This window comes from Mus musculus, chromosome 10 (assembly GCF_000001635.26).
Source record: "Mus musculus strain C57BL/6J chromosome 10, GRCm38.p6 C57BL/6J".
Taxonomy (NCBI): Eukaryota; Metazoa; Chordata; class Mammalia; order Rodentia; family Muridae; genus Mus; species Mus musculus.
Window position 1 is genome coordinate 119,317,514 of NC_000076.6, and position 72,089 is coordinate 119,389,602.

Below are 72,089 nucleotides of genomic sequence, written 5' to 3' on the forward strand. Positions count from 1 at the left end.
GCATCCATCCTGCCTTATGAGCAAGCAGAAGGACCTGGCTTTAATCCCTAACACGTGTGTAAAAGCCAGCCACAGTTGTACTCTTGCCTTTCCACTACGTGGGAGGCAGAGACAGGGGATCTTTGGGGTTTGCCGACCAACCAGCCTAGCAGGAAGAGCAAGCTCCAGATTCAGTGAGACTTTTTCAACAAACAAACAAACAAACAAACAAACAAATCCAGTGGAGAGTGACTGAGAAAGATACCATGCATCAACCTCTGGCACCCACATACATACAGATGTCCACAAGTATCTACACACACGCACACACGTTCACACAAGCGGAAACACAAATACACTATACATGAAGTGAACTTCAGTTAACACAAGTAAGTGTACATGCCTAGGTGCTTTGTGGACAGTGATTTCCTGATCATATATGATATATACAGTTAGTAAAACAGGACGATCAAAGTGTGGGAGGGAATGTTAGCATTACTTTTGGCAAGCTTAAATGAAAAAGATATCCATGACCACAGCTAAAATTATCACCTCCACATGACCTTGCATTGTAGCAATGAAATCCACTCCGTATCAGTAATGCTTGTTTGGCAACACTAGCTCACAGTAGGTCAGGCTGGTGGTCTGATGGACCCCTGTTGATACTCTCTTAGGGCTAAGGTTTTGTAGCTTACAGAGTATCACGTATTTTAAAAAAATACCTCACCTTATACCAGAAACATTTATCATTTTACCTGCTGGTGTTTTTCTCTCTCTCTCTCTCTCTCTGTGTTTTTCCAGTAAATATTTTAAGGAGACAGATTTCATTCTGGGTTCTACCGTGGTCACCTAAGGAGTCAGGGGTACAGTGAAGAGGGAAAGACGTCAAGAATATTTAATCATCGTTGATTTAAACAAGGGACACATTCAAGAGAATTAACAAAATCAGCATGCTGGTTGCCCTGGGCTGATTTTTCTTGCTGGTAGGACTAAATGAAAATCAGAACCCAAAGCTTTCAGGTCCAATTCACGCTGACAACGTAAAAAGCCTGCCAGGATGAAGGGCTGAGTCACTCCCGATGCCAGCTACAGCTGCGTTTTTCATATTTGTGATACATTTCTTGATTCCAGTGGTAAAAAAATCGCTCCCCGGCTGGAGCTGTGTTCTTAGCTCCCATCCTCCATCTCTCTTCCGCTCCCCCACTTCATTCCTAGGAATTGATTGCAAGGCAGTTAACGCACATTCATGTCACAGGAGGTTCAGAAATGTCCCAATTTAGCCTGATGTCAATGTCCTGAGGTAAAATATTCTGAAGAGGACTCAATCAATGAGCAGCAATTCTGCCTCGTGAAAGCCGTCAAGCACAAGGGAGCCGAGAGAAAAACGCTTAAAACGATTATGACAAAATAGATTTGGGAAAATCTATAACATGAAAGTATAGGTTTAGTGGCTGGGGGAGAGTTGATTTAACCACTGTGCATGGGGTGGGAGCTGCTGGAGTTTACAAACCAAAAGTTCAGTGTGTCCCAAGGGGATGCTGCCGCAAATGTCAGACGAAGTGCTAGCGCCATGGTGGCCAGGACTAGGGGTGGTGAAGGATTTTCTGTTCTACTTCACAGCATTTATATACTATAGTTCAGATAGCAGATATTCACAAAATAAATGTTTCTGGCTAGTGTTCTTGGTCAGTTGGATGACAGATTTAATTTTTTATTTTATTTTTAAATTATTTTTGTTTTGTTTTGTTTTTCGAGACAGGGTTTCTCTGCGTAGCCCTGGCTGTCCTGGAACTCACTCTGTAGACCAGGCTGGCCTCGAACTCAGAAATCCGCCTGCCTCTGCCTCCCAAGTGCTGGGATCAAAGGCGTGCGCCACCACGCCGGGCAGATTTAATTTTTATAAAGTGTGCTATCCCTCAACATCTCTCCCGGGAATTTGTAGTATTAAGTATTCAAGGAGATAATGACCAATTAACTTAAGAAGAGCTCTGGTAACAGAAGAGCAAGCTTGTGGCAATTGAAACACAGATCGCACATGAGCAATTGCTAGATGATCAAATGCCTTCAGGTAAAATGGAGACTCTGGGGAAGTCAACGGAATATCTTACAGAGACTTCCTGACATATCCAGAGCTCATGGATGCACTATGTGGTATGTGTTAGTTAACTGTCGCGGAGTCAAATGGGAACACACAAGGATCACAAGTACCAAGGGTACTGAGCAGAAAGCCTTCCACTTTTTTCGTGTGTGGGAAACCCTGAGTCTGAGTCTATCTTCTTAGGCAGTTGGTTACATCAAATGTTTGCCCACACTGCCCGGCTTCTGTTCAAAGATGCCGAGTTTTAAGGAATATTTCTAGACCTGGAGAGTTGTTTGTTTGTTTGTTTGTTTGTTTTTTTCTTGAGAGAAAATTTTACTTTAGTTATTTTTAATTTCTTCTTAGTTCCTAAAAAATTGTTCCGCTTGTAGCATTTTCAGAGAAATATGTTTTTCATGTTTCTTTCCACCTGCTCTTCTCCATCCCTCCCACGGTGTGATCTCTCACGCAGATAGCCTCCTGCCCACTTCCGCTCACCTGTGACCCATTGTCTCCTGCTGCTGCTCAACAATTCTTCTTCCTTCCTCAGGAACTGTAGGGGAATTTCCCCTAGTTATTTGATTGGCTGATGAAGAGGACAGGAAGCCAATCACCAGGCGAAGATATGGAGGCGGGGTCTTCTGGGCAGAACAGGAAGGGAAGGGGAGAAGAGAAGGGTCAGACAAGATGGAGGAGGTAAGAAGATGGATGATAAAGATGAACCAGAATCGCGTGACCTAAAGGAACTGCAAGTAGCTAGTACACATGGTAGGGGGGAGGATATATAGCACAGAATGGCCATATTGGGCATCACTGGGAGGGGAGTCCCTTGGTCCTGTGGTGGCTCGATGAACCAGGGTAGGGGAACACTAGGATACTGAGGCAGAAGTGGGTGGGTGAATGGGGGAGCACCCTCCCAGAGGCAGGGGGAGGGGCAGGGGATGGGGGTTTGTAGAGGGGAAACTGGGAAGGGAGATAACAATTGAAATGTAAATAAATAAAATAACCAATAAAAATGAAAGAAAAAAAAAACCTCAGTGTGTAAGGGCAGGGCCTGTGAGATTCCCTCACTCCATGTTAGTATGTCTGTAGACATTGTTTGGTCTTGTTTATGCAGGAATTTCCAGGAGACATGGTCACACAACAGACTTCCAGGTCCTCTTCCTCTTACGCTGCTTCTGTCTGCTCTCCCTTGATGTTCCCTGAGCCTTCAGTGTAGAAGTTGTGTTGTATATGTATCTGTTTGGGCCAGGCACCCATGATCTCTTAGTTGTACCCAGTTGTGGGGTTCTCTAATAGTTTCCATAGCTGTGAACAGAGGCCTCTCCAAGGAGAGGCGAGAGCTACACTTACCTGTTCAGTGTTAAGGATCCGCTTAGGAATTGCGCTGCTCCAGTAAAGGGACATTAGTGGGTTCTCTAAGGTCAGGACCTCACTAACTTGGGGCAGTTGTCTGGGTTTCCAGTACCAGGAATGAGGTCCTTTCTGTTGAGAGGGCCTTACGTCTAATCGGATGGCTGTTGGTTTCTATCCTACCTACATGATAGGAGTTTCACAATTTTACCTTTAGCAGTATCTTGCAGTTTATCCAATAGGGTGGTCAGCCCTGAAATCATATATATACAAACAACAAAAAGGGACTCAAGGGGTTGTATTTATATATTTGCATCTATTTGTCTATCCATCTATCTCTCTATCATCTGTCTGTCTCTCTCTTTCATCATTTATCTACCTATGTGATATAATCAGATAAAAAGTTATCTATCATCTGTCTGCCTGTCTGTCTCTATCACTTACCTACCTATATGATAGTTACAATCAGATAAAAGGTCGCCATCAATTAGAGAGAGAGAAAGAACATGGAAAAGGCTGAAGGGAGGAGACATGGGAGGGATTGGAAGCAAGGGAAGTAGAGAAATTATGGAATTATATTTTAATTTAAAAATAAACATTTTTATTTACTTTTGGTTTTTGGAGACAGGGTTTCTCTGTGTAGCCCTGGCTGCCCTGAAACTTACTTTGTAGACCAGGCTGGCCTCGAACTCAGAAATCCACCTGCCTCTGCCTCCCAAGTGCTAGGACTAAAGGCGTGCGCCACCACACCTGGCAAAAATAAATATTTTTAAAAGACAAAAAAACTTACTTACAACATTTTTAAAGTAGGGATTGAGCCTTCAAGTCACAACTTACATGAGGTGAGGAGGTGTTTTAGCCATGGCGTTCTGGAGGAATAAAACCAACAGAATGAATGAATATACATTAGCAAAAAAGATTTACTAAATGGGTTCACGTGATATTGGCTGTCTGTCTGACGAGGCTGTGGACATGGTAGCTGCCAGGTCCAGGAGGCTGGCTGCCTCAGCATCTCCAACCTGTTCCTGAAGGCCTGGACAATCTATGCAGTCTACATCGAAAGGCCAGAAAAGCTGGGTTCTAATGGTGTTGGAGCAGCAGCAGCCACAAAACAATAGGTAGATGCACTGACCATCAAGAAGCAAAGGCAAGCAAGCTAACAGCACTGCTTTTTAATGGAGCCTCTCTGCATCTGGGCTGACACAGTGAAAGGTACTGAGGTGCTGTCTGCACTGGGCAGGGTCTTCCCACTTAGTTAACCTTTCCTGGAAATGTCCTTACAGAGCAGAGCAGAAGCAAGCTTCTTAGTTGACTCAAGTTGACAATCAAGACCAGCCATCCCATTGGGGCACTGGGTAAGATGAATACCTGGGAAGGGACAATAGACACATATGAGCATGTAAATTGTGTCGTAAACATGTGTGTATGTGAGACAAAGAGATCTGGGCCCCATCCTGTGTAGTTATTGTGGAAAACTTAAAAATGTTAGAGGATTTTATTGGAAAGCAGGAAAATCCAACTTGGTAGAATATGTGCTCACAGAAAAGGTGAGCATTACAGACGCTACCTCTGTAGTGCTTTGAGGGTTTTTTTGTTTGTTTGTTTTTTGTGAATTCTCAGATATTTTGTGTTTAAGGTAAGTTTTGAAACATGGCTATTTTGCAGTTTGCAACACACCGTGCCTGAGACAGTTCAAATTCATTGCCATGTAATTCCAGTGGTCACTGTCGGGTTCATTTTGTATTCTGTGCTGGGATCAAGGGGATTTTAGTACTTGTTTTCATGCAAGAACAGGGAAAGAGGCGCTACAGCGATGGTTTTCAACCTGTGGGTCGCTACCCCTGCAGGCCGAATGACCCATTCCCAGGGGCTGCATATCAGATATTTACATTAGGATTCGTAACAACAGCAAAATTGAAAGTATGAAGGAGCAACGAAAATCATTTTATGGTTGGAGGTCACCCACAACATGAGGAACTGTATTAAAGGGTCGCAGCATTGGGAATGTGGAGAACGACATCTCCGCTACTCACAGAGGTCTACATCTCTGTCCCTCTGAACCGTTGTGCACTAGCCTGTACTGTTGCCACTCTGCACAAGAAGAAGCAGAGGCCGATGGAACCCAGCTGCTTCTAACCAGGTAATTAGGGCAAACTTACCTTTGCCACCAGTCAGACTTAAAAACAAAACAACGGTCACTAAAAGCGTTGTTGAGGCTCTTGCTAGAGAACCTATCAGCAACCTATCAGCAACCTACAAGAGGTTTTTGCTATTTCTTCATCCCAGCATTGTCCTGCATGCTAGGATTAAAAGTTTTTGCATGTCACACTTTTCTGAAAGAAAGTGAACGTCAGAGTTCCTTAGCTGTGGATGCTCTGTGTAATTAAGATGATTGCCATTGGTGCTACCATCATTATCTCTGGTAATATCACACTGTCAGGTTTACTCAGACACCCATAAAACATTGACTAGGGGGCTGGAGAAATGGCTCAGAGGTTAAGAGCACTGACCACTCTTCCAGAGGTCCTGAGTTCAATTCCCAGCAACCACATGGTGGCTCACAGCCATCTGTAATGGAATCTGATGCCCTCTTCTGGTGTGTCTGAAGACAGCAACAGTGTACTCATATAAATAATAAATAAATAAAACTTAAAAAATAAAACATTGACTAAAGTCCTCACCAGACAACTTTTAAAAATAATTTAATTTAATTTTCTACTCATTCACTTAACAGCCCGTTCACTGCCCCCTTCTTGGTCACTCCCTCCCACAATCCTCCCCCCCCTTCTGCTTCCCCTCTGAGGGGGTGGGGCCATCCTGGGTATCCCCTTCCTCCTTTCAAGTCTCTTTGAGGCTAGGCGCTTTCTCACCCACTGAGGTCGGACAAGGCAGCCCAGCTAGATGAACATAGCCCATGTACCGGCAGCAGCTTTTGGGATAACCTTGTACCAGTTGTTTGGAACCCACATGAAGACCAAGCTGCACATCCGCTACATATGAGTGGGGACGGCTAATCTTACAAGCAAAAGTAAATCTATATGCCACAATTTCCATGGCTCAGCAAGACACACATTTATTCCTCCAAGGTCACCCCATGTTATGTATATTTACTGGCATTCAAAAGTCAATGAGCAGGAAGTGAGGTCTTCCATGTCGCCAGAGGGCTGAAATTTAAGGGATACAAAGAAAAGAGAACATTTTGATGAATAAAATGAACCCCAAGGTATACATTGCTATTTTGATTCAATTAGGATAGAAAAGGATAGAGAGGTGAAGTGAGTTTATGTCTGAAGAGTTAGCAGATAAAAGGCCCCACAAAAGGGGGAGGAGAAGAAGCAGAGGTGACCGTAGTGTGCGGCTCCATGCCTTTGCTCCCAAGCATCCCTCAGAAGGCTCCCTGTACTCACAATCCACTTTACCACCCTTCTAAAAGGAGAAAGTAGCATTGCGTTCAACTCTGAAACCATAACCATGCCTTCCTTTCAAAGCTTGTCTCCAGCTCCTGGCTCTACATTTATCATGCGGCTCCTCACTTGTTGACACGTGGTTCAGCATGTTTATCTTTATTAATGGCTTTAAATTATAGATGCCTCTAGGCCAAGATCTAACTACCTTGCTTACTGCTGGGGAATGCAACGGGCACACAGCTTCTAAACAAATAATAAATATCATTTGATGGCGCTTTCTGAAAATTAGGAGTGTTTTGCCCCTTGGTTGCATCTCAAAGGTTGAGAGGTAATGCTGCCATTTAAATCTCCTTGGACTAAGGGTGCAAACAACAAACAAAACAAAAAAAAACGAACAAAGAAACAAACAAAAAGCTAAGGAAAGTGGAAGAAGAAAGAGGCTGTGATAGATCTCAGATGGTGTAGACAAGTGTAGTTGTGACCCATATTTATTCTTAGTAGGAGACACTGGATTTTAAAAATTATTTTAATCTCTTGAGCTGACAAGGTAAGGATAGACTTTGTTTATCTAAAGCATTTTTTTCCCTTTCTTTGATGCTGATACTTTGTGTATTGCTTTCTGAATAGTCGACAGGTCTGTTTATTCATTTGAAATTCTCTTTCCTGATGATCGATTCGATTTTTTTTTTCATTTGGAATGTCCCTGAATGAAAGTCATATGGATATTGCAAGAAATGAGTTTGTTTTGTTTTGTTTTGTTTTGTTTGTTTGTTCTAACAGAATGTATTACAACAGTGCCTCTATATTCCCAAGCATCTTCCCACACCTTCATGGAGGAACACACTGAGATTTCTGACAAGCCACCGGAGTTCAATCTGTCTGACATGGTCGGAGGAACTCAGCTACCAACATGGTCATATCAGAAAGGAGAGATTTAACCAGAGGGATGTAGCAAGGTGCTCTGTGTCCAGAGGTCCTTTCATTGTCATGAGTTTGTTAAAGCATGATGTAAGTAATAGTCCTACACAGGGCTCTCAGGGAGAGCTCACATAGGCTGTATTAACTGTGACAAAAGCCACATGGTGGCCTTGACATAAAGCATCCTGGAAAACCACCCCCATTTCTTTTCTCCTTCATTTGTTCTGTTTTTCCTCAGATTGCTTTCTTTTTAATTAATATTAGATTAATTAGATTGGTATCAGAACTAACCCTTGTTGATGAAAGAAGCATGGTTTGAGGTCATTTAAGTAGAATGTCAGAGTGTAAAAATATGGGCTGGAGAGATGGCTCAGTGGTTAAGAGCACTCACTGACTGCTCTTCTGAAGGTCCTGAGTTCAAATCCCAGCAACCACATGGTGGCTCACAACCATCTGTACAGCTACAGAGTGCTCATATATAGAGTGTAAAAATTCATCAATTTCAATATATTCCACTGTTGATTGGTGAGTTTTAGAGGAGAGAGGTGTAAAAGCATTTCGAGTTGACCATCTTACTGTAAGTATGGCCTGTTTTATTGACTGGGGGGGGGCATTTAGGGATTTGTGTTAAGCATAATACTTGACTCTTTCTCAGTATTCAACTTTATTTTAAATTAGAAGTTAACTTATTGACTATTCCATGAACCAAGATTATAGTTTAATTAATAAACCGAGGGAAAGAACAGGAGTTTCTGTAATTGACTAAAACACCAATTAGCATCACTGAATTTATCAGAGAATGTGGAGATCGAATTATGTGGTGAATCTGAAATACAGGCATGAGCATAAGTGACTTGCAATGAGCAGTGTAACTGGCCAAGGCTCCCAAGTGTTTTTGATCACACAGCAAGAAAAAAAAAATAAGAGAATGAGAGAAGATAAAATCCAGAAGGTCATTTGGTCTGTCTGCAGAATGAAATTACCTCTGAAAGGAATATTGTATTAAAATGCCGGAAAATAAATTCACAACTTGAAGAGCCGCTGTTCACTCCTGGAAGATTCCGTGAATTTATTAGAACTCATCGCATCTGACAACTCAGAGCTTAATTACACAAAATTATTACAAAGAGACAACTCAAGGTTTTACTTTTTGTCAGTGAAGGAGAAAAAATAAACTCATCGCTGTATGGCTCCAGAACGGTCCACACACAGAATGAACTAGAAACAGTTCCCCCACTCTGTATTCTTAGACAGTTCCAATACCATTTCTGTCTTTGCAGGCAGAAAATACACGACAGGGAAATACAAGTGTGAAGGTGGTTTTCAGTAACAGGTCTCAACCTGGTCACAACCCACCGCAGGTGGTGGTGGTGGTGTGTTGGGGGGGAGTTGAATGACCCTCTCAGAGGGGTCACCTAAGACCACTGGAAAACACAGATATTTACATTAAGATCTGTAACAGTAACAACATTACAGTTAGAAGTGGTAGTAAAAATAATTGTATGGTTGAGGTCGTCACAGCATGAGGAACTGTATCAAAGGGACACAGCGTTAGAAAGGTGGAGAACCACTGGTCTACACTCCTCTACCCTCACCCCCACGCTCAGAGCTGACATAATATTTTTCATAGTATTAAATATATTATCAGACCAAATCCATAACTTCTATTGTGGATATAAAAAAATCTCAAAGATGAAATTATTTCCATATTACCTGCTCGTCAATAAAAGAAAGAACATAAAACATCAAAACTACTCCATTTAAATGTCACAGATCAAAACGAAGGAAAGCCCGTGGGTGAGATGGCTCCATTTCCCTAAGTCATCAATGAGCCAACACTGGAGAGAGAGGCAGGGATGTTGGAGCTGACCGTGGTCCTGATTCATCGTGCCCCTCACTTTGACCCTCTGTTGCCCTCTGGGAATCTGTATCGCCCTTCTAAATAGCAACCATCTTCATTTTAGTATCCTTTAGAAATGCTGAGAACTCCTGCCTGCTGTTTCAGAACAGCTAAAGAGTTTTTCATAGACAACACAAGATATAGGAAATCTTTGTAGGTACAGTTTTCTCCGTTTCTTGATCTGTCACCACCCAGGATTTGGAGCCTAGCACCCATCATTTCATTTAAGAACATGCGTTGAGGAACCTGGAGAAATTTAAGATAGTTATTTTTCCCCTTGAGACTATTAGTTTACTTCCATCTTAAATTTATTTGGCAGATTCAGCTCCTTGGTTATAAAAGAATTCATGATTTATTACTGTTGAACCACCTACTATCAGCATGACAAGTGGTTACAGCATGTGTGTGGAGACATTTATGTAAAAAAGGCTTTTATAGCCATAGCATGGGCAATACTTATCACACATATACCGTTAATCTATAATCAATCCTGACAAATTTGCAAAGAGACAAAACCCACTGAAATTAGCGTAATTTACCCCGACTACCCAAAGTTACTGCTACAATGCTTTATTTTAAAACAAAGCAGAGGAAACCAAAGAACAATGCCCTATCACTTAAATGCATCCAATTACACTAGGGAAATTAATATCTATCATTTATAAATTTCATTTATTTATTCGAGACAGGATCTAATATAGACCGTGGGGACATTGAACTCATTATATATCCAAGGATAACTTAAAAAACAATTTAATTAAAAATTTAATTAAAAAATTAGGTTTCATGATAACATGTATTCTTCAAAGAATTTGTTTTTCTTTTATATCTTTTCTTTCCTTGTATCTCTCTCCCTCCTTTCTCATTTCTTCCCCAATCTGTGCTCTCCCAAGCTGAGTAGCTGAGGGTAACTTTGAACTTCTGACCATCCTGCCTCCACCTCCCTAGTACTGGCATCACAGATACGAAGCACAACACTTGGCTTTATAAGCCTTTCTTCTGAAGTAATAAATTCTCAAAACCCCTGTTATTCATGTGGTAAATATGATGATCCATAATCAGACATGTTTTTATTCTGAAGATTTACAGTATAATTAAAATATCATAAGTCATGTGACTGATTTTCCAAAAGCATTTAAAAAAAATTCAGTAAATTGATTCTTAAATAACGCACCTTCTGACCTGCTTAGTATTCAAAACCCAAGACTGAAATCCTGCCGCCCACTCTGCAGCCGATTGATTTGAGAACTACAGCTGCAGAAATTAAACTGCATTGTTAGCTCAGAGCTTTCAGCTGAGGAAGCAATTTCAGGTTGGTTTCTCCTCTAGCCCGGCTTAGTATTAAGTAAATATGTGCCTCTAAGTGTCTCGGGCAGCTTATTACCCAAAGTGGTGTGTACAACTTTGCAGGTGCAGCTCCAAGGAACTAAAAGCCATTTTGGTTGATTCACTTTCCTCACCGGTGGCTAAAGGTCATCATGAAATGGAACGCACAGGTACCCCAGAGCCACAGAAGCACATCTAAGTTAGGCTGCTTTTTGATATCTAGGATACTTTCATATTTGGTGCTGTAGATGATGCCCATATAGAATAAGATGGCCACAGATCCTGTCCTGGATGAGTACCTGGTCCAAAAGGAAAAGAGGCAGGCATCACAGAGCAACATATGTTGCATATGAGATGCCCATGGTGTGTGATGAAAAGCTCTCTCTCTCTCTCTGTCTGTCTGTCTCTCTCTCTCTCTCTCTCTCTCTCTCTCTCTCTCTCTGTCTGTGTCTCTCTGTGTGTGTGTGTGTGTGTGTGTGTGTGTGTGGTGTAGCAAGGTTAGCATTAGGAAGGGGGGAGGCATCCTAGAGGAAATGAAGCAACAGTAGATGAGAATGAGGTCTTTGCTTTATTTTTTTTTTTAATAGCAGGTTCAATTTCCTGGTTCAAGAAATAGCTCCCAGTCTCTAAAAATAATAAAATAATATTCCTCCTGCTGGCATAAACACTAACCGAAGTGGTGGAAATAATAACCCATCATTTTATAGACATTCTGAAAGATGAGGGGGAAAGATGACGAATAGAAGAATAATATGAAGAGCTGTGAATTTTCAGTAAGAAAAAAATCAGTGAAGCTATCACCTGTTTTTATTTCAGATCTATAGACAGATATTTTGGAATGTCTTGGGAATAAAAACAATGCCTTTTCATGAATGCCTTGTCTTCTTTAGACTATTGTGCCTTCCAAAGTTATTCTTTGAAATAGGAAGAAGAAAACAAATAGAAAACTGTCCCAGAAATCAATAAAAACTGGTGTAGTTTGATAGCATTCCAATTGAAGCTGATGTCTGAATTCAATCAGACTTCGTTTCTTCATAGAGGAAACCATAGCATTTATTCTCAGTGAAGATAAATGCCTACCCCCAAACCTTTAAGATGCGAAGCTACCCCACCATGAGGCACTTTTTGCCATAAAGAGATGATGCTTAGGGCTTTGAGTGGATCTATTTGTAAAAACCGTTTCTATCAATTGGCCATGAAGAATGAGAAAAGCTGGTATGTGTTGTGTACAGTTTCTGTGTGACACAAAGTGGCTCTATACAGCTTTGCCATGTTCTTAAAAGAAAGGAGAAGCCGATGTGGACGATTCTGGTCACGTAGGCTTGAGGAGCTGTGGTGTTGGGGACACTAACAATGAGGAATGGGAGAAAGCATGAGAGTTCTTGTGCTCTCACAAGCCAGAAACAACGCTGAAGTGCAAGCAAGCTCAGGTGCACCTCTGTCTCCTAAAGAGCCCCCACAGGCCACACTGTCACATATACCCGTCTGTAAAACAATGCGCCCACTCTCCCCACCATAACAAGTCGTAGTTATTCTGCAATTGTCACACTCCAGGCTTCAGTCACGATGGCATTCTTGCTTTATTTCATGACATCCCCGTACCAGCTGGACACTAGGCCCTACCTCCTTCTTCCATGGAATAGAATATTATGGAATGTGACATTATTTTACATTATTGCTAAGAAAGTAAACTCATGAACTGTGATTGGCTTTGCATTTTAGTCACGCTTAGACTTCAGAGTTAAGGGGCTAAACAATGTAGTTGCCCAATAGCCCTTATTCTTCCAAGGAACAAGCTAAATAAAGATCCAGGCTAGGAGTTCAAGTCATCATACAGAGGTCATATGTTATGTGACACAGTGTAAGGCACCTAACTTATTTGAAGTCTCTTTATCTACAAATAAGAACGTGCATATTTCAAAGGGCTGTCATGAAAGTTAACTACTAGAAGTTATATTAAATTCCTCAGCATGAAACAGATACTCCACAAAGGCTAACTATCCATAATCCTCCCCAGATAAGCCTACAGTGATGGTCCAAGATCTGCCAATGGATACCAGGAGCATATGTGTGGGATGTTGAAGGAGATGGCCACAATGGCGTAGTGCATTGCTAAGAGGTGAGCATCCTGTATGGTATCATTGTAGTTGTGTACCACTCCCCTCTACTCTCTCCATCCCTCTGTGATGATGTCATGGCTTTGAGTGGCACTAAGGGCACATACCTTCATGGAGGAGAATTGTTCACACAACTGAAGTCAAGCATCCCATTAGACCTGCACTCTAGTACAGGAGATGTGACTGTGACTTTAAGGTGAGCCATGCTCACTCTCTCTGGGCTTATCTGGGCTTGAAGCTGCTAATAACCACCCTGCTGGCTATGAGGGTATAAGAGATAACACAGCATGGTATGAGCAGAGCAGAGACATGGAGTGAGGCAGTACCCTGAAGATATCCCTCAGGTCTATGTTGAAGCCAATATGATCCTATGAGCTTGTTTTCTTTTTTTTTTCATGTGTGAGCTAATAAATTCTCTCTCTGTGTGTACATGCATGTGCATTTGTGTCCATGTGTGTGTGTGTGTTTGTGCATGCATGTGTATGTCCATTCATGTGTATGCCCATTCATGTGTGTGTGCATGTGTATATGTGTTCATGCATATTTGTTTCCATGCATATGTTTTTCCATGCATGTGTGTGCATGTGTGTGTGTGTCCATGTGTGTGTGGTATGTGTATATGTGTGTGTGCGCGCATGCACGCATGTGTGCGCACATGCATGTGTGTGTCCATGTGTGTGGTGTGTATGTGTGTCCATGAATTGTATGCATGTGTATGTCTATGTGTGTCTGCACATGAGTATGTCGATGCATGTGGGTATGCGTGTGTCCATGTGTGTATGTGTGTGAGCATGAGTGTGTCTATATGTGTGTATGCATGTGTGTATGTGTATGTGCATGTGTGTGTGCACTATTCAGTTCTTTTCTTGTTTTGAGTCCATTTGGGTTAGGGTATATGTCATTTGAAACCCCCAAATATCAAAGAGAGTCTGAATAAAACACCAAGTCCCCCACTTGAAGGATTTGATTATTGAGACAAGAATAATTTCCTTACCTAATTCTCTTCCTGGGGCTTCACAGAATCAAGACTATGACACACATTTCCTGCTGCTTCATCTGCAAGATTCGATGCTAGGCAATCAGACACAGCTGAAAATGGACAACACTCCCTTGATTCCCCGTGTGTATATGACTTGTACTCATAATGTGTTTAGTCATCCCTGGCTCATCATTTAACAGTCAAAAGCCACATCATACAAGGTTCATGCATATGTTTTCCACTACACCTTTTCTTATGCTTAGTAAAAGCCAACTTATAAGTGGATTAATGTCAGATCTGTTTTCTCTCTTCTTTGTAAACAGCAAAGTGGCTGAGTGGTAGAGTGGAAGGGATAAGGATTCCAGATCAGTAGGGCTGCCATGAGATTCATAAGATGGCAGCCATGGATAGTGTAGAAACTCTCTCAAAACTGCACAAGCCCCACCCACAGAAATATCCACTTGGGCAAGACTCACCTCAGACCGTGCACGTAGAACTCCATTCAGTCCCAGTTCCCAGTACTCTTACCGAAATGTCTTAGGGAAGTATCTTCCTGTGAAGAGAATTATAGAATTATAGTTGAACTTCCAAACAAGGAAGCCTATGATTTCTAACTGTGACTTCTAACTGTTGATCTCACTACCATCTCCAAGGAAGGATGAAAGATTTCTTGTTCACCGACTATTGTCTGCCTCTAACAATACAAGGACTCTGATATTACAGAATAGGGTGAGATTTTATGTTTGCTGGTCAGCTAGGAAACTGATGTCAGAGACGCAAAGATTTCAGGCTCACGTACTATGCAGGATGGTGGGCGGCAGTACCTAGCTTAGGACATAGTCGGGTATGTTACTCTGCTCTTCAAAGGGTCAGCTACCTCAAGTATGAGGTGGTGCTAAGATTACTCACTGACACTACAAGCCAAGGCCAGCATGGACTCTTACCTGTTTCTGTCATAAACAGAACCCTTGTATTATCAAGGCCAGAAAATGCTCTGCTGAAAACAAATTTCTCCTCCTTCCTTTGAGATGGCAGTGAGGTCAGGGTTTAGGAGTCACAGATAGGAGATGTGCCTTCTGCAGTTCAGCTCCTTGCTTTGACCTCTCACCTACACCATACGTGTGATGGCTAGAGCTATACTGGTCATTCTGTAACCATGAAATGATCAGGAGGCCAGTGAACAGAGAGTTGTAAGGAGGCTGGACACCAGGTGCCATACCTTTGACTTGTTTTCAAAGTAAGAAGACAACTTCCACTGATTAATATCCCATCTTCTCTTTCCTTTATCAGCAACCAGAGTAATTGCAATATAAAAAAAAATCGACATTTCCATTAAATATGCATATGTATATATTGTGACCCTTTATAGGATTCATAAGATTTAATTACAGAGTAGGTAAACATCGATCCAGAGGAAAGCACTCACTTTAGCGCAATTGTCTACTCCCCTGTATAGCTGACAAATATCTTTAAATCATCATTCTCCGTATATAAATGTCTAGGTTGTCTCAGCCTGGCATCCTGCCCTGCTTCTCTACCATGTTAGCTCTGATCATCCTACACGTAGACTGCCTGTGTTGTGCATAACTCCTAGTGACTTAGCACATAGGAAGTCCTTCGCTTGTCTACCCATATCCACTCAGCTTTCAGAGTTCCTCAGATTTCTTCTGACTCTGGAAACCTTTCCCATCCTAGAGCTACACGATTCTTACTAACCTAAGCTGTCAATTGTCAGCTCCACTATCTGGCCCTGGATAACTCCCTTCGTGTTTTGCATTGTGTTGTTTGATTGTAGAAACTTGATCACCTGTGCTTAGTCATTACTTTCCTGAGATGCCGTAGAACATAGTTAAGAAGGTCTAAATGAGGTTTTCGTTTCCAAGGCCAATAGGAACATGCCCAGACTCAACATAGCTCAGAGTTACAGCTCCCGTTCCCAATTTCATAGTTTATGAGACAGAACAGGAACAGGGCATAGAGAAAAAAAATCCTATTTTTTTTATTTTTTTTGTGGAATTAAAAATTGTTTTGTTTCTGGCTGTCTCCTGAGAGGCCCTGCTAGAGCCTTACAAATACAGCGGTGTTAGCAATCAACCATTGGACTGAGCATGGGGTCCCTAATAGAGGAGTTAGAGAAAGGACTGAAGGAGTTGAAGAGGTTTGCAACCCCATAGGAAGAACAACAATATCAACCAACCAGATCCCCCAGAACTCCCGGGGACTAAGCCAGCAACAAAAGAGTACACGTGGCTCCAGCTGCATATGTAGCAGAGGATGGCCTTGTCATGCATCAATGAAAGGAGAAGTCCTTGATCCTGTGAAGGCTTGATAGATGCTCCCAGTGTAGGGGAATCGAGGGCAGGGAGGTAGGGAGTGGGTGGGTGGGTGGAGGAGCACCCTCATAGAAGCAGGGGGAAGGAGGATGTGATAGGGTATTTCTGGGAGGGAGGGAAACCAGGAGAGGGGATAGCATTTGAAATGTAAATAAAGAAAAAAAAAAAAACCAACCAACCAACTGAACAAACAAACAAAAATCTGTTTTGTTTAGTAAAAATCAGGACCCTGGAATAAAAATGTCCCAACAGATATTTAATCAAGAATTCTCATCTCACTCAAAGCCCTTACCCAATGAACTTCATGTACTGGGACAAAAGAACAATTCAACGGGAAAGAACACATAGCTAGCCAGGGACATAGTGGAAAAACACAAGGCTGGACCAGAAACATCTCCAAGTTCTCTGTATCCTTCACTCACCAAAGAATCTGTTCAATTTCATCTTAAGAAGCACTTCGGAAAAAAAAAAAAAAGAAATGCTTTCATTGTGTCCCAAAGGTTTGGGTACGATGTGGCTTCATTTAAAAAAAAAAAAAAAAAAAAAAAAAAAAAAAAAAAAAGAAGCACTTCGGTTGGATGCTTCTCTCTACCTGTGAAGAGCAGAGGCCAGGCTTGCTATAACAGTAACTTATATGTGCATATTATAGGCGTAAATATTCAGATATGTGCACCTATGTGCACATTTCAAATGTTTTCTTAGACTGTCTGATACACACCCGTCATTTCCACCTATCATTTATCCGGAAAGGGGCATTTCATGTTAAGTCAAAGATTAACTGCAATGTTTGATCTAATCTTGGGTATTCTATTTTGTTCATTCCTCGAAGCAGAACTTTTCATAAAAGAATGAGTCGAGGTTATGTATGTAGCTCAGAGATAAAACTCCTGCCTAAGCATGCACAATGGGCCATGTCCAATCTCTAGACATAAACCGGCAAGACATGTGGGTTGAAAGTCACAATATAATGTAGTGACAGGGTTTGAAATTAGAATACACAAAAATAAAATCAAATAGAAGGCAGATTTCTGAGTTCGAGGCCAGCCTGGTCTACATAGTGAGTTCCAGGACAGCCAGGGCTACACAGAGAAATCCTGTCTCGAAAAACAAAAAAAAAAAACAAAAACCAAAACAACAACAATAAAATCAAATAGAGAATGTATACATTTGAGTATTAAAGGAAGTTGCTAGTAAATTAAAATGTAGTTGTTAAAGTTCAATCACTATTTTACATTATATAATAATCAGTTGGTAAAAAGTATAATGCCCAAAGTAACTTTATTATTATTATACAATGGATGTGTGTTTGCTATAGAAAAATATCTAAAAACGATAGGCAAAGAAAGAAAATAAAAAACAGTTGAAAATCATGCAGGTCACCATTTTAGAGAGAAGAGCAATTATTGACACCTGGAGTTATAGCCACTAAACTGTACACATTGTTACAAGGGGCCTGGGGTCCTTCCTGTTCACCTAGGGTTCAGCTGACAAAACGGATGAAAATTGCTTTACAATTTTACTCCAACACCTGGGCAGGCTTTGTCTTGAAGGCTTGCTGGGAATTGCTCTGACAGCATCCAGTGCCCTGACAGCATTCCGTGCCCTGCCCCCCCACTGCTGGCCAGGAGACAGGAGGGAAAGGCTAAAGCTTGCCTACCTGTTAGGAACATGCTGTTTGTCTCCTTTCTCTAGCACACAGGCGAGCACAGGAAGTGCTTTCTCTACCGTGAAGCCCAGCGAGAGGATTGCAGCCAATAGGGATGTCTGTGAAGTTGGATGCCTGCATCCTGTACTCCAGCTCACTCTAGCTCAGGTGCAGACCCCATACGTATATGCTATGTAGGAATATGCATCCTATAGGTTAGAGAGCTCGACAGAAGACACACGTGGGTAGAAAGTTTCTACGTGATTTACAGAAGGTGAACAACAGCAACCACTCTATCCTAGAACACCAGTGATTCCCAGCAGCAATATATTGAAAAATTCCATCTAAATACAGTAGAGCAAGAACAGGAGAGATCCACATGCAATAAGTCTTTTTAGAAAAGCAAATAAAAAGTGAGACTAGCTTCATATTCCATCAGTTACATTGACAAACAACTCATGAATACTATCAGGCCAAATCACAGGAAAGTGAGATGGAGACACTGAGAAAGATAGCACTGTGCACAAAATAAAACGATCTCTGGGAACAAAGACAGAGGAGCAACATTTTTGTTAAAAAGAAAACAATAACCAGAGAGAGTGTGAACTGAAGATTCTCAATGAAAATGCCTTAAAGGCATCGGAGTGATGGAGAGGACTCTCAGAGGGAAGGTCTGACATACAGAGAGAGGCTAAAGGTAAGAATTGTCCAATGTGGGCCTCATCCACTAATGTATCTTGTAAACAACAGCATCATGTTTAAGGGGGATAACAAAGCTATGACGTTGAGAATCCTGGGGGATGGGGGCCAAATGAAATGATGTTTGGTGTCAACAGTGAAGGCAATGGATTAGCACTATGCTTTTAAACTATGCTGGTCCACTGTGGTATTAATAACTAAATTAATAGAAATAGCAAGTCGGCTTATGAAATTACAGGAGAGAAAGGAAGTAAAATGAATCAAGACAGAGAGAGGAAAAGCAGGCAGGATACGTTGAGAAATATAAAGGTCATTCAAATAGGTAGGGCATGTCTTTAATCATAGCACTTGGGAAACTGAGGCAGGGGATTGCCATGAGTAAAGTCCAGCCTGAGCTAGAGAGTGTGATCCTGTCTCAACAACAACAGAAAGAGTAATATATAATAAAAATAACAAGCTATAATAATTATAGATAATTAAATATACCAATAGATAATCTAAAAATGGACAAAGATGGACTGGAATATTTTAAAGCTGCTTACATTTTACTAGGAATACAGTCAAATTATAAGACTGTTAAATGGTTAAGAGTAAAATGGTAAAAGATATCCTGCCTCAAAGCTGGTAACATGAGATAATAAATATGAGACAGAGTGGAATTCACACAAAGAAGCATTTTTTTAGGATTAAGATGATATAGCAGAAACAGAGTGATGTCAAATTTGCATAAAATGATAATGGTATGTTATTATTCACGAGTCAAACCTGATACATCTAAACAGAAAATATAGATAACACCCACAGTAGACACTTTGTATCATTCTTTTATTCTTTTATTTGGGAAAGAAACAAGCATTGAATGAGCACAGAGATAAATTTGAATAATACAATGATCCTACTTGACCCTAGGGACAACCATATTTAGAACAGAGCACCAACAGCTGCTCAATAAATGCTAGGAAAGTTTACAAAATTGATTACTGAATACCCAAGTTTCAAAGAATTCGAATATCATGCAGTGTATACTTTCTAAGCATATTGCAAGCCAGACTGACATGGAAAATAAGAAGCAGGGCTGGAGAGATGGCTCAGTGTTTAAGAGCACTGGCTGCTCTTCCAGAGGTCCTGAGTTAAATTCCCAGCAACCACTTGGTGGTTCACAACCATCTGTAATGGGATCCGATGCCCTCTTCTGGTGTATCTGAACACAACTACAGTGTACTCATATAAATAAATAAATCTTTAAAAAAGAAAGAAAACCAAGAAGCAAAAGCTAGCTGTATGTTTTCTATAGTGTCTAATGAGAAAATCATAATAGAAATTAAGAAATTTCCTGACCTAGGTGATACTAAAAGTATTTTATATCAATTGTGAAAAATTGCAAAAGCAATACTGAGACAGAAATTTATATCACATTAAAATACTAAAATATATGCAATGATCTAAGCATCTTTTAAAAAGATGAAAATGCCCTCGAAAGGAAAATGCAGTAACAGGTTTAAGAGCCAAGTGGGGCTGGAGAGGAGGCCCAGTGGTTAGGAGCTTGTACTCCTGCAGGGGACCTGAGTCGGGCTCCCATCACCCACCTGGGGTAGTTTCCAGGAACGTGTAACTCCGGTTCCTGGGGATGCAATGCCCTCTCTGGTCTTTGTGGGCACCTGCACTCCTGTGCACATAACCACAGACAGATACACATATGCATACATAGTGTTTCTAAAATACTAGAAATGTATGCAGTTATGAATGAAGATGCACCAGAGGGGATCAGCAAAGTCAGCATGATTTTCCAAAATGAACGATTTGGTTATAAAGCCACCAAAATCAGCAAAGAACGGGTTATTAATTGGTACTGGGAATGACAAGCTGAGTAGCAGAGAGAAGTCTGAGATAGCTAAATAATACATTGGATTTAATATAAAACTCTATACAAAAATTCATAAATGACCAGGTAAAAATAGAATTCCCCCAAATCAGAGAGATGAGAAATGCTCACGACTCGTCACTATCAAGTAAATTCAGCCTATAATCAAAAATTTCCACAAAAGTAAAATCTGTCAGGCCCAAATTATTTCATTAGTAAGTTCTATCAAACTTATTAGTTATAGGAAAAAGTAGTTCAGTCTCCTAGAAACCATAACAGAGAATATCCCCCAATTCATTTACGAAGCCAATAAAATCCTAATACTGCTTTATAAAAGGCTAAGAAAAATTACAAACCTATTTAACTCATGAATATGTATGCAGAGTCCCTAAATAAAACATTAACAAATGAAATCAAGCAATATGTAAAAATATCATTCATTATGCCACCATCTCAAAGAGCAGAAAATGTGTTTAATAACTTTAACATCCTTTCATAATAAAACGCCTGATCGTCGGAAAAACAAAGGTAGTCTGTTAATCAAGTGAGAGCTTCCTGAGTCTGCACTGCACGCACCACACTCCAGATCAGATCATTACAAGGCCAGCTTTGATTTGGGGCCCAAGGCAGAGATGCTCGATACCACTCTATGTTCCTATAAAGGTTTTCACGATAACAATTGCAAAAGAATTACAAGGTGATCATTTCTGGACACATGGACAACAATAAGCAATCTATTCATAAATTATTAGGATCAATGATACTGTTCAATAAGGCTCTTCTATGTAGAACATGAAAACTGAATTATGGTTAGCATAAAAGCTGTAAAAAGGACTAGCATTTAGAATATGGACTACGTGTCGGGCAGTGGTCGCGCACACCTTAATCCCAGCATGCAGGAGGCAGAGGCAGGTGGATCTCTGAGAATTTGAGGCCAGCCTGGTCTACAGAGTGAATTGCAGGACAGCCAGGGCTACACAGAGAAACCCTCTCTCTCGAACTAAACCAGACCAAATAAACAAACAAATGGTGGGCGGCGGGGAATAAACTTTCCAGTTTCAAACATCTAGAATAAACCCAACTAAGAGAGGTATAATACACCTATGGAAAAATTATAACATTGTGAAATGGGACTTTAAAGCAGCCCTGATTAACATAACTACACGTGATCATAACCTGTAGCTTCATCTTTAAACTGATGGGTGGAGATCATGTGATTCTAATAAAACTGTGACAATAATTTGTATACGAGTGTAAAGGGGAAGGTTTACGAGCTGATGGAAGATGTATGTGACTACGCAGAGAGAAAAAGTCTTCATGGCCTCTTGAAGGAGAACACAAAGGAAAGCGTGCTATTGGAGAGCAATACATACAAAAGGCTGTGGGAAGGCGGGGTGGTGCTCAGACTAACAGATCAAAATAGCCTCTCAAGGTAGCTGCAAGTGAACATAGATGCTCGATGTACAACCAGTGGTGTTCTGAATTGCTGGGCAGAGGTGGGATAGTCAGTAAATGATGTTCTTAGCCATATGCAGGGCAAAGCACCGGGTCTCCACAGCACACGCAAAACTGAAGGCCCAGAGTGGAAAGTATAACATTTTATTTTATTTTATTTTAAGATTTATTTATTTGTTTTATGTATATGAGTACACTGTAGCTGTACAGATAGTTGTGAGCCTTCATGTTGTTGGGAATTGAATTTAGGACCTCTGCTCACTTTGGTCAATCCCGCTCCCTCCAGTCAACTCCACTCACTCAGTCCCTGCTCTCTCTGGCCCAAAGGTGTATGAATTTATTATTATATATGAGTACACTGTAGCTGTCTTCAGACACACCAGAAGAGGGCGTCAGATCTCATTACAGGTGGTTGTAAGTCACCATGTGGTTGCTGAGATTTGAACGCAGGACCTCCGGAAGAAGGTTTCTCATTCTTAAGGGCAGTCGTGTCCCTTGAGGAGGCCATCCTAACATCATGACCTGACTGCCTGGGAAGCCCCTTCTTTATACCCTCTCCATGAGTAGCAGAATCGCAGCCCGCCACAAAAGGCTACTCTTAGTTCCTGCTGAGAACTCACAGAGCCCGTTTTGATTACGAGGGACTGTCATTGGTCTCAGTAATGTGGTGTCTACAATTCAGTTTGAACTCAGCTGGGCAGGAAAATCACGAGGTTCCCAGTTTTCAAAATAAAACAGATTTCTGTGTATACAGGTCCCTCCCATTCCCTGGCAAATCAAAGGGAAGAAAGTTCTCAGAACAAAGAGTGATGAAGCTCAGAAGAGAGCGAGGACTTCCTGAGACCAGAATATGTTCCAAGGAGAACTCCTTGACACTAACCTTTCCTTATTAGCTGGGTGTCCTTGGTCCCGGCAAAGTTTTCCCTTTTTCTTGCATAGTCATCCTTTTCCTTCCGTAGCATCCTTCAAACAGCGCCAACTAGTGGCACTGACATGACGGTGCATGTGTGACAGAAAGCTAAATTAATTAGAAGCCATTAGGGTAGTGTGTTTCTTCCCAGTGCTCCCCCCAAATCGTAGGCCATCCTATCCCAGTCACCGTCAAGGTCAGTATCTCTAAAGTGGATGCTGAATCGATTGGCTGAACATCATCAATTTAGATAATTATAATTTCTCATAGCAACCCCTCGATATGCACCGGCCATGATTTCGTTCCTGCTTTGTTCTAAAAGCCCCAAAGCCTTAAAACTTCTTGTCCCGCCTGCTTCACAAATATAAACGCATGTAGGAAATCAAAAGCCCAGCAGAGTGGGTCCAAGTCTGTTCCTTGCTACCATCTATCTGAGGCTGATCTGGTTTCCTGCACATGTGAGATCATTACTGTCCTGCTATATAGTCGGATTTGCTTTTATTAGCCATCAAGCCTTTTCAAATGGATTCACCACTGGGGAGTGGACATGCAGTAATGTCAATTAGCTGTAGTCACATCTCTTCAGTGACTTTTCCTATTGCATATCTAACTTATTATTTTGAATGGCTCCCATTCTATAGCTTTTATTAAATGTTCCCTTTCAATCTCCCCCTGTTCTTTCATCTTGGGTACCAGGAATAAAAGTCCAGTTTTTGGAATGGATGAGCTAGCATATGGTGGTCTTTCTCTTTATGATGGCCCCAAGTCTTTGATCTCCGTCATCCTTTCATTTGGGGCCTTTTTATATAAAACTGTCATTGACCTTGGAAGTGCCAGCTGTCCTCTTGACATATGAGGCTGGTAATGATGACACAGGGCGTTGATAATAACAAATGGTGCTTCATATTTCAGCTGAGCTCGGTTTTTGTGTTCTGCTTTTAGACTCAATGTGTTCAGTATGGATAGGAAATATTAAAATGTAATTCAACTGGCTGATCTCTCTCATACTCCATATATATATATTTATACACACACAGTTTTTGCTACCAAGCAAGATATCTGAAATTGAAACCTATATTAAGTCTGCTCACAACTCAAGCTAGTGCTGGCATTAGGGTTGGGCTACCCTTTCAGGAGATTTGATATTCTTATTTGGAGAGATTAGATTTCTATCTAGGGTGGAGGAATTTCCCCAAGATTCTCAGCCCTGCCGTAGGCTGCAAAGTAAACACAATAACTTAAATTCTTTCATAGTTTTGGATGAAAATCAAGACAACTCAAGAGATTTGTGAATAGCAACGAACCCAGAGCATAAACAACATAAAAGAAACAAGGCTTTAGTCAAATTATCTATGTACTCTAAAAGAAAACGATTTTCTCATGGCTGTGAATGGTTGGCCTCTGGTCAGTTTTCACCTTTAGAAGGACACCCATCCGTTCTCCTGGGGTCAAAGAGCAGATGGGGGTCAAAGGGCAGCTTGACCTCCGAGTCTCATTTTGCAGGAAGAACAGGGCTTTCATTTGAGACCAAGCACAGCATGGTAGATACAGTTAATAACAGGGCATTGTGCATTTCAGAATTAGTAATAGGGTAATTCTGAGTTGTGCCTGCCACAGAGTTAAATGAGTAGTTGAGGCAGTAGCTACTGAACGCTGATCTAATTAGTCCACTTCATATTAAATAATTACACAAAACTATCCCTGTGTGCTTTATAAATACATACAGCTCCAAGTTGTCAATAGATAACAAAAGAAAACAGGTTTAAGCAGGAAGGTTCATAGTATCTGGCAAGAATTTGCTTAGAGTGGGAATTTAAAGAGGAACAGCCAGTGTTTTAGGTTGCCTCTCTACCTTTCAGACACAGTCCTTTAAAAGGGGCCCCTGGCGTCCCACTAATATGTGCAAACTTTTTTTGCCTTAAGTTACAATTTTAAAATTAGTTTAAACTCATTGGCTTACAATTTTGTGAGTGGCTCTAGCTAAGTCCATATCAGATCTGTTTTATAACCACCGTGACAATGTTTTATAACCACCGTGACAATGATGTCACTGTTTGGAGCCCTCTGTGTGGGATTCATGGAGCCAAATCTGCCTTTCAACAGGGTGCAGCTAGAATTCAACTGAAACTAAAGTAAAACCCACACAGCTTTGGTCAGACTGAAGGGAAGGCGTCTTAACCTTCAGCTCATAGGAAAAAACTTTCCTCGTTAACAGCTACATGGTATCTCAACTGTGGGACTGACTGCTGATAGCTAGATTGTTATACAAGTTTATACTCCAGGAGTGTTTGGGTTCCACATTTTTCTTTAACAGACCACTTCCTGTGTCTCATCTTGTATCTCTAATTTAGAAACAAGACCCAGATCCCGGCGCAACGGTATGGCCAGAGACCATATGGTCCCGGGCTGGATATTGCTGGTTGTAATCACGTGGGCCCTCACACTTCCCAAACCTACCCATCTGCTAACTTCTGAGTGTAGAGCTATGTCATCAGACCCCAGTCCCAGTTAGAATCTGAGGGACATATGCCTGAGTTTACAGAACATGATTTAACCGAGCTGGTTACACGTGATTGGCAGAACAGGAGTGAAGTACAGAGACTGGTTCCGCTGGAACTGTTGACAACCATTTGGGGTTTAGGATGGATCATGTTGTTGATGATGATAAAGGTGATGGCGGTGGTAATGATGATGGAGATGTGTTCCTGAAAGGCTTTGAAGACAGTTCTCAAAGAAACAGCCTTTCTAAGATGCTCATGAGTCTGAAGAAAGAGTCGATGAGCCAATGAAACATAAGGTGATAAACTACTATGTCTTCATTTTATCAAATATTTGAGAATACAGAAACTTGTTCTGGTGACAATAGTCTTTAGCTTAATCTGAGGGTGCAGGGTTGACAGGACGGTATGTTTTAGAAGTCAGGTCATATCAGTGGTGTGGTTTCTTTAATATGGTTTGTGTAATCTTTTCCTGGAAAGTAATGTACCTGTACACGTATTTCTATAGGAAGAGAACAGTATCTTTGTGGTTTTTAAGAGCGATGGTGAAATATGGTTATTCCCATAAATTAATAAGCAAGAAAATTCTTTGTTTATTAGATAATTTCTTTGTTTTTTAGTTTGTTTTTGTTTGTTCTTGGGTTTTTGTTGTTGTTGTTGTGTTTGTTTGTTTGTTTGTTTGTTTTGAGACAGGGTTTCTCTGTGTAGCTCTGGCTGTCCTGGAACTCACTTTGTAGACCAGGCTGGCCTCGAACTCAGAAATCTGTCTGTCTCTGCCTCCCAAGTGCTGGGATTAAAGGCCTGTGCCACCACCACCCGGCAAATAATTTCTTTATTTACATTTCAAATGTTATCCCCTTTCCTGGTCTCCTTCTGAAAACCCCCTCCCCTCCCCCTCCCCCTCCCCCCTCCTCCTGCTCCCCAACCCACCCACTCCTGCTTCCTGGCCCTGGCATTCCCCCACATTGGGGCATCAAGCCTTCACAGGACAAAGGGCTTCATAAATAATGGTTTCATTGCTGTGAATAAGAACAAAATTGAGAATCAAAGAAGTCCCTGGATAGAATAAGTCATGGGACTCAAACCAGCCCCGCGATGTGGATGCAGGGGAGGGAACCCTGCAAAGCCCCTGAAGGGCAGAAGGGGAGCACTGTCCGCAAAGTCATCAAGGTCTGCTTCCTCAAGGGTAGCTATGCTGCACATGGCTGCCTCCCCTAAGGTCACTCACTACCTGTGTCAGATGCACATCTAGCAGCTGATAAGAGCAGGTGTATAAAGACCTGGCAATTGATCGCTTCCTTCTTGAACACCCAGTCAAGCAAGCAAAGGCCATGGGCAAGCTGTATTCCAGCTCATCTCCTGTTCTTGTTCAGATCCACTCTTCCTTCTTCTCCACACATATGGACCCAAGGGGGAATCCTAATAAGTGACTCAGCTTCAGAATCTGAGCTACAACAGTGGGGTGCATCGAGGTAAGCCCCTGGAAACTTCAACTCCTAGTGATGGAAGATATGTTTTACCCACCCTTCTGTGAGGTGTGTGTGTGTCTCCAAGGGCATGTACTGGTACTATGTACCATCATGACTGAGCCATCTCTGGCTGTGTCTGCTGTGGTGGAGTGTTTCTAGATGAGATTAATATTTAAAGTTGCTAGACTGGGAGACTGAGAGCAAAGCGGGCTGTGCTCCCTATCGAGTGTGCAGGGGAAGGGGGCTCATGTAACCAGGCAGAGCCTGTGTAGAACCAAAATGTTGATTCTCTGCAAAGGAAGCCGGGGACTATCTGCCAGCCTGACTGTGAATTAGGACTGTGGCTTTCTTCCTGACTTTGAACTCAAAACATTTCTTCCCAGGTCTCAAACCCATTGGTCTTTGAACAGGTACCATACTGTGTGTTCCTCTGGTTCATAAGACTTTAAATTGGATTTAAACACATTGACTCACCTGGGGCTCCAGTCTGCAAATTCACCCCAGGGAAACTGAGAGCAGAGGCAAATAAATGTCCACTGACATGGGAAATTATTCTTCATATTTTTTATTTATTTAATAATTTATTTATTTTATGTAAGTACACTGTCACTGCCTTCAGACACACCAGAAGAGGGCATAGGATCCCTGTTACAGATGGTTGTGAGCCGCCATGTAGTTGCTGGGAATTGAACCCAGGACCTCTGGAAGAGCAGTCAGTGCTCTTAACTGCTGAACAATCTCTTCATAATTGTTTTTAAAGCATATCAAATTCACAGAGAGCTTCCTACATTATTGGCTCTACTCCTTTGGAAACCCCACCCTACAGGACAGGTAACCTTAGAGAACCCTAAAAGATAGGGATTATAAAGGAGAAGTCACCACCCAGAGATTCTATTTTTTTTTACATTTTTGAATTAATTAATTTGTATTTTTATACTCCAGATTTTATACTCCCCCATGTCCCGGTCTCCGCAGTCCTCGCCGTCCGCAGAGACACGAATGACACGGACACCAAGTTGGGTTCACACAACAACTTCTTTACTTGTTCTCCTTCTTGCAGCTTTTCTTACAACAACTCCCCTTACAACAGCTTCTCTTACTACAACTAGCTTCTACCTAGGGCAAGGGCTAAAAAAACCTCCTATACTCACGCCAACTGACCTCATCTAGCTCCACTCCACCTCATCGAATCAGAATTCACACACGCTCCATGCACGAGCTCAAGTCGGTCACCGATAGGCTGACAGGTCTGGATCACGAGGAACGGTCCAGCCTGGCAGGCAGCCCATGCATGCAGCCTCACTGTGCATGCTTGGGCAAGGCAGTAAACAAGTCGGTTTCACGGGGCCTGAGGCTGCACCTGCTTCCCACATCTCCCCCTTTTTGTTTTATCAGTAGCTCTGGGATCAACATCTGTCTTAGGGTGCCCCCATCCGTGCCACATCCTTACCAGTCATAGGAGTGATGAACTCACTTTCACCATCCTGTCTTAGGTTGGTATGTGCACATGAGGGTCTTACCCGTCACTGATTACTGATCCAGCATGTTGAGCCAACATTGGGGGGATGTTTCTGCTTCCAAGGCTGCCATAGCCTGCACTAAGGCTCGTTTATCAGCCCTTTGCTGCCTTCGCATACGTGCCATCCACCAAAGCATTCCTCCACACACAACAGTCAGCAGGAACACTCCAAAGGCCATTCCTCCCCAATATTTTAAGAATCCCACAGTTACCTGGATGATCTCTAGCCATTGCTTTGCATTTGCAATCTCCACACGGGTGTTGTTCACAGCAACAATTGATGCTTGCAATTCCTTCATCTTTGTGTCGAGATCATGACTCCAATTTCCTAGCAGCATCGCACCAATTGCATGCGACAGATTTGCAGCTCTGGAAAAATTCTGATACTGAACAGAGGTTACACACATTCCTGACATATGAGTAATGCAGGAAGCAAATACTAACTGCTCCAAACAACCTTCCAGTACAGGGGTTCATGATACCGTTGCCCCTGTTGGTCCCGAAATACTGGGAAGGCCCCCGCAACAGCGGAGCACATTTTTCCAGACTTTTGCATGAAGACTACACTTTCCCCTTTTTTCTTCCTCATCTTTTTGGGGGAAGGAAAAGGCAATGGAGGGGCTGATGGTTCAGGCGGCCTACCACACCTCAAACTCCAGCAGGGCATCTGACTACAGATGTCACTGTCGCTACCAGTCCCGTCGCTGTCACTAGTAGACCCTTCAGAGCTAGATTCCTTCTTCTCTTTCTTATCTTTGGTTTGTTGTCTAAGCTGTTTAGGTTTTTGGCGGCTAGCCTGAGAAGCAATCTCCTTAGCCTCCTCAAGCGCTGTTGTTCCTTCCTCTATTTCAGCATTATAATTTCCACTGGTGTCCCTCAAGCCCTGACCAAGTTCCAGATGACTTACATTTTTACTTTCATTGTAGTCGCAGCTGAACCCATGTTACTGAAATTCCCTTCGTCTCTATTCCTGAGAACCTTAATGCTTCATCCCTTTTTTCCCGGGAACCTTTCTCATTTTCTCCTTCATGAAGAGAGACAATCACTTCAAACCTCTCCAAAAAGAAACTGAGCTTAGATACACCAACCTTCCACCAAGGTGTTGCTCTCTATAGCAGAATAAGTTTACTTTTCCAACCACCTTCTGGTGATTTAATTATAATTCCTTGCTGGGTTTGGTGATTTGTCTACTTCCATCCTTTAGCCATTTCCACTGGCCATATGTCTGCCAGGCACTGTAATGGTCTCAGTCTATAGTAGTCCTTTCTCAAGTCTCTGAGGTTACCTGTTCGTACTATCTATGCAAGTCCCATTTTTAAAATGTAAAGCTGCCTGGTCTATAATTTAGATCACTTTGGACATTTGCCTCTGCTCTGCTCTGCCTCTCCTGTCTTGCCTTGATACACCCATCCTTTCTATTTGACTTGTCTACTAAAATCTGAATGTCCTCCATTTGGAAACTGCATTTTCCTTTGCCCTTTACAAGATGGCATCACTCTGATCTCTCATTTTCCACAGTAGCCCTAATTGTTTAGATAAAAACACAGAATTTAGAGGTAGCCACAGACTCTTACAGTCTAACTAAAGAGGTTCTAAACTGGCCACTTACCTAAATTTCCTTACCGCTGCTTACTAAAGTTTCCTTAGCTGTACTTTCTTTACTTACTGTTGCTGACCGATGGACCAATGCGATGAGTGCCCCGTACGGGCTACCACTTGTTCTAGTCTCCGCAGTCCTCGCCACCCAAAAAGACACAAACGACACAGACACCAAGTTGGGTTCACGCAACAGCTTCTTTACTTGCTCTCCTTCTTGCAGCTTTTCTTACAACAACTCCCCTTACAACAGCTTCTCTTACTACAACTAGCTTCTACTTAGGGCAAGGGCTAAAAAAAAAAAAAAAACCCTCCTATACTTGAGCCGCAGTCTGACCTCATCTAGTTTCACCCCACCTCATCCAATCAGAATTCACACACTGAACGGTGCAGCCTGGCAGGCAGCCCATGCATGCAGCCTCACCGCGCATGCTCGGGCAAGGCAGTAAACATGTGGGTTTCATGGGGCCTGAGGCCGCACCTGCTTCCCGCATCCCCATCCACCCTTTGACTGTTCCACATCCCATACTTTATCCTTTTCTCCTGTCTCCATGTAGATGTCTCCACGCCCACCCCACCTGACCTCTAAATTCCCTGGGGCCTCCAGTCTCTTGAGGGTTAGGTGCATCATCTCTGGATAAACACAGACCCGACAATGCTCTGCTTTATGTGTGTTGAGGGCCTCATATCGGCTGGTGTATGCTTCTTGTTTGGTGGTCCAGTGTTAGAGAGATCTCTGGTGTCCAGATTAATTGAGACTGCTGGTTCTCCTACAGGGTTGCCCTTCTCCTCCACACCTTTCAGCCTTCCCTAATTCAACAACAGGGGTCAGCTGCTTATGTCCATTGGTTGGGTGCAAATATCTGCATCTGACTCTTTCAGCTGCTTGTTGGGTCTTCCAGCATGCAGTCATGCCAGGTCCTGTGTCAGGCCTTGGGACCTCCCCTTGAGCTGGATCCCACTTTGGGCCTGTTGCTGGACCTTCTTTTTGCTCAGGCTCCTTTCCATTTCCAACCCTGTAATTCTTTCAGACAGGAACAATTATGGGTCAGAGATGTGACTGTTGGACACCCCCCCCTCACTTGATATCCTGCCTTCCTGCTGGGGGAGGGCTCTATAAGTTTCCTCTTTCTACTGTTGGGCATTTCATCTAAGGTCCCTCCCTTTGAGTCCTGAGAGTCTCTAACCTCCCAGGTCTCTGGTGCATTCTGGAGGGTCTCTATAACCTCCTACCTCCCACAGTTGCTTGTTTCTATTCTTTCTTCTGGCCCTCAGGGCTTCAGTCCTTTTCCCTCACCCAATACTAGATCAGGTTTCCCTCTCCCTGCCACTATCCCCGCCCCCTGCCCTGTCCACTTTTTCTCCCAGATCCCTTTCTCCCTTCCCATTTGTGATTGCTTTCTTCTCCCTCCCAAGTGGGACTGAGGCATCCTCACTTGGGCACTTCAGCTTGTTGACATTTTTAAGTTCTGTGCGATGTATCTTGGGTCGTCTGTACTTTTGAGGAGGGGGCAGTAATATCCACTTATTAGTGAGCCGATACCATGCATGTCCTTTTGTGTCTGAGTTACCTCACTCGGGATATTTTCTAGTTCCATCCATTTGCTTGCAAAACTCAGGATGTCCTCGTTCTTAATAGTAGTATTCCATTATGTAAATGAACCACATTTTCTTAATCCATTCTTCTGTTGTGGGACATCTGGGTTGTTTCCAGCTTCTGGCTACCACAATATGTCACTATGAACATAGTGGAACACATGCACTGTGGCATGGTAGGGCATCTTTTGGGTATATTCCCAAGAGTGGTATAGGTGGTTCTTCAGGTAGATCTATTTCCACTTTTCTGAGGAACCTCCAGATTGATTTCCAGGGTGGTTGTACCAGTTTGCAATCCCACTAGCAATGGAGGAGTGTTCCTCTTTCTCCACATCCTCTCCAACATGTGTTGTCACCTGAGGTTTTGATCTTAGCCATTCTGACTGGTGTAAGATTCTTGATCATCCCTGTAATCAGCAACAGACAGCCCACAATCCAGGACCAAGCCTGTAAACCACTCAGAGTATCTCAGAATCAGTCTCTGTTCTCTGTGAGTGCAGGAGCCTGGCTAGCTAAGTTTCTTGTTAAGGCTGAAATAAGCCCCTTCGCCAACACTTCCAGCCGCTATTCTCTGTGGTTACTTGCAGGCCACCCCCTTTCCATCATGTTAAGTCACCAGTAGGTCTTTCCAGTTAGGGAAGGCCCGTCCCCAGCAGCATTGGGAACAACTTGACAGTGGGAATAGCCCCCCCCTGTATTCTGTATATCAGTTTCTCACTTATAAATAACTCACCTCTTCCCACAGGATTAGTGCCTCGATTGCTCCAAAGGCCAATTTATAACACTTTCTCCAGAGATATTGAAGCTATGACACTAAAGCTACATGGCTCTTTCCTGTCATAGGAAATATAATTCTTATTCTGTTTTATGAAACCCCAAATGAGGAAAATAGAAATAAATATGCACGTTTGCTCCCCCTGTATTGGCTCGCCCACAAATGTAGGTCCAGAATGCAGAAGTAACGATAGGCTGGCAGTCACAGAAATGAATAGAGATGAAGAGAAAATAAAAAGAGGAGGAGGAGGAGGAGGAGGAAGAGGAGGAGGAGGAGGAAACTTTTCTCTCAGGAAGTCCCATTACATCCCTTGTTTGCCTCGAAGATACACCAGACCACAGTACAGTGTTCCTAGAAGAGGGAGATTGTAGCAGAAAGAAAGGACAGGAAATGATGGGGAGTGTACAGGGAAATCCTTCTCATTTCACCAAATTCATGGAACAGATGGAGAAAGGATTTGTAAAGAGAATTTCTCAATGTAAAATTTTTATTTAGATTCTTTGTTCCCATGACTCCTAAATCCACACGTGGCTGTTCTCGCCATTGGCTGTGAATAAATAATCAGCTCATGTCTTGAAGTCCTTGTTATGTTTGTGGTGTTGACAGCAAATAACAAATCATTTTTCTGGTAAGATCTGTTTTTTTGTTTGTGAGGCCTTTTTCTAACTGTATAAGGAAATACAGCCTTCCTGGCATTTGCTTACACATTAGGGTTTCTACCCATGTGATTTCAGTGCTTAACTTAGAACAGGAACCAGAGGAACCGTCTGGTGTTTGTTTGTTTGCTTGTTTGTGGTTATCTGTCCTAAGTTTCACAGACTCCTTTGGGATTCTGTCATGGTTGATTGTGAAATGTCTCCACAGGTTCCAGTGTGAACACTTGGTCTCCAGCAGGGGAGAATGTACGGCCATTAGGAGGTGAAGGTTAGCTGGAGGAAGTGGGTTGGGGAAAGGCATGGCTTATTATGGGTTATAGCCTGAAGTGAAAACTTAAGTGTTCTTTGGAAAGTGAGTTGTGTTGGATGGTGTGTTACTAAGGGAAACACATGAAAGAGTGTTTCATTGAAGCAGACACAGGTGAAAGGATATCCTGCTAAAGCAAGCACATGAAAAGACATGTGATGAAGAATTCTAATCACACACACGTATTGGTCTGCCTTACATTTCATAGTTGAGCTGAATTTGGTGGGACTCCGTAGGGAGAAATGCACCCAAAAAAAAAAAAAAAACAAACAAACAAAAAAAAAAAACAAAAAAAAAAAACAAAAAAAAAACCAAAAAACCAAAACAAACAAACAAAAAACAAAACAAAACCTTCTAGTGGTGTGCTGCAGTTTCTTGCTGCTTCCTGTGACTCAGGCTGATTGACAGAGCGGTGTCAGCTGAGACAGACTCTCATGTTGAGGCCAGACCCGGAAAGACACATCATGTTTGGAGGGTGTAGAAATAGGACTCTACTATGGACAGTGACAGAGACTGAGCTTGGTTTGCTTATAGAGCTAGATGTGCAGTGCTTGTTGGTCTTGAGTCTTTGCTGATCTTCACTTTCCTGAGAAAGGCACAGCCAAAAAAATTTCCTGGCATTCCCTGGTCCCTTCTGCTGACTTGTGCCAAGTCTGAAACCTGGCTGTCCTTGCTAGGTAGTGCCACCACCGCTGATTTGTGTTTGCTATTCTAACTCTGCTAAACTGGACTGTTGGTATATCTGTAAAGTGTTTGCAAGTGGCTCGAGCTGCCACTGTTGACCTGTGAACTGAATTACAGATTTCCTGACAATGCAGATGGTAGTTGCTCCCATATCCTTTCTTTTCCACTACTTCGGGTGGGTGGTGGATTACAAGGGAGGTTAAAGCATTTAAGAACCATCATTAAAAATAGCTTTTGAAAAAATTAAAGTTACAATAGCCAGCTTAGAGTCTATTTTTTTTTATTTTTAGTTTTTTTTAAATAGAACCAGGTAGGATTTCATATGACATTTGCATGCACATTGTTCTTGTTCATCCTCTCCTCTCATCCCCTCACCATCTTCTTGGTTTTTCCCCCTTGAAATCTTTCTTCTGCTTTCATGTCACATGTGTTCTATCCTCACAAAATCACCACCCTCCAAATAGTTCTCTTTCTAACGTCATGATATAGACTCCTCCCACATGGTTGACATCCAGCTGTCATGACTCCTCCCTATAAAACTCAATTATGATACACCCATCTCCTCATAGGATGCTTTTGTTAGCTGTTTGACCCAGTGATGAGACAAGGAACTAACAGAGAGCCTTCAGATAGAACTGTTGGGTTGGATATAATCTGGTAAAGAGCTATACTGTTACACCCATCTTTTAGGGCACCAACTGGACAGTAAAGAGAGCTTAATTATTGCTCAGAAAAGTCTAGTCAGTGGGTTAGATATCCCTGTATATTTTTGGGAGCCTCCAACCTGCTAGTTACCCCAGTTAAATTCAAGGACCAATTATCTGCACTTGTGGATACAGACATCGTTATCACAAAGGACAGACAACACAGTTCGCTATGAGGAGGCTTGTAATCTAGAGACACCTCACAGACAGGGCAGTGAGCAGCCAAAGGTAGGTTATCCTTAATTATCCATGTCCTTTGGGAGCTCTGGGAAAGGGTATGGCATCTAGTACTGAAGCAAGAAGCAGAGATCACAGTAATGAGGCTGGATAGTACTGAGGCTGATGGATGGAGGGCTCCATGATATTTCCCACTGACTTTGCACTCATTATGTTGTGAAGTAGAAACTTATTTGTCTTTTAACTTTCATTTGACCTTGTTGCCAAAGTCTGAACCTGCTAGTCCTCCTGTAAAACATGCAAGTTGTTGACGATGGTGCTTACAGTCTAAGAACTCTAGCTCCTCAACATGGCCTCCGATACCCCACGTCAGGGGAACTGTTTGCTTAGCAAGAACTGGGTAGGCTGTCTCCCAGACTCTGGTACAAATGTTTTTGTCATCACAGTTACATACTTCAAATATTGTAGGAATGGACAGAATACAGATGCAAAAGGAGCCACTTCCTGAAAAAGATGAAATGGTTGAGAAATGACTAATGAAACAAAGCTACTAAAAACTGCTGAAGTCAGTAAAAGTGACAGCACAAGAAGGAAGGAAGGAGAAAGAAAGAAAGAAAGAAAGAAAGAAAGAAAGAAAGAAAGAAAGAAAGAAAGAAAGAAGGGAGGGAGGGAGGGAGGGAGGGAGGGAGGGAGGGAGGGAGGGAGGTAGAGAGAGAGAGAGAGAGAGAGAGAGAGAGAGAGAGAGAAGAAAGGAGGAAGGGGGAGGGAATAAGGGAGGGAGGGAGGAGAAAAAAAATTGAGTACAGAAACCAAACAGCAATCTGCATACCATGAGATCCTGCTCCTCTTGAAACAACTTGACACTGAATGTTATTTATACACAGGTGGAGAGCCCATCCTTTAGTAACTCTACAAGAAATTGTAGGTAAATTAAAGTACATTTGTTTGTGCTAAGTAGGAAAATTTAATTATTGTGTACCATGCTTTGACTCCTGCTTCTAGTTTATTTTATTTCCTTTACTGAGCATCCAGTCCCAGTTATAAAAATAAAGTCTAGAGTGTGGTTCCTAATTAACAAGCCCCTGTGTGTTCTGAAACAAGCGAATGATGCCAGAGCTGGAGATTGGAGATGGAGAACTCTGATGGTTTGGATGAAAATGGCCCTCACTGGCTACTGTATTTGAATCCTTGGTTCTCAGTGGGTGGACTGTTTAGGAAGCCTTAGGAGGCGTGTCTTTGTTGGAGGAGGTTTGTTAGTGTGGGTAGGTTTTGAGGTTTCAAAGTTTCATACCAGGCCCAGTTTCATGCTCTGCCTCCATCTTGTGAATGAGGTGTAGCTCTCAGCTACTGTTTCAATGCTTGCCTGCTGCCATGCTCCCTGACATGATGAGCACAGATTCACCCTCTGAAACTGTAAGTAAGCTCTCAATTGAATGCTTTCAGTTTTAAAGTTGCCTTGGTCATGGTGTCTCTTCACAGCAGCAGAACACTGACTAAAAAAAGGTCCATAGAGCTTGGGGGTGGATAGCTTTTTAACATCCTGGGCTAGAAAAGGGTTTCTTTGTATTTTCTCCTTTTCCTGTGTTTCTCTCTCTCTCTCTCTCTCTCTTTCTCTCTCTCTCTCTCTCTCTCTCTCTCTCTCTCTCTCTCTCTCTCTCTCGTGTGTGTGTGTGTGTGTGTGTTGGTGTGAATGTTTGCAATGTGCATGTGGAAACAGAAGATTAATGTCAGAAATCTTTCTCAGTAACTCCTCTACCTTATTCTTTTGAGTCAGGATCCCTCCCCTCCTGTCCCCTCCCCTCCCCTCTCCTCCTCTCCCCTCCCCTCTCCTTCTCTTGTTTAGTTTTCCCTGTGAAGCCCTGCTTGTCCTGGAACTCACTCCATATAAAGCTGGCCTCAGACTCAGGGATCTGCCTGCTCTGCCTACTGAGTGCTGGGATTAAAGGTGTGCGCCACTACACACTGGCAAAGCATGGTTTATCTAAATACAGAGCTGGCAGATACCACTAGCTGCATTAGTAGTCGTACCCTGCTTGCTCCAGGGATGTCCTGTGACTGCCATCCAAGGCTGAAATAACAGGTGAGCCGTCATATCCACCAGGCCTCTATATGGGGTCTAGAGATCTGAACTTCTGTCTTACTTATGTGGCAAACACTTAACCACTGAGGCATTTCCCTAACCCTAGAAAAAAAAAATTCTCAATAAATCGTCTGTCAGGTGAAAGCCTTATGCGGTCACAGATTTTATAGGATAGTCTTAAGTCATTGAGAGAACTGGGAAGACACGTTAACGGCGATTTCCTTAAACACAGCGTGCTGTAGTGTTATACATTTCTGTCCATGACAGCGTTATTCTGTTCCTTCTCACTGTAGTCAAACTTCCACTCAAGGCCTTTCCTCCTTCAAAGACTGGAACTGTTTGCACTCCTGAGAGAGGTGCCTGCTCTGGGAGCTGTTTTGAGCTGGAATAATGTACGTTCTTCCTCTAAAGGGACGGACCGTCTCACAGTGGTATCTTTTCTACTTGCTCTATTACGTTATTCCATTATACTATAAAGCAAACACTCACATTTTTCATGTGAATCAGAAAGGAATATGTGTTTACAGTTCTTATCAAACCACAAAGCCAAAGCAATTTACGAATTAAACACCAACAGAAAGGCAAAACCATTAAAATTCAAACGAACAGCATTAATTTAATGCAATACGTGATATTGTTCTACAAGGACTCTATTGCCTACATGGGGTTTATACATAATGATGCAGTCTCAGGTCAGGGTCCATATATCATCCATTCGTGTAGTGTAGCTTTGCGAGAATTACTACAGTAACAACAACAAGAATAGTGAGTTCACTTCAGCAGGATTCGTTTCCTACTTCAAGAAACAGCTTTCCGATAAAATCAACATAGTGAATAATGATCCTAGAAGAATTCCATGAAGCTCCAACTGTGTAAATTGTTTTAAGTTTAACATCACAGCATTTTAAAAGCATGTCTGGGGTTATTTAGTCCAACTATGAAAGCAATGGATATGTCATGCTCACTGTTAATTGGTTACTCATGTGTAAAGTCCAAGTGATACTGCAACTTGGAGAACAAACTTAGTAGGTAACACAGTAGGCTTCTTTCTACATTTTTAATTCAGTATAGGGGTGCCATCAGAGTTTTTGTCATGGCCAGTTAGTTCCCCCACCACATTTCGCTCAAGACACTGAAAATGCCACGATGCCGTTTGATGCAAACAAGGTCACAGGTTAAAACACAGTCTCACGTGTTGGGATTGCAAGACATTAATTGATTTATTAGGTCATAGTTTTGATAAGCTAGAATGTTACATTATTTTTAACGCTTCAGAAAAAAAAAATCATAAACTTAAAAAAGTTTTTGGCCTGAACAGAGACACTGTAGAATATACCCAGATCTGTCTAGAGATCTGCTGATTAATTTTAAAAATATATCCAGGGCTTCGTGAAGGGAAGGAAATGAACTTTATAATTATTTGGGATACTAAAAATTTTCTAGGACAAAGCATAACTTTCTAATCATTTTTAGTTAAACACACAAAGGAAACCCCAAAACAAGAAAGTCAGAGGGCTGGAGAGATGGCTCAGTGGTTAGGAGCACTGGCTGCTCTTCCAGAGGTCCTGGATTGATTTCCAGCACCTGTGTGGTCAGTCATGTCTGTAACTTCAGTTCCAGGGCATCCAGCACCCTCTTCTGGCCTCCAAGGGCACACAGCTGGTGTTGGGCAAAGCCCTTGAGGCACGAATGCTCTTTCTGCAAGCACCTCAGCAGCTGGGGGCTTGCCTCACTCTCTGCCTGGACAGCCTTACACAGCCGAAGGCCCATGGCAGAGATGGAGGAAAATGCCATAGAGGAAGTATTGCTGAGTTGGAAGGAACTTTAAAAGCCTACTGGGCAAAGGTCTTGCAACTTCTAAACAACAAATTAGGAGGCGAGTGTTTACATATCCAGTAAGAATTTCCACTGCCTTAAAGGCACAAACATATTAATACCCTTTATTGAGTTTTACAGTCAAACTTAGGTCTCTCAGACCCTAGGGGCCAAATTGTGCAGTCTCTTGATAGGTTCCTTAGCTGAGTTAAGTTACAAACTTAAGTAGCCTGCTTAGAAAATAAATCCCCACAATGGGCATTGCGTTGAGGATGGCCTGTAACATTCTTAATCGCCTTGCAGAAGGGGATGTCTTAGAAAGCTGCAGTGTGGCCACTCATGCGGGAACTACACTTCTCCCTCCACCTTGTGGCTGAAGCATATGCCTGGGATGTGATCCTGAGTCTAGGGGGCACTCCAAGCCCTGGGCTCTGAACCTTGCCACTGTCTTTTCCTCCATTTTCCCATGTAGACTTAAATTTTGATGACTGGGATCAGAAGTGGGTGTCTGTCAGCTTTTTATATAAAAACCCAGACAAATCATTTAGGTTTTGTAGGTTGTAATAGTTCTGTTACACTGTTGTATTAGTTATTACCATAGGATGATTGCACCCACGTGCATTCATAAAACACACACAGACACACAAACACAGAGTCATCACCAACACACACAGCCATCATAAACAGAACCATCACATACACATGTACACACACACATACACAGAGTTATCAAACACACATACAGAGCCATCACACACACACAGAGCCATCACACACACAAACAGCCACCACACACACAAAGATCTACTCCCCCCCACACACACACACAGCCACCACACACACAGAGCCATCTCTCTCTCTCTCTCTCTGTCTCTCTCTCTCTCACACACACACAGAGCCATCACATACACAGAGCCACTTATACACACACACACATACACACACAGAGCCATCACACACACAGAGCCACCACATGCACATATATAGCCATCTCTCTCTCTCTCTCTCTCTCTCTCTCTCTCTCTCATACACACACACACACACACACACACACACAGCCATCACACACAACGTTCAGAAGTGTGTTCCATGGCTGATTCTATATCCAGCCAAGTTGGCAATGAAGCTTAACCATTTTTTGTTACCTCCACTGTTGGGCACTACCGATGGATTTTACAGATGATCTATGGAAGCAGGGGAAGGGATCCGCTGGCACAGGGCAGCTCTCCTTGGTTTGCTTGTGCAGCATGCAGTTGACTTGCCTGTATGGCCTGAGAAGAGACTGGCACTGGCTCTCATGGTAACGCCCTCCTTACTCTAGCTAGCAGGCAGTAATGGGAGCAATGATGCCACCTTGATGAATCTCAAGAAGGAATAGATGACTTCTAGTTCAAAGCACCTCTGAGCCAAGACACAGGGTAAGGAAAATGCATTGTACATGCTAGTAAGAGGAGAGGAAAAATGACAAAGAGCAAAGTGGACCAGGAAGACAGAACACCATGGCCCATCTCTTCAGGGATGGTCTGCCTGTGCCTATGAGAGTAAACTTGTTTTTGTTTGTTTGTTTGTTTAAATGGATTTGCTTGTGTCGTACATCTCTCTCCCTGCTCTCTGAGTGTCTGTGTCTTCCTGCTTCTCAATGAAACAAGAAGTGAAGAGAGTCCCCACAACACTACCATTTTAGTGCAAGTACAGACCTCACGTTAGTAAGTGGACACGACTGTGCTTCCATAAAGCTATTTGCAGGAATAGTCATCAGACCAACTCTTGCCCACAGACTGTGATGGTTGGACTTTGTCCTGGGGAGTGATGGAGTCATGGATCTGAAGGACTTTAAGTCTCTGGGCCAGGAAGAGACTCTAAGAAACAGTAAATCTTCTTTAGCCAGGTACTCATGTACTCACAGGAGAAATAGATTCCTACCTCCCTGAGTTAACGCCTGATTTAAAAACAACATTATTTGTTGCAGTATATAGCGTTACTCTACCAAACACACTCACACACACACACACACTCACACACTTATACACACACACATACACACTCACACACTTATACACACACACACTCACATACTCACACACTTACACACACACACAACACACACACAACACATACACACTCATACATACTCACACACTTACACACACACACACACTTGCATACACATACACACTCACACACTTATACACACACTCACACACTTACACACACACACTCATACATACACACTTATACAAACACACTCACACACACACACACACACACACACACACACACACACACACGGTGAATGAGAAGTGTGATACATCAGCAACAGAACAGAACTAACGTGTATTGTATTGACTTAGGGGCCAGATAGATGGATGGTGGGCACTGAGGAGACATCTAATGCAGGCATAATGGAGACATGACAGAGCAAAATCATAATCTGAAACAGCTCAGAAAGCTGAAGTGCTCCTGGCGATGTAGCTCTTGCTGAGGAAGGACGAGGGGGAAGGGAGACTGGAAAGCGCCAGAATCCCAATTGCTTCCAATTGCTCTGTGGCTGCATTTAGTAAGACATTGCAAGAAAGTGATGAGTTCAGGCAAAGACTGTCTGATTAGGCAAAAAAAAAAAAAAAAAAAAGGGAAGAGACATTGGAAAGGGTCCAGAGAGGTGGGGCTTGCCAGTGCTGCAGAATGCATCTGGACCCGAGCAAAAAGAAAGAAAATCAAAGCCTGAAACAGCTCTGAGTGTGCAGGAAGGCTTCCAGGCAAATGAAGTGACTCAACCCGACAGCAGAGAAACTTGTGAGGACAAGGCTCTCTCACTGGGCTGGTAGCCGTTCTCAATCTCAAATTGAGGAGGACTCTCCTAGGGAAAGAGAGTGACGAGACCACTGGACTGTAGAGTTGTGTCTAGCAAAGAACTTGGTCTTGTTTTCCCATGGACCAGACTGCAAGCAAACAGATAAAACCCTACTAAGTTCCTGGGGACTCTGCGTTGCCAAAAAGAGATGTTATCTCACCCTGTGAAAAGATTATATACATCTGCCTAAGGCTCTGCTAAGTCAACATAAGAGAAGGAGCTAATCTTCCCATCATGACCCCAGAATGGAGAAGTCACAAAAAACAAGCTCCTGTCAGCTCTCAACTGATATGTAATGTGAACAAGAAATGTGCCTTTCTTGTTGTGAACCTCCAAGACCCAGGGATTGCTTTTTATGTAGCCAACAACAATAGCTGACTAACATGTGAAGAAATTATACCTCTGATTCCACATCCATGATTGAAGACCCCTTAAAAAAGCACAGGTTTTGTCCCTCAACAGAGAAATGGATACAGAAAGTGTGGTACATTTATACAATGGACTACTACTCAGCTATTAAAAACAATGACTTCATGAAACTCGCAGGCAAATGGATGGAATTTGAAAGTATCATTCTGAGTGAGGTAACTCAGTCACAAAAGAACACACACAGTATGGTATGAACTCACAGATAAGTGAATATTAGCCCAAAAAGATACAATTCACAGACCATATGAAGCTCAAGAAGAAGAAAGACCAAAGTGTGGATACTTCAGTGTTTCTTAGAAGGGGGAACAAAATACTCACAAGAGGAAATAGGAGACAAAGTGTGGAGCAGAGACAGAAGAAAAGGCCATCCAGACACTGCCCCACCTGGGGATCCATCCTATATACAGTCGCCATGCCTGGACGGTATTGTGGATGCTGGGAAGTGCTTACTGACTGAAGCCTGATATGGCTGTCTCCTGAGAGGTTCTGCCAGAGCCTGAAAAATACAGAGGTGGATGCTCATAGCCAACCCCCGGACTGAGCACAGGGTCCCCAATGAAGGAGTTAGAGAAAAGACTGAAGGAGCTGAAGGGGTTTGCAACCCCATAGGAAGAACAACAATATCAACCAACCAGACCCCCTGGATCTCTTGGGAACTGGACCACCAACCAAAGAGTGTACGTGGAGGTATCACATATGTGGCAGAGGATGGCCTCATTGGACATCAGTGGGAGGAGCGGCCCTTGGGTCTGAGGAGGTTCAATGCCCCAGTGTAGGGGATACCAGGGTAGGAAGGCAGTAGTGGGTGGGTGGGTGAGTACCTTCATAGAGGCGGGGGGGGGGGAGGATAGGGGTCTTCTGGAGGGGAGACCTGAAAAGGGGATAACAGTTGAAATATAAATAAAGAAAATATCCAATAAAAGAAAAAAAAAAAAAGCACAGGCTTTCATGAATAAGAGGCTTGTTGGAACTGAACAGACCCCAAAGACTCCAATGCCCAACAAAGATGCCAGAAGGCTTTCTGGAAGAGAGGACCGGATGCAAACAAAGGAAGTCTTCCTGAAAGCCAACACAGGGTATAAGTAAGGAATTCCCACAATTCCCCAAATACCAGGTTTGCCAATGCTGTCCTAGTGGAATTTCATAGTACTCTGGTCCTGTGTCTGTTGCATGCTTCCTGTTTTTCCTTTCCCGATAAAGCGCTCATTGTGTGCATCCTGTCTTTGACCAATCGTGCCATCTTCTCTTTCTCAGTGTATGTTCCCAGACCATAAGAAGAGCCTGGAGACCTGGTTCACCGGGGAATACATCCCCAAGATATGGTGGTGTTTGAGCTTGTGGCAAAAAGTGATTGACACTGACACTTGATTCCATCAAGCAGCACCTTGGGGGTTGAATGACCCCTTCACAAGGGTTGCCTAAGACCATTGGAAATGTCATAGACTACATGATGATTCATAACAGTAGCAACATGACAGTTGTGAAATACCAAGAAAATAATTTTATGGTGGGTCACCACAACATGAGGAACTCTGTTAAAGGGTTACAACCTTAGGAAGGTTGTGAACCACTGCTGTGGTTCTCATGTGTATGAAGAAGAGGTGAATCAGATGGTGCCCGAGCGACAGACAACGGATTACACTCCTCCATCTCCTTTAAGTCTAATCGACTCCTCGTGGTCAAGGGAATGCGTGTAAACCTTGCATCTGCCATTTCCAGTCTGGGGCTTCAAGGGAAAGTGGGTCTTCTTTTCCATGCCGGTGCCTACATGTAGATGGTTAAGATAAAGACATAGAGATTGCTGGAACAAAGGGTAGGGAGTACAGCCCGTTGATCAGGAACCACACATAGGATTTATGTGTGAGTGAGAAAACACAACAACAACAACTTCTATTGTATTTAAATCACTTTCCATTTTAGCATGTGGGAAGAGGGCTATAGGATGAGACAAGGAATACACTGTAGATCAGGCTGGTTTGAAACTGACTTAGGGTTTTACTGCTGTGAACAGACACCATGACCAAGGCAAGTCATTTTTTTTTCAAAGATTTATTTATTAGTATAAGTTCACTGTAGCTGTCTTCAAACGCACCAGAAGAGGGTATCAGATCTCATTATGGGTGGTTGTGAGCCACCATGTGGTTGCTGGGATTTGAACTCAGTACCTTTGGAAGAGCAGTCGGTGCTCTTACCCACTGAACCATCTCACCAGTCCCAAGGCAAGTCTTATAAGGACAACATTTAACTGGGGCTGGCTTACATGTTCAGAAGTTCAGTCCATTATTATCAAAGCAAGAACATGGCAGCATCCAGGCAGGCATGGTGCAGGAGGAGCTGAGAGTTCTACATCGTCATCTGAAAGCTGTTAGCAGGATACTGCCTTCCAAGCAGCTAGGATGAGGGTCTTAAAGCCCACGTCCACAGTGACACACCTCCTCCAAAAAGGCCACATCTCCTAATAGTGCCACTCCCTGGGCCAAGCATATACAAACCACCACACTGACTATGTAGTCTAGGCTGGCCTTAAATTTACAATCTTCCAGGCTTAGGCTCCTGAGTGCAATGGTTAAGGTAAGTACTCCCTCCCCCACCCCAATCATTTTCCATTTCTAAAGTTTATTTTTATCATATCCAGTGTTTCCCAAACTAATGCAAAAATATAGGCGCGCGCGCACACACAAACACACACACACACACACACACACACACACACAGAGCTAAGCTTCTATGTTGCTGAGAGGGCTGAACGAGCTAATGACATGCAATCCAGGCACATAGATGTTCAGTAAATGCACTGCCATTCAGCTTCTCAGGGCAGCAACTCACCACCACTGTCTTTTCTGTACCTTCTCCTTGCTTTTATGCCTAGCGCATGTTTAGGGAAGTTTTTCTTCATTTCTTTACAGGAATCTTAGCTCCTCCAGCAAGAATGTTCTAAAAGCTTATAAAATTTCCTCTGGCGATTTTGCCTTTGGAGTCCATCCTGAGCACAGCCTTATATTCTCCAGTCTCCTTCTCACACACTAATCTTTGTTTTGTCGTCGCTTTCCCTTTGCCGCTTCCTTTGGCGTCTCCGCCGCTCCACTCTTGACTTTCAGGTTCACCTCCAACTTTTCATACCCGACATGCATTGCGTGCCTTGAATGCAGTGGCTTTCCCCCTCTGCCACTGCGTACCTCCTCTCTGGCTCTGACCAATGCTGTAGTCTCCCTCCCTAAATCTACTCTGAGTCTCTTGAGGGAACGGGGAGTTTCGTGTTTCAGTTGATTCAATTCTAGCTCTTTCTATGGCCAGGACAAGAATGCTATATTCAAGGACATTATGCAGCGTCATGAATCATGTCACTTTTCAGGAGATTGGGATCCATGCTAAACTCAGTGCCAGCACACAGGAATAACCGTCTTCCATTAAGATGCGCACTAGGAATCCAAGGAGATGTCAAGAGACTGATCAGCCTGTTAGACTGATCGAAACTGTCACATGCCAGGGCGAAGGCTTTGGTTTGTTCGTGTTTAGCTTCTAGAGAAGGAAGAGCCTTCACACAAGCATCTGTTGAATAAGTCACTGGTAGTGCCCTGCATTATCCTCCTCATCACAAAGTTCTACCACGGACCCTTTAAGTCTCTATTTCACCTAGTCCTCACTCATTAAAACATCCCTAGGCTTGCAACCTCCAGGCGGAGGACCTACTCTTTGATGGTGAGATCCAGTGACCAGATGAACTCAGCTGATGTAGGACTGGAGTGCTAGCAAAGTGGACACCCTCTCTCATTGTGCAAAGCCAACATCTTCTTGTGCAAGTGTAAAGACATTAGCTGTGAAATTCACTTAAGCCCTCCAACCAACTCTTGGAAGCATCTTAGGGGTTACTCGGAACTACTATGTTCTAACCTCACGGCTTTTTAAAGAGATGTCAGACTCTTACCCATCGCTACTGAGAGCCACTTCTGTGACCCACAAAACAAAGCAAGGCTTACAAAGAATCTACGATGTGGGTGAGGCACAAGGGGTAAAAAGTGATGCTGGCCTTACAGAAGAGACACCCCCACTCAATGTGGGTACTTATTGCTGTTGACTGGTCCAATATCTGTTATATTTTGATGGGTGGAATATCCCATGACTTTCTAAATGAAAATGCTATCTTATTCATATGACCTATCAAGGCTATTCGACATAGTGCCACCTCCTGGCCAAACGTGAGAGTGTGAGTTAAGGAGGTCTATGTTATGGAAATAAAGGATCCTGGTGTTTTGCTCAAACAAGAGACTCCAGTGACAGCAAAGGAAGAGATTACAAAAAAATCAAGAGTTCTGAGTTATTCTAGACAAATTCTTCTTTCATGATGTTTCTGAGATTTTTGTTGATAGTTAGCTTACATTCATGTAAATCAGTGGCTCCCAAAATATTTTCCTCAGACCAACCGGATTATTCAGAAATTCATTAGAAATTCACAAAAAATCTATTGTTTTATATTCCCGAGGTTTATAAAATTTTAGTAACAATTTTAGCCATTTTGGTCAACAATTCCTTTTATCATCTAGATTTTATTTTGGCTCTGTATAATCTGATAGCCCCTGAGAGTAATCATTTGGCAGAGTTAGTATTTTCCCTTACACTGTGATATTCCACCCCCTCCCATTTATTAGTGATGCAGATGAGATAAGAATCATATCTCCAGACAGTAAGTATGAAGTTAACTGTCAGACTAGCCAACCTTGAACAGCCTTCTAAAAAAAGGAAGGTGCTGATCTGATGGGAAATGTACAAAGTCTGCCATTTACAAAGAACTGGTTTTATTACACAACTGTGGTGGTTTGATTTTTTTTTCTTGGATTCCTGCTATGACTGTCATGTCAGAGAGTCCTCTCAAGCAAGCTTCCATAAGAACACTATGGAAAGATCCGCCATTCCATCTCAGGATGGCTCTGCCTTACCCTGCTTCTCCTAAGCAGTGTGTGTGTGTATTAATCCCTATATGGTCATATAGAACTAATATGTTATTTGTAGTATAACATCGAGATCCAAATCCCTTTGTCCTTTGTCATGTCTCTTGCTCTGCAGCACCACCCGCCTCCTCCCCCACATCTTCACCTCTCGGGACCCTTTACCATTCCCTTATCTCAGAGCCAGGACACTTGGACATAGTTAGGTCCATCTCTCCTAAGTGTTGTCTGGTCTTGCCTAAAGCTCTCCTTATGGAAGTCTGACCTTCCTAACAGGACACAGTCTTCATGGACTTTGAAACTCAGCATTCATTTAGAGATGAGTATGAAACATTCTAGACAGTCAGAATGCAGGAAGAACGTCGCTAGGTTGAGTGGACACGGCAAGTTCGTGGAGCCATGGGTATTATCTGAATAACCCTCCCCAGCCACCCTTTCACCTCCTGGAGAAGCAATCTCTGAAGATGGCGCTGTTCTCATGCACGGAATGACGACAACTGTTTATCATTTTAGAGTCTTTTATATCATCAAAGATGAGTCTTCACGAACCTTCCTGCTGCTTCCTGCTTTCTCAAGATGGTAGCTGTCTGTCTTGAGCTTACCAGCCTTTATGAGCAGAGTTGGTCCAAGAAATATCTCCGAGTCATCATTTCCCAGTTCTCCATTTAATTCTTACTATTGCTTTTTAAGACCCTTGAGAGCTGACACCTGCAGAAGTGGCGGTTGCTCGGCCTCCATATTCTTATGTGACCCCTTCAGATGAAGTTGAAGCTGTCCTTAAAAATCCCCACAAATATCTATGAGTCAGGCAATACAAGTTCAATCACACTGTGACTTCTTTTCAGAAAGTCTGAGCCCAGTAATCACTTCCCGGTACCCCAGGCAATACTCCTTTGGTATTCTGAGCCTCCCTTGAGAAGATTAAATTTTCCCCATATCTCTATGATCCTGGAAGTCTATTAATAGGTTAATCTCTGAGCTGGATCTGGCAGATATAAATGTGAGAGTTCCCAAAGAACTGTGAGTGACTGCGTGCATAGCACGATGTCTGTCTCAACGCTAGAAGGAAAGAACCAAGCTCCCCAGTACTGTGGATGGTTGATTCTACTGAAATATCAGACTCTTCAAAGGACCTAATCAATAACATAAACACACAGGAAGGTCAACGCATCCCAACATTGTTGAGGTTCAGCACTGTGGTTTCAAGGGTATTCTGGGAGAATACTTTAGAAGCAAATGCTCTCAATTTTCTGGTGCTTAAAATAGACCCATCAATGAAATGATGTTTGCTTTCTGTATTGTTGCAGCAGAAATGAAACTGGGTCTAAAAGATTTCTTCCCCATAGGTTAACGAAAAATAATTTTACTCTTTTTTTCCCCCAATGGAGTCTGTCTTCATTAGACAGAAGGCAATGATAAATCACTTTTGGCAAGTTATACAAAAATGAAAGGAGATAGATATAAATTATACCCTTCAGAAAGATTATATCTGAACCTTCAGTATCAAATATCCTGGAAAAAGTACAAATCTCTGTAGACCTCAAAATGGAATACTAATCAAGTGAATTATATAGCTCCAGTTCTAGTAATAAAATTGAGCCCTTTATTTGTTGAAAGGAGAAGCCTGTGAGACATAATAAAATATTCCTGTAAAAAAATGATTAAATTATCCAGACCTCAAAACTCAAATAAAGTAATCATCATTACTGTTGGGAATCTTACAAAAAAACTTAAGATATAGAAAATAATTAATCAGCTACCACGAAAATCAACACACTTTGTTTACACTTTGGTTTTCTTGTTTTCTCTTCTCAGAGACATTTCATACATTGGTGATTTAGAAATATGATATGTGTTTTTACACTCAGTCCATTTATATAATTTTTTTTGGTTTGTTTCTAGTTTACATAAATTCTGCCTCGCATCTTTTGGGGTATGTCTTAAAAGGGCTTTTCTACCGAAGTTTAGCACGTGGATCTGAATAGACTAGCACAGTGAGACCCACAAGCACTGTTCAACCATTTGGATTCCTGCAGAGATCAACAATAGTCTCACTAACCTCTCTCCTCTTCCATCCCCATCCTTGGGAGCTGGGAGCTGGAAACTGGGTCTCTTTCCTTGCCTGTCAGTCACCTATACTTTCCTCTTTTTTTTTAAAATTCTTTTTCATTACATTTTAATTTAACTATGGGGGTTTCATGTTGTGGTGAACGTGTGGAGGTCAGAGGACAGTTTGTGGGAGCCAGCTCTCTCCTTCTACCATGTGGGTACCCAGGATCAAACCCACGTGGTCAAGCTTGGGAGCTGGCACCATTACCCACTAAGTCATCCCATTAATTCCCATTTTTGGAATCTCAAGACATAACAGAAAATAAACAAGAATTACAAAGACCAAAAACCAAAACCAAACCAGGAAAGTGTGGAAAAGCCACTCCAGCCACAAGAGCTCTAATATGTCTGTGTCCTTTTAGTCTGTGGCATTGCCAGTATGGCAACCATTTGCCACCTTTTTGGCTACTCATCACTTTCTACTATTGGAAATGTTTTCAAACTTTTGAGGCTTTATGTCCTCCTTCAGAAGCCATAATTCTCTCTTGACCTTAGGGCAGCAACCCAGTCTGGAATGAAAGCCAGGGGCCTAACTGAAGCAAATGCTTCTTGGAATCCATTCTTTTTTGGAAGGAACGATTTCCATTTCTCGAAACCTCAGACACAAGAGGTTCCCAAACCAGGCAGGATTTCTGATGGCTATGTTGTTTCACTGGTGTGTCTAATGGTATGTATGACTTTGGGTGTGGTTTCTGGTCCTTCTATAGACTGTGAGTTTCCTGATGGCCAAGTGTGACTCTAAGGAAATGCACTCTGCAAACAGGCTGCTTGGTCATAATCTAAATCATTGTCTCTTGACAAACTAGCCATTGACCTTGGGCAAATTAACCACTCCTCTTCTTCCTCTATTACATGTAAGAAAAAAAAATAACTGCATCTATAGCTATATCTTCTAGCTTTGCGATGATTAATGGAGCAAATATCTATGGTGCATTTGGAACTGTGCCGGGCACATAGTCAGCAAGCAGTAAACATTAGTTGTGATGATTTAACACATTCTTTATTCCTGCGTTAACTGTGGCTGGCTTCTATAGATCCCAACCACAGAACTCTTATCTAATCATTCAGGCGTTTTTCACTCTTCCTAAATCTGACCGATGTGAAACGTATCTTACACTTTTTACGGCAAATTCCTCAACACTATTGCATCCAAGCACTCTCTCATATGCTCATGGGTGGTCCCCATTTTGTGGTCTCTGAAGTCTTCTTACTAGCCATTGCATAGTCACCATCGAGTTTCAGTTCTTTTCCTTGTAAAACCGTACGCTGTCATTACATACTCCGGATGTTCAAACTTTCTTTGTTTTATGTGTTGAAAATACCTTCACCAACTCTGTTATTTGCCTTCAACTTTACTTATGGTATATATATATATATATATATATATATATATATATACACACACACATATATATATATATATTATATCACATTGAAGGTTCAGATTTTGAAGTGGTCCAATTTTTTCATCTATTTCTTTATTAGTTAGGCATTCTGTGTCCTGCTGAATTTCTCAACTCCTTCTGCAATCATAAATATATTATTCTATCTTCCCGCTTAAGAGGTTTAACATATTCCTTTTTGGATTGCGCTGTTTATATTATACTGTCTGAGCCATGAGTTTTATGAGTAAATTATGAAAAACGTTTACAGCGGAAGTAGCTCTCCATTATTTCCCAACGCCTATCTTATTAACAATGTGTGCAAAAGGGTTTTTTTCTGTTCCAAAATTGAAGAGCCAATTTGCCAAGACACAGGAAGCAAGAGGCAGTACACCAGAAAAGACTGATAAGGCAGTTGCTACGTCTGGCTTGGTGGGGGAGGGCTGACCAACATATCTAGAAGATCTATTACCTTGCCTTTGTAAAGCCTTCCAATAACAAATAAACACACCCTACAGGCATCTTAGACATTGCAATCCAAGCGAGGGTTATTGACTGGGGAGGTTGTCCTTTCTGAGATTAAGGAACAGCATAAGAAAATCGTTGGGAGCTCCAAGATGCCAGCTGTCTGGGTCCAGCCTTACTCAGAGTCCGAATGACAAAGGTCTCTAGTCACTGCATCAGTGCACCTGGCTGAAACTCAAAATGGATTGTGTCATTTCAAATTAGTCATTTCCAAAGTACCCTCCGTATCTGTCTTGGCTCAGAGTAAAAGTCTGGTCTTGCAGATTTTTTTTTCCCTACCTCTCAAATAAAAATGACTGTCTTCATTTGCTTTTCTATCTCTCCCTGAGGAAACTGTATAAGGTTGGACTTTGCGCATATACTGTATAAATATTCATTTACTTAAACCTGGGTTAGACTTGCTTGAAATTGAAATTGTTGGGGGTACTGAGGTGCAGTTATAAGGCATGGTTGAGTCCCTTGGAGACCTCTGTAATGACTTGGAGTCAATCTGACTTGAACTTGAGGTCCGACCAACAGACATTTGAGATTTGTGAGTTAAGGCTTTGATTTTGTAACTCTGGGGCTGTAAGAAACAGGGGGAACACCGAAGATTCTAAGCCTCATTTTCTTAGATTTTTATTCACAAGGCCTGGAAGGAAGCCAAGGACTGAGCATTTTTATATAGGGAAAAGGCCCGTTAATCTTTGCTTGAGAAAATGTGAGCTATGGTATTGCATCTCTAGGAACGTTCCACCTAAGCGTTCTATACAGCCCGGAGCAGACTAGCAATTCATACACTAATGTAAATCAATTATCAGTTTTGCTTGTAAGAGGGAGGTTGGGGGTGGAATCTTTTGTTGAAATGAGAGGCAGAGGTAGAGACCGGTTTAGAGGTTAAGTGTGATTTTCTGCGAAAGGAAAAGCTTTGGTGGGTCAGTAAGTTTATCAGACCAAAACCTCACAGGCACAGGGCAGAACCCAGGACAGCATTCTTTTGCGGTCCAGCCAGGCTACCATTCATGTTCATCCAGCCCATCCATGCTTCCGAACTTAGCTTGCAAGGTCTTAGACTCTGCGCCATGTCTTTCTCTTCCCAGCCGCACTGACTTAAATGGATAAATAAGGTATGGGTAAATTGTACAATAGAGCTGAATTTATCCAAGTTTTGTTTTTAAAGTACCACACAGACATCAAACAACAAGATTTAGTAAACTTTTCAAAGAACACTTAATATCAAAATAAAGCAAAAAGAGACAATATAGTGATATGATATGATGTGATATGATGTGATGTGATATGATATGATATGATATGATATGATATGATATGATATGATTGATATGATATGATACAGGAAGAGTAAAAGATATAGGAAGCTGGGTAAAGTGGTACATATCTATAATCCCAGCAACTGGGAGGTTGGGGCAAAAGGATAATAAGTTTGAGGTCAGTTATAGCTACGCACAGAATTTCAAGCTGTCCTGGGCAACACAGCAAGACTATATCGTTTAAAATGCAGGAATTAACCAGAGCATCAGGAGACATGAACTTCCGATCCTGCACAGAGGAAAGAAGAGGGCTGTGCATAGCAGCGCTTAGAGAAATAATGCTGTGAAATCTCTGACGTGGGTAAGAGGCTTTAATCCACCCGGTGCAGAAGTCCAGTGACTAGAAATCATATAATATGCCCATAATATATTGTATATTCATAAAGATAGATGTATAAAGCTACATCCACAATCCCACTACTAAAAACAAAGGTTAAAAGTAGTTAAATGAGCATGTTGGGTTGTTTCCTCACATGTTCGCTTGTCCCTTGGATGGATTTGGGACATTGTTTTAGAAGTGATGAAGGGGAGAACGGAAAGTGTTGGGAGAGGCTGGACATAGCATTGGTGTTCTGCCAGCGGCTCGTGGCTGACTGTTGAAGTACAAAATGGAGAGACACTGGAGCTGAATTGTCGATGCAGCTCCAAGTTCCATCTTAGTGCTGTTCAGATGTCTCCTGCCAGCCTCAGGAACCATGCAGGCACATGCTTCTCCCACTATACTCTATTAGCACTGTAGTAGTGTGTATATGTGGGTTCGAGCCCCTGGGAACAGTGGGAGAGCACAATACAGATAGGGATGTTATTTGATACACACCAACAAAATGTAATTGCTTGGTCACAGAACGAGGCTCACCAAGGGCTGACTTAGTTCTAACTCTGTCATTGCCTGGCCATGTTTACTCACGAGCTCTCTAAGCTTGGCTCCTGTAGCGAATAGAAACAGTGATGTTTATTATATTAACACCACCATCATGCCTAGCTCAGTTGTCATCAGAGAAGCTTCCTCCAATAGCTGATGGCGAGCAGTTGCAGAGACCCACAGTCAAACATTAGGTGGGGCTTAGGGAGCCCCAGGGAAGAAGAGGAGAAGGAAAGATTGTAGGCCAAGGACACCACAAGAACACAGCCCACAAAATCAACTAAGCAGGGCTCACAGGGGCTCAGAGACTGAAGCAGCAATCTCGGAGCCTACATGGGTCTGAGCTAGGCCCCCAGCAGATACATTGTGGCTGCTTAGCTTGGGGTTTTTCTGGGATACCTACAGTGGGAGTGGGGACTCTTTAGTGTCCTATGCCAGATTTAGTAAAAGTCATCATTGTTTGAAGGGGGGGGTACTTACAGTTGTTTATCTGTAATTCACCTTACTTTCTAGAAGTATGCCTTTTATTTAAAGAATTCAAAGTTATTAGCCTTCACCACAGTCTTGTTTAAGAACGTTATTTCAAGTGAAAAATTTAAGACTGGGCATATATATTAGAACAGAATAGATGCTTCTTAAAATTATTCCCAAAGATTTTTTTCTTAAAAAATTAAAGAGAAAGTGAAATACTAAAACCATCAATGCAATCAGAAGTAGGTAATTTTTCTGGGCAGTGGTGGTGTACACTTTTAAAACCAGGACTTGGGAGGCAGAGGCAGGAGGATTCTGTGAGTTCGAGGCCAGCCTGGTCTATAGAGTGAATTCTGGGATGGCCAGGTCTACACAGAGAAACACTGTCTCGAGAAACAAATGAACATAAAAAGATAAACAAACAAATAAGAAATAAAATAAAATAGATAAACTCACCAGACATGATGTGCATGCCTTTAATCCCAGCACTTAGGAGGCAGAGAGATGGATCTCTGTGAGTTCAAGACCAGTCTATACTACATTGTGAGTTTCAAAATAGCCAGGGCTCTGTAGGAGAAACAGAAAGAAAGAAAGAAAGAAAGAAAGAAAGAAAGAAAGAAAGAAAGAAAGAAAGAAAGAAAGAGAGAGAGAGAGAGAGGGGGGGGGGAGGGAGGGAGGGAGGGAGGGAGGGAGGGAGGGAAGAAGGAAAGAAGGAAGGAAGAAAGGAAGGAAGGAAGGAAGGAAGGAAGGAAGGAAGGAAGGAAGGAAGAGCGAGCTTCCTTGAGTCTCAATAAACACAAGAGCCTTGCTCATCGCTCAGCCCCTTCAGTGTGTTGCATCAATATTCAATTACCTGTGACTTTTACTTACAAAACCACATTTAAGGAATAATTCTTTTTCCTGTTCAGCAGAAATTAAAATTCACTGCTCTTGATAGTTGAATTTTATTCGCTATAAATAATTTTCAGGTGTTTCTTTCGGAGTTCTGAATATTTTGGCATATATTTCCCACTTCCTTGCAAGGGAAGTCAAATCTGAATGAATTTCTCTGTAGTCTTATTATAAACACTGCTCAAAGACGCACCAGGTGGAATTATCCCTGTGACATTTTCTGTGTTAGATGTAATCACTCTCCTGTGAATATGTTGCTATATTTGGAAATTTATTTCCCATCATGCAAATTTCTTTTTGCATATTTCTGTTAATAGGGTTATCAAAAGATTAAAATATCATTCAAGGTAAAAAAAAATATTCTGTAAGAGAAGCTTTTGTCCTTCCTGGATTTGGGGAAATAATGAATCCGGAAGTTCACACAAATAATTATTTTTCGAATCTCCTCGGTGTGTGTTAGTTCAGAAACTCTCTACTGTGTCTGTCTGCCGTTGGCTGTATTATCTCATCTGTGACAATATTTGCCGCAGTGAATGACACATTGAAGAATGCAGTGTTTGTCTAGCTGAGTGACTCTTTCAATTCCAGGCACTGAAGAATTGGTGCTCGCCATGTTCTCTTGTGATCAGTTTGAAAGATTCCATTAAAAAAAAAATCTGTGATTGAACAGACATATCAGCCAGGTGATGTTTAATAGTTGCACAGAACTACCTTCTCGGGGGAGGCTCAAACGCTCTATAAAGTTAGACGGAGTGATAAACAAACCTCTGAGATCTCAGCATTGGCTTTTGAAATGCTGTCTGTCCTGGGGTGACATTGCTGCTTAACAAGAAATGACACTTCCTGCTGTTCAGAGGAAGCAAGCAAGACAGAAGAGGCCAACCACAGCTCCTGGCAGCCGAGTATGAAATCCACATATTGCAGCAGAATCCTCAAAATGTATGGGCTACCTCAGTCTGTGATTCAGGTCTGTGCCTTTATTAGTCAATGAAAATAACACATCCTCGAGATGGCAGAATATCATATCTATATGAAAGGTAGGATTTACATGAAAGCACAGGTGTGCATTTAGAGCCCACATTTAGATGGACTAAGCAAAGTTTAACTTGAAAGTTGATGTGGATATTTCAGAACAAATCTACTAGCTAATTTCTCTCTCTCTCTCTCTCTCTCTCTCTCTCTCTCTCTCTCTCTCTCTCTCTCTCTCTGGAAGAGAAAGTGGTCACACAGTGTAAACTAAAATTCCAGTGTGATACAATTACTGTGAGAGACAAAAACCTAAACACTACCCACAGTTTTCCTCAGGCACCTGGCGTCTTCACCTCTGTGAACCTCCTCCCTTTGAGCACAAACAAGGTTTATAATTGGTTTCTTGCCCATAGATCGTGGCAGGGATAATGGATGCCACTCGATGCTTTTCTCATTTTGCATCGCTTTTCAGACTCTATTTACCTCTCTATAGGTGAAGGTTCCTGTGCGTCTCATGAAGTTTGCATCATTTTTGAGATGCTCATGCAAGGAGAGGAAAGCAGAATCCCAGACTATAGATACCTTCGAGGACTTTACTACAGCATCATCAACAATCAGAAAACACTCCAGGATTATCAGTCATCCAGCAATGACCATGAAGTCAGTCAACAACCTGAGGATCTTAAGAACAGATTCTGGACTCGTCAAGATGCCAGGTGTGTCTTAGTTTTATTACTATGAAGAGGCACCATGACCAAAACAGCTTTTTTTTTAAACACTAATTTTCATCTACTTCTTTTTTTTCCAATTTTTATTAGATATTTTCTTTATTTACATTTCAAATGTTATCCCCTTTCCTGATTTCCCCTCTGAAAATTCCCTATCCCATTCCCCCTCCCCCTGCTTCTATGAGGGTGGTCCCTCCACCAATCCACTCAATCCCGCTTCCCTATTCTGGCATTCCCCTACACTGGGGCATCAAGTCTTCACAAAACCAAGAGCCTCTCCTCCCATTGATGTCCCACAAGGCCATCCTCTACTACATATTCGGATGGAGACATGGGTTCCTCTTTGGTTGGTGGTTTAGTCCCTGGGAGCTCTGGGGAGTCTGGTTGGTTGATATTGTTGTTCCTCCTATGAAGCTACAAACCCCTTCAGCTTCTTCAGTCCTTTCTCTAACTCTTCCACTGGGGAACCCCATGCTTAGTACAATGGTTGGCTGCAAGAATCCACTTCTGTATTTGTCAGGCTCTGCCAGAGCCTCGAAGGAGACAGCCATATCAGGCTCCTGTCAGCAAGCACTTCCTGGAATCCACAATAGCATCCAGGTTTGGTAACTGTATATGGGATGGATCCCAGGTGGGACAGTCTCTGGATGGCTTTTCCTTCAGTCTCTGTTCCACACTTTGTCTCCGTATCTCCTCCCATGGGTATTTTATTCCCCTTCTAAGAAGGACCAAAGCACCCTCACTTTGGTCTTCCTTCTTCTTGAGCTTCATGTGGTCTGTGAATTGTATCTTAGGTATTCTGAGCATGTAGGCTAATATCCACTTATCCGTGAGTGCATACCACGTGTGTTCTTTTGTGATTGGGTTACCTCACTTCAGGATGATATTTTCTAGTTCCATCTATTTGCCTAAGAATTTCATGAATTCATCATTTTTAATATCTGAGTAGTACTCCATTGTGTAAATGTGCCACATTTTCTGTATCCATTTCTGGGACATCTGGGTTCTTTCCAGCTTCTGGCTATTATAAATAAGGCTGCTATAAACATAGTGGAGCATGTGTCCTTGTTATATGTTGGAGCATCTTCTGGGTATATGCCCAGGAGTGGTATAGCCAGGTCCTCAGGTAATACTATGTCCAATTTTCTGAGGAACTGCCAGACTGTTTTGAACAGGGCAACTTTTTCATTGAGGCTGACTTACAGTTGCAGATCATCAGATTATCGTCATGGCGGGAAGCACGGAAGCATGTAGTCAGACATGGTGCTATACAGTTCTACATCTTAATCCAAGGCAGCACAAGACCGGGCCCACACTAGATGGAGCTGGAGCATAGGAGATCTCAAAGTCCACCCCCACAGTGATATACTTCCTCCAACAAATCCATACCTTCTAGTAGTGCCACTCCCAGTGGCCAAGCATTCAAACACATGGGTCTATGGTTCGCCATACCTATTCAAACCACACAGCGGCGGTTTGATGGAGACATTGCCGGGATCATCTTTATCTTCTAAGACTATGAGAAGAAAATCCAGAGAAGTTTTACTCTAAGACACATCAATTGTAAAATAATTATTGTGCAATACTTTAATCCTGTAAGCTTTTAACAACTAATTGTATAACTACAGAAACCTAAGACACCTATACAGAGAACAAAAAAGAAACAGAAAATCCTAAGCTTGGGCAAGGATATGGAGCAACTGTGAGTTCTGTGTACTGCTCGATAGGTTGGGAATTGGTTCAGTTATTTCAGAAAATCATTTGGCAACATCACCAAGATTTGAGTCGGTATCTATCTTCTGTGATTCAAAAAGTTAATTTGGAAGTTGTGACTGAAATCAGTGAATGAGTGTTGAAGAGTTTGCTGTCATTGAGAGAACTTGCTTGCTGCTCTTCCAGGAGAACCAACATCACTTCCCAGCACCGACACTGTGAGACTCATAACCCTCTGGACTTCAGCTTCAGTGAAACCAACACCCTGTGGATACCACAGTCACCCCCATAGGAATAGCAGATACACAGACACAAATGCATAAACACACAGCAGATACACAGTCACAAATGGATACACTTGTGGATATAGATATGGATATAGATACACATATAGAAATGGATATAGATACACATGCAGGCATTCATACAGACACAAATGCATACACACACACACACACACACACACACACACACACAAATATAAACCCAGCAGGTACTCACACAAACACACACAGACACATAAACACACAGGGTAGACATTCACATACATCCTCATCCATGCACTCATACACACACACACACAAATACAAAACCAGTAGGCAATCACACAAACACACACGGGGACACTTACATAGACACGTGTACACACAGACAGCAGACATTAACACAGACACCCATGTATGCATGAATAAAAATGATAGTTTGCAGAGATGGCTTAGCCTTTTGCAGAGAACTTGGTTTTGATTCCTAGCACCCATGGATAGATAGTTCACCTGTAACTCCAGTTTCAGGGAATCAGATAGCCCCTTCTGTCCTCTGCCGACATCTATACAGTCTTGTGGGATTACCCCTAGTTAAAAGTAAAACAAATCTTAAGATAATAGAAGTAAAATAAACACAAATAAACAAGACAAATGGATAAATATGCCAAAAGATGAATTTAAGTATGTTGCTAGTGAAACTATTTGAAATAATCCCAAACCTTAAAGAATCATCTACTGGCGACTTGACCTTGGACTTTCCAGCATCCAGAAGTATGGGAACTGAACTTTCATTCTTTATGAGTTGCCATTATATGGTACTTTGGTAAAGCCATGCAAAGAGACTGATAATAAATGTCCACGTGAACACATAGATGCACGTATGTCTGGGCGCACATATATTTCAGGTGGGAAGAAAGCGTCATTAAACACCCAGCTTCCAGGCACTTACATTGCTTCATCGCCTCTCTCAAGTAGTGTGGATCCTTAACAGCACCCCTTGCACACACAGTCAGGTCTGACTAAGTACATCTCCTTATAGTCTACAAGGCACTTTCACAACCATTATCTCTTTTGATGCTTGGAGCAAGCTTCTGGTCCAGCCAGGGGCTGTCATTATCCATTTATCGAGGAGGAAACTAAAACTTTGAAGTTAAGTGAGCATTTCATGGTCTTGAAGCACTCCCTACAATCTCAAAGCTCAAATGATATTTGGTCTCCTCTTCCTTTTCTGCTCCGGGCGCTGGCCTTTGGGCACAGCTGGGCTTGGTTCTTGGGAATGGGTAAGGCATACAAGGTGGTGGAACTATTTAACTCTAGGCATACCTCCACCCCCCCACCGGTACATGTAATGTGTGAGAACTGAGCCATCCCTGAATAACAGAGCTTCACAATTGCTGTTCAAAATCATATGATAAGGAAATGACATTAGCAATGGACTGAACCTCTGAACCTGTAAGCCAGCCCCAATTAAATGTTGTTTTTTATGAGACTTGCCTTGGTCATGTCTTACACGCGGTCTCGCGACCGGCCAGGAAGAACACAACAAACCGGAATCTTCTGCGGCAAAAGCTTTATTGCTTACATCTTCAGGAGCCAGAGCGCAAGAGAGCAAGAGAGCAAGAGAGCAAGAGAGCAAGAAAAAGAACAAGAACAAGAAAGCAAGAAAGCAAGAGCAAGAAAAAGAACAAGAACAAGAAAGCAAGAGCACGAAAAAGAATAAGAACAAGAAAGCAAGAGAGAGAAAAAGAACAAGAACAAGAAAGCAAGAGAAAGAATGGAAAAACCCCGTCCCTTTTAAGGAGAATTATTCGCAACGGCGAATGTGAGGGCGGCTCCCAACAGTCATGGTGTCTGTTCACAGCAGTAAAACCCTAACTAAGACAGTAGGATAAAGGGTAACGGGCAAGGAGAGTAGGAACAGGAAGTCTCCCTGGAGAGATGCTGGTTATACCGGGATATCTGGGCAGAGGCACAAAGCACTTGATGACTGGGCTTCAGCCAAAGGAGCAGCCAGCATATGTGAAGAAAGGATTTCCAAGATGTCTCCCTTTGTCCGCGGAAGGCCACGGTGGGTGGCAGGGTCAGCACACAGTGCATGGTACCACCACACAAGAGGTCAAGTTGCCAAGCCAGGCTGTGAGGACTGCATTAGGATGTGAGTTTAGAAACGCGGCCGGGAGGACACTAATCTTCCTCCTTTGAACAGGACAGAGCACGTCCCATGTGCGTGGTCAAGAGATACCAATTGTCAGACAGAAGGGCCCATCGTGATTTAGGTCTCCTCCCCTAGTAATCTCAAATCCGGTTGGAAATCCATGTTTCAATCCAAGACACCCACTTTCTTTGCCCTTTGGAAAAAGCAATTACATCCTGCTGAGGGAACCTCACTTTTCTCGAAAGGATGGAGCACGAGAGAGAGACAGTAATCAAGAGCTAGAGAAGACGAGTCGGCGTGAGAGATGATGTAGCGCTAACTCATGCAGCTAACTTGTTAGGAGGCTGGGGAAGGCACTTTACCTGACTTGATCTCTGTTTTGACAACTGTAAAATGAAGGCTCAGACAAGATAATCTCTCCAGTCCCTTGCCTGCTCTAAAGAGAAATTGTTTATTTGTAGCTCTAAAATTGATTTTAAAAATATTTTTCTGGCTATTTTAACAATCTCTGCCCCATGTTTTATAAAGCAAACCAGTTGCCTATTAACTCTAACCCTGTACACTAAGCAACTCACATCTTTTCAAATGATTCGTTTCCATTTGCACATGTTCCCACTAAATTTTATTATTGATTTGCAACCCCCTTCATTTGCACAATGCAAATGGAGGACTTGGCCCACCAGACCCAACATTTCAGATGACCCTTTTTATTAGGTGGGAATGCATGTGTGTCTTTTTATCCCTGACATGGCATGACTTATCCAGGCTTCCCACTTCCTTCCTTTTTGAATTTTTTTATAGATTACAATACAATTAGAACATCTCTCCCTCACCTTTTCTTCCTTCAAGCTCTTCAATGTGACCTCTCTACTCTCTTACAAATAGATGGCTTCATGTCCATTAACTGTTATGGCACACACACACACACACACACACACACGAATGTATGTGTATGCATACACACTATACATATATACATATATTTTCATGCATTATAAATATATATTATATATTTAATAATTATATCAATACATGTTATATGTTATATATGTTGTATTTATATATTATAGATATATAAACACATATGAATAATATATTATATACATGTATGTGCATATATAGTCATATATATATATATATATATATATATATATATATATATATATTCCTAAATATAACCTGTTCTGCCTGAATAATGCTGCTAGTATGTATGCTCCCACGGCTGACTGTTTGGCATTGGACATTCAGGTGTGTATTATTCCCTGGAAAAGACCATCTCTCCCACTCCCAGCTCTCCTCCCATGTTAGTAGTTCTTTGTGTAATACTGAGGCCTCCCGGGCTTTCCCCGCCCCCTTCGGCCTGTCCATTGCTGTCATCCCTGTTCAGGTCACATTTGCGTAGTCATGGCAGTGAAAGTTCGTGGATATGGCTTCCGATACTATTAGGAGACACACGCTCACAGCAAACTCCCTGATCTTCTGGCTCTTACAGTCTTTCCACCACCTCTTCTGCAGTGTTCCCTGAGCCTTAGGCATGGGGTTCTGCTGTAGATGCATCCATTGGGACTGGGATCCACAACCCTGCATTCTGATTGGTTGTGGTTTTCTATAGTGGTCTTCTTATGTTGCAAAAAGAAGTTTCCTCAGAAACCATGCCTGATCGTGGAAAACTAGCTAGCTACTCAATGCTAGTGAAGTCCTGGTTCTTGGAAGAGAATCTACAACCGGTAATCTACGAGACCAGCACAGCCCCTGACAGCAATCCATAAACATTTGTCCTAATACCCACAGAGAAGTGGACGCTTCACCTACCTCCCTTCTTTAAATCTCCAAGCAAGGTTTAGCAGGCAACTGACAGCCATAGGCTCCTCTTCCACAAGACTCTGTACATATTAGCAATATTCTGACAGTTTAGTGAGTCTCAGAGTGATACATTTACATGAGAGGAAGTTCTCTGTAAGTCTTGACCTTTGCTGGACTTGAATTCTTCCTTATCAATGTCTAAACTGCATTTATGTTCTGACCATTAATCTCTATCACAAAGAATATACAGTGAAATCAGTACATGGTAGTCTTTAGTTAGCTCTAATAGCATCCTTTATTCATTTTATAGTATCCAATTATTCCTGGCCATTTACCTTTCTAAACACATATTTCGATCTAAGTAACTATTCAACGTGTCCCACCTTTCATATTTGTTTCCTTACATTATCTATTTTTATTTATTTATTCTTTGACTTAGGAGGGCAGAAGACATCCAAGAGCTAATTTATGAATGAAACAATACAGATTTGTACCAAATATGAGAATACTTGGTTCACGTCAGTGGTCCTCAAACTATCAGTTCCATCACAGCAATGAGAATTGACCTTTACCTTTAAAGCTGGAGTGCAGTGGCTGCTCTGGGTGTGAAGACACAAAGCCAGTCCTTGATCTCACGACAGGGAGTAAGTTCTTGGCAGAAGGAGATACTTGATCAATACCTTTTCTATGTCTCTAGCCTGTCACGCAATTTATCTTAAGAAAACGTTCAGTGGTATATACAAAGTTCTGTGTAAAGTGGGCCTATTATAGAACTGTTAATAATTAAAATTAGTAAATATATGATATCAAGGATTATACACTACATTCAATACCTAAGGCATGTCTATTTGATGGACTGCTATAAATCTATTAACTTTCAAAGGGTATAGAAATGAGGGAGGAAACAGTCATAACACACATGCTTTTAACCATGTGTTTGTACTGTGATATAGTTTTGCAAATATTATATATATATATTACATAGTTTAATCCCTATCCATGCAGATGTTTGGTCCAGATGCTTGGGATGTGTATCGGTCATAGCTTTGGCAGCAGACAGGATGTTTGCCTTCCTCTCCCGCATCCTCCTTTCCATCCCTCATTTTGAAGGCAGAATCCCAGTTTAAGTGAGATCCATAGCTTTCCAATGCAATGCTGAAGTCAATCATGACAGTGCTGTGGTGGTCTCTCCCTCCTCCTCCCTTCTCCTTCCTCCCGTTACCCCATTTTCCTGTCTGGCAATTGCTTCTTGCATGCTAGGCATTGCAAATCCTACTTTGCTGGAAGCTACATATTTTTTATATACTTATAACAATCTTCTGAGTCTCTTTATAGGATGCAGCTAAGATGTTTGGGAAAGCTTTTACCTATTTGGATCTCTCTCTCTCTCTCTCTCTCTCTCCCTCTCTCTCTCTCTCCTCTCTCTCTCTCTCTCTCTCTCTCTCTCTCTCTCTCTCTCTCTCTCTCTCTCTCTCTCAGATGTATTAGGCAGCAGTAGAATCGCCGTTAGTCTGAGGCTAGCTATTCCTCATGGAAGCAAGCCCTTCCGAATGCTCTATCTATCCTTGGCTTACAGAAGGTTTCCCATTCTGCTTGGTCAGTTGTCATCATCGCAGCCATGTGCACTTCCACCTCCAGCCCTCCTGAATGGTTCCTTCTTTAGCCTCAGGCAATGAAAGTGTGCTGGTCTGTTCTCTGTGGGATGTTTAGAGAAGTCACTGTAGACATGGCCAGTTCAGTGTCTGGGCTGATCTCTCCTCTCAGGAACTCGGTTAAAACCTAAAGGAACACTGGATGTCTTGATTCTCCCAAATCCTTGCCAATGTTAGCCCATCCTATTATTTGAGATGGTTTCCCTTGAAGTGCATTTTGCAAATTCTCTCCAGGGAGTAACCAGTGGGTCGCTGTCACCTTAGCAGTCACTGGCTAGCTTTTCATGGGTCACCATCCTTAGCTGACGGCTGTCTAGTTTTTAAAATGTGACTTTTGTGTGTGTCTTTTGTCCATTTGTTGTATTATTTACAACAAAATGATAGTTTGTGATGTTACACTCTATTCTTGGAGCTTCATAGTTTAATATTTTTTTAATCTTAAAGTTTCAATTAAGCAAATAAATTTCTCCATAGTGACATTGATCTTTTTAGAAGTCTTTCTTTGCTTTCCTCGCTTTTTTGTTTGTTTGTTTTTTTTAAAAATGATTTATTTATTCATTTTATGTGTATGAGCACACTGTAGCTGTACAGATGGTTGTGAGCCTTCAGTGGTTGTTGGGAATTGAACTCAGGACCTCTACTCACTCCGGCCTCGCTTGCTTTAGCCCCGCTTGATTTGGCTCCGCTAGCTCCAGCCCAAAGGTTTATTTATTATTATATCTAAGTACACTGTAGCTATCTTCAGACACACCAGAATAGGACGTCAGACAGATCTCATTACGGATGGTTGTGAGCCACCATGTGGTTGCTGGGATTTTAACTCAGGACCTTCGGAAGAGCAGTCAGTGCTCTTAACCACGCTGAGCCATCTCTCCGGTCCTGCTTACCTCACTTTTCATAAAACATTTCTAAAATATCCATGCTGCCATTTAGCGTAAGCTCATTATAGTATCAGGGTTATACTCTCAAACTAGTCCTGATCAGGTTTGTAGTGTTTTTGCAGATCTCTACTATCTTGTGGGTTTCCTTTGCTGGGCCACATAGCCTTGTGGTTAGGCGAGGCCACGTGACTGTCTCCGGTGACTGTGAATGGAAGCAGCGCGTTTTACTTTTAGGTCAGAGCTTTCTGAGGAAGAATGAGCTCTCTATTCATTCTCTTGCTTGTTACAGATCACTCCCAATGCAAGCGGAAATCACAGGACCAAGCAAGTGTCAACACTCCATTAAGCCAGCGGTTCTCAACCATCCGAACGCTGTGACTCTTTAATACGGTGCCTCGTGTGGTGGTGATCCCCAGCCATAAAACCATTTTCACTGTTGATTCATGACGGTAATCTTGATACTGTTAGGAATCATAATGTAAATATCTGAGGTGCAGGATATCTGAGATGCAATCCTTGTGAAAGGATTGCTTGACCCACAGGTTGAGAATCACTGCATTAACCTGAATCCTGGGAAGACTTTCTACCAAACTACATTAAATACTTATTAGTGAGAGCAAAAATGATCATGTGTGGTTATGTAAAATGTAAAATCATTAAGCCCTTAGAGCTACGCTGCTAATGCAGTTCACCCTGTCCATCAACTAATACCTACTAAAACAACTACATCTTTTTTTTCTTTCATTTTAAAAAAAAATGTATTCTCTTGACACTTAAATTGTAGTAGCAGAATTTAAAGCAGATCTTCACTGCTTGGGAATAACTAATAACTTTAGAACCTCTCCAAAATAATTTTGGGAAGAGAAAATAGTATTATAACTGAAAATAATGAGAACACTTTATGTTAAAATACGTGGGGTGCTGCAAGATCTGTATGCAAAGGGTTATTATCGTCTGATTGAATTCAATACTAGAAAATGCATCGAGACCAAATCAAGCTTATTGCAAATGTAATTTAATGTTGAGAAATCGACTTACACAAAATATCCACATTGAAAGGTTACTGAATGAAAATAATCTACACAAATGCTAAAAAGAATTTTGATTTGATTTAAGATAAAAATAACATCTTAGCAAATGTGACCAGGACGTCTCGTGCTTAAAATCACAACGTGAATCAACTACCAATTTCAGTAACTGCTCAACGGAGCTTCCTCTTTTAAAGTAGTGAAAAGACAAAGACATTTGCACTGGCTAGCTGGGACGTCAACCTGACTCTAGCTACAGTTATTCAGGAAGAGGGAAAGTCAATTGAGAAAATGCTCCCACCAGACTGAGCTGTGGGTAAGACTGTGGGTCATGTGTTCTTAGTGGTTCTAATTAATGATAAAAAGGACGGGCAGAGCTCACAGCTCGGCTGGACCGCAGGCAGTCCTGAATTGTATATGAAAGCAGGGTGTGCAAGCCAGTAAGAAGTGTTCTTCATGGCTCTCTGCTTCAGTTCCTGCCTCCAGGTTCCTGCCTTGGGTACCTGTCCTGCCTTCTCTCCATGATGGACTTTGATAGGGATGTGTAAGCTGAAGAAAAGCCTTTCCTCCTCATGTTGCTTTTAGTCATGTTGCTTTTAGTTTAATTACAGCAACAGCAATCCTCATATATACTTTATCATCCTCCCTGGACTGGCTGCTTTTGTGTCAACTTAACACAAGCTAGAGTCACCAGAGAGGAAGGAGCCTCAGTTGAGGACATGCCTCCACCAGCTGTAAGGCATTTTCTTAATTAGTAATCAAAGGGGGGGGAGGAGTTTCTCCTCTGAAAACCCCCTATCCCTTCCCTCCTTCCCCTGCTCACCAACTCACCCACTCCTGCTTCCTGGCCCTGGCATTCCCCTACACTGGGGCATAGAGCCTTCACAGGACCAAGGGCTTTCTCCTCCCATTGATGGCCAACTAGGCCATCCTCTGCTACAAATGCAGCTGGAGCCATGAGTCCCACCTTGTGTACTCTTTGGTTGGTGGTTTAGTCTCTGGGAGCTCTGGGGGTACTGGTTAGTTCATATTGTTGTTCCTCCTATGTGACTGCAAACTCCTTCAGCTCCTTGGGCCCTTTCTCTAGCTCCTTCATTGGGGACCCCCGTGCTTAGTTCAATGGTTGGCTGCAAACATCCACCTCTGTATTTGTCAGGCACTGGTTGTCCCATTTATCAATTCTATAAAGGAGGGCTACTGATTTTGTGAGGTAGCTTTGTATCTGGCCACAGTGCTAAAGGTGTTTATCAGCTGTAGGAGTTCCCTGGTAGAATTTTTGAGGTCACTTAGGTATAGTTTCATGTCATCTCTGAATACTGATACTCTGACTTCCTCCTTTCTAATTTCTGTCCCTTTGATCTCCTTTTGTTGTCTAATTGCTCTGGTAATAACTTCAAGTACTATGTTGAATAGATAGGGGGAGAGTGGGCAGCCTTGTCTTGTCCCTGATTTTAGTGGAATTGCTTCAAGTTTCTCCCCATTTAGTTTGATGTTGGTTACTGGTTTGCTGCATACTGCTTGTTATCATGTCTAGGTATGCACCTTGTATCCACAATCTCTCCTAGACATTTAACATGAAGGGGAGTTGGATTTTGTCAAAGGCCTTTTCAGCATCTAATGAGATGGTCGTGTGGTTCTTTTTTTTCTTTCAGTTTGTTTATGTGGTGAGTTACATTGATGGATTTTCATATACTGAGCCATTCCTGCACCCCTGGGATGAAGCTTACTTGATCATGGTGGATGATGTTTTTGATGTATTGTTGGATTTTGTTTGTGAGTATTCCATTGAGTATTTTTGCATCAATGTTCATAAGGGAAATTGGTCTGAAATTCTCTTTCTTTGTTGAGTCTTTGTGTGGCTTAGGTACCAGGGTGACTGCAGCCTCATAGAACGAGTTTGGCAGTGTTCCTTTTATTTCTAGAATAATTTGAGAAGTATTGGTGTTAATTCTTCTTTGAAAGTCTTATAAAATTCTGCACTAAAACCATCTGGCTCTGTGCTTTTTTTTTTTTTTTTTTTTTTTGATTGAGAGACATTTAATGACTGCTTCTATATCCTTAGGGGTTTTAGGACTGTTTATTTATCTGATCTGATTTACCTTTGGTTAGTGGTATCTAGAAAATACCACTATTAGTTAGTTTCTATCTAGAAAATTATCCACTTCATTAGATTTTCCAATTTTGTGGAGTACAAACTTGTGAAGTAAGAACTAATGATTCTTTGGATTTCCTCAGTATCTCTTGTTATGTCTTCCTTTTCATTTCTGATTGTATTTATTTGGCTACTGTCTCTTTGTCTTTTCGTTAGTTTGGCTATGAATTTGTCTATCTTGCTAATTTTCTCAAAGAATCAGCTCTTGGTTTTATTGATTGTTTGTATTGTTCTATTTGTTTCTAATTGGTTGATTTCACCCCTGCCTTTGATTTTTAAAAAAAAAAAAGGTTTATTTATTTATTATATGTAAGTACACTGTAGCTGACTTCAGACGTACCAGAAGAGGGTGTCAGATCTCATTGTGGATGGTTGTGAGCCACCATGTGGTTGCTGGGATTTGAACTCAGGACCTTCAGCAGAGCAGCCAGTGCTCTTAATTGCTGAGTCATCTCACCAGCCCCTTTGATTATTTTTTGATATCTACTCTTGAGTGTGTTTGCTTATTTTTGTTCTAGAGTTTTCAGGTTGCTGTTAAGTTGTTAGTATGAGACCCTTCCAATTTCTTTAGGAAGGCACTTAATACTGTGAACTTTCTCTTAGCACTGCTTTCATTGTGTCCCATAAGACAGCAATTTTTTGATCCCATATGTTCATCAAGAGCTTTGACACACCCCCAAAACATAGAGTCTATTTTCTCCCTTCTTGAAGAAAGATCCACTCTTGAACTCTTAAATCGCTAAAATACAGAAGAGGTGATTTTATTTGACTTTCAAAGCTCATTATAAACTGAACACAGTTTCATCTGGCTTTTGGGTGGCATAGAATCTCATTAGAAAATCAACAACCCTTGAGGTAACTTCAACCAACACCAAGAGGCTAGCTGTAGAGGAAGATACAGGCAAAAAGAGAGAATGAGAGCTAGAGCCAATACACACTTCTGAACATGAGTTATAGGATTTTTTGCATGACCCCAGGCTGTAAACTTTGAGTCTTCCAGCTGAACCCCAACTCCAGGGAGTGTAGCAATGCTGTGTTTTTCTCAAAGTTCAGACCCATAAATGTGATGAGTTATGACCCTCGATGTTGGTGTAATTTGCTATGCAGACATAGTCACTAGAACAAAGACAAGAACTTATGTCTTGTACTCATAGCTTATATAGACCCAGTGCCTAGATCCTGCATCTCAATATTGGGCCAGAAATGGTTTCTTTAACATTTGGATTTATCCAGGTTCTGTAAAGTTCATAAAAGGCCAGTTCTCTGTACATAAATGGATATATCACCCTTTACTTCTGAATCAGAAAGTGCTGGGGAAAGAGGTATCATTCATAACAGTGGTCAGCAAACTGGCTAAGCATTAACAAGAAATAGGTAGTGCCTATAGAAAGAAAAATGAACATTTTTTTTCTCCTAAAGAACACAAAGCTTCTAATGAAATTACAAAGGTTGTGATGAAATGTGAGGAATTAGTGCGATTCTAAGAAATAAAACTAAAAAAATATTTTTTCTTGGCATTCACAAATTCTAAAATTTATTTGAAAAGGTAAATAGAAGATTTTATGAAATTTTTGCAAACATTGTGTCATCCAGGATTCATTCAGAAGACTGAAACCAAATAATAACTTCAACAAGAATATTTTAGTGTTAAGACTTATTAATCATAAACACAGATTAGAAAAGAAAGGGGTTACCCAGTAAGAAGTAGCAAGAAAGAGAAGATGAAAAAAATCACAGTCTATAATCCACAGATCGAGTCTCCTAGCAGAAAGAGCTCGCTCTCACCTTTTCCAAGGCTAGATCACAGATGCCATTGAAACGTAATTATGGTCCACTTTGGAGCAATCACTGTGGTGGGGCACCAGTAGAAAGTACTTGAGATCAGAATTCTAGGCTGCTGGGTAAAACCCTGTGCTTGTGAGAGCTGCTGACTATCATGTGTAGCACAAACAAGGAGCTGGAGAACCTTTACAATGTCTGTAGCATTCTCCACCCACAAAATGGTAAGAAGCTGGGTGGTGGTGGTTCGTGCCTTTATCCCAGTACTCAGGAGGCAGAATCTGGCACATCTCTGAGTTCAAGGCCAGTCTGGTCTACAGAGCAAGTTCCAGGAGAGTCAGAGCTAGACAGAGAAACCCTGCCTCAAAAAACAAACACTCGCTAAAACAAACAGCAACAATCAAACAACACACAAAAATGGTAAAGGAAAATATTCAGAAGACCCAAGTTTTCCCCAAGTTCTCAATCAAGAGTGAATTTGAAGATGAGAGGTAATGAATCCCTTTCACCCGTGTGGTTTGAAACACTATGACCTGATATTAAAATGTATTTCAAAACTCTAATATTGAAAACAGCTGGAGAATGAGTGGCACAAGACTGATCAGTGGAGAGGACTGATGGTAGAATGTTCAGAAATAGATTCTACATGTATGTACATGTATATGTTTGTGTGCATGTGTGCAGGCGTACATGTGTGCATGTATATGTGTGCATGTATGTATGTGCATGTATGTGTGTGCACGTATATGTATGTGCATGTGTATATGTATGTTTGTGTGTGCATGTATGCATGCATCTGTATGTATGTGTATATATGCATGCATGTGTACATGCATATGTGCATGCACATGTGTGTGCATGTGTGTATGTGCATATGTATGTGTATGCTTGTGTGTGCATATGTGTGTGCATGTGTGTATGCATGTGTGTACATGCATATGTGTGCACTTGTGTGTACATATGTGTACATATGTGCCTGCATGCGTGCCTGCATGTGTGTGCATGTTGTGTACATGCATGTGTACATGTGTATGACATATTCAAACATGGGTGCACATAACCACAAAATTTAGCTTGAAAAGATGAAAAGATACAATCTAAAAAATTAGATAAATAAGTTATTACTTATACAGGACATTAACACCAAGTCAGATTCTCACTTCAAATTGTATATTAAAGTAATGCTCAGATAGATTCTAAACTGAAAATTCCTAAAAGCTCAAACTTCTAGTTAGTATTCCAGTCCCCAAGTCCCTCACAACTACAAATCCCAGATCACTTGTCAGCAACCATGACAACAAGCAGGGCTCTGATGAAAAGAGACCTCTCCTGATGGCCTCGAAGAAGCTGAATCTGGAAACCAAGGCCTCTACCACCTTTCCAGCAGTAAAGATGGACAGGGGCTGACGCAGGATAACAGCAATGCTGCCTACAGCAGCCACAAAGCACTGTCAAGGGGCAGGTGACAGGGGTTTGCCATAATCCTAAGTACATTGGTTATAATAATGCATACTGGGAACTCCAAGAAAACACCTTAATGCTGCAAGCACTAGGAATTACTGTGTCCTCTGCAAGCAATCCTGGCCGACAAAGCCAGCTGTAAATAACAAGAGGAGAGCGATAGAATGCATTTTGATAAACTCCTGCAATAAGAGAAATTCTATGACATAGACTACAGACTCCAGTTACACATTCCAATCTGAGTTTTCCGTTTCTTACCTTTCCAAGCTTGAGTGATTCCTAAGAGAACATCATGCCGAGCTTGTTCTAAGCTTTAACCATGGTGCTACAAGCTTTAACCATGGTGCTACACTAATGTTCTGAGTCTGTAGCGCCTGGCAGAGTGCCGATGAAAATTAACTATTAGTATTTTCATTTAATAGAGTGTCATGTAAACATTAAATTATGTCTTGACAGGTTCATCTGGTAAAACAAGAACATGCTTACAATATGTCATCCACGGAGGAGGAAAGGATATCAAATTTTATGTAAATTTTATGAGACAAATTAAGAAGAGAATCGTAATACACACATAAAAACCAGAACGTTGTACGCCAGCATGTTAGTTGTGTTATCTCTAGATTATTTCCTGTACTCCCCTACAGTGAATGCCCATTTTGAACGTTTTTAAAGTATCATATATAAAAATGTAATCATGGCTGAAAATGTGTTTGACTTTCTCCTCCTTGAGCACCTCCTATGCTCACTCTTGTCATCCAGAAGACTTTAGACATCATTCTACTCTGCTAAAGTTGTAGCTTATCCTACATTTCCAACACATTCTTGCCCATAGCTTCTCAAGGGATCATTTCTCCTTCACCTGTTTCCTTGCCTCTTGGCAAACAGAATTATTAGGAG

General features: G+C 42.0%; 1 long non-coding RNA gene and 1 pseudogene across 2 annotated transcripts; both read left to right on the top strand.

Annotated features, from left to right (window-relative positions):
• The first annotated feature begins 2,720 nt into the window (after positions 1–2,720).
• On the top strand, positions 2,721–14,349 carry 4930477N07Rik (RIKEN cDNA 4930477N07 gene). 2 transcript variants are annotated; one of them, NR_126085.1, is made up of 5 exons: positions 2,721–2,752; positions 4,693–4,764; positions 7,597–7,824; positions 12,978–13,079; positions 14,098–14,349. It is a non-coding gene; the product is annotated as an RIKEN cDNA 4930477N07 gene (long non-coding RNA). The 2 variants fall into 2 exon arrangements; NR_126086.1 differs by lacking the exon at positions 4,693–4,764.
• Gm19090 (predicted gene, 19090) lies at positions 24,979–25,753 on the top strand (annotated as a pseudogene).